Raw genomic sequence first — 66,102 nt, 5'->3', positions numbered from 1 at the left:
CAACCAGCAGATTCCAGTTATTTGCTGCTTCAGGGACTCTTGCGTTCTGTGTCTAGATTTGCCCTGATGCATTATGGGTAAAATGCACATCACCCTCATAAACCCAAGTCATTTCTGCAGCTGAAGAGTGTGTGTGTACTGTAACAATAAACTGAAACTCACCACCCGCAACACAGCTCTGCCCCCCGTCCCGCGGCTCCACTTCTGTGCCAGGAGCCGGGGGGGGGGTGTCTCTCAATCTATGTAAACATGGATTGGGTGGCCCCTCCCTTGACCAGCCATCTCCTTTGTCTCTGTCCCTGCACAACTGATCTACCTACAGCCCTTCCCTAGTACAGCCCCAGTGTAGGGCAGTGAGGCACCTGTCCTCTGTACTGGGGTGAATTTCTTCTTCTGTGTCTCATTTTAACCTGCCTCTGCTTCAGTTTGCTGATCCACCCATGCGGCCATGATAGCACAAAGGAGCAGACAGTAAAATATAAATTAGAATAAATGCCTATATATCGGGGTGGGCAAACTTTTTGGCCTGAGGGCCACATCAGGGTTCTGAAATTGTATGGAGGGCCGGGTAGGGAAGGCTGTGCCTCCCCAAACAGCCTGGCCCCGCCCCCTATCCGCACCTTCCCAAATCCCTCCCCTGGACTGCCCCCCTCAGAACCCCCGACCCATCCAACCCCTCCCTGCTCCGTGTCCCCTAACAGCCCCCTCCCAGGACCCCCCGCCCCTAACCACCCCCCTGGGACCCGACCCCCATCCTAGTCCCCGTCCCCTGACTGCCCCAACCCTTATCCACACCCCTACCCCCCCCAGGATGCCCACACCTATCCAGCCCCCCCTGTTCCCCATCTCCTGACTGCCCCCCGCAACCTCAGCCCCATCCAACCGCCCCCTGCTCCCTGTCTCCTGACTGCTCCCGGGACCCCCTGCCCCTTATCCAACCCCCCCGCTCCCCGCCCCCTTACCATGCCGCTCAGAGCAGCAGGACTGGCAGCTGCTCCACCCAGCTGGAGCCAGCCATGTTGCCGCGCTGCCCGGCAGGAGCTCGCAGCCCCACCGCCCAGAGCGCTGGTGGCATGGCGAGCTGAGGCTGCAGGGGAGGGGGAACAGCAGGGGAGGGGCCGGGGACTAGCCTCCCAGGCCAGGAGCTCAGGGGCCAGGCATGACAGTCCCGCAGGCTGGATGTGGCCCAGGGGCCGTTTTTCCACCTCTGCTATATATCCAGCACTTTAAAATAATAATAATAATCAGAAGTGGGGTAGTCAGGTTCCAGGGCAACTCTTTCTGATTTAACGTCTAGTGTCTGATGCCTACTGAAACAGCAGCTCTTGTTAATTAGCTATTCGCTGAGGCTTCTTTCTGTCTTTCCGCAGATGCTTGGCATCAGCATGACATGCATTGGCACGGATGCCCCTTGGCGCCATCGTGTGGTCATGATAAGTTATACACTGACACAGGTAAGTTGGTACAAATTTACTGGCTTCCAGAGTCTGTCTTGGCCCAAGAGTGTGGCATTGGCCTTTACCATGTGTGATGCCTACACCGAAAGGAGGCGACACAACGCAAAATCAAAGAGAATGTTGCACTCAAGTCTTAGAGTTTGTCAAACCATAAACCCACTTAGCAAAGGTTTCCCATGATATTTGTAAATGCATGTACGATCCAGTTGAAACAACGGGGTTTAAAAAACCTTCCCCTGCAGTGTTTGCAACTCAGAGGTGGCAGCACGGACCCACTGCCTGAACTTGAAAACAAATGTGAGCAAAGTGAAACTAAGTTCATGGGTTTTCTTTGTCCAAGCTGGGGGGCGGGGGGTGTAGAAGGGAAGGGGAAGGAATGCCAGGTGTATAAATGCTGAAAGTGTGGAAGATGTTGGTATTATTATGTTTTCTCTTCTCTGCTGAGTGAGAGGGGCAGTAGGAAGATTAAAAGACAAGAGGGCTTGATTCTCATTCTGGCTGACTAGATCCTCTTTATATTAACTTTGCACCTGCTAGTGTTCTGGGCCAGGCCAGATCCTGCCTGGTTCAAGGGGTAAATTAGAGCAGTCTCAGGAACCCAGAGTCCTCTATGCCAGTGGTTCTCAAAGCCGGTCCGCCGCTTGTTCAGGGAAAGCCTGTGGTGGGCCAGACTGGTTTGTTTACCTGCCGCGTCCGCAGGTTCGGCCGATCGCGGCTCCCACTGGCCGCGGTTCGCCGCTCCAGGCCAATGGGGGCTGCAGGAAGCAGCGCAGGCCGAGGGACGTACTGGCCGCCCTTCCCGCAGCCCCCATTGTCCTGGAGCAGCAAATCGCAGCCAGTGGGAGCCGTGATTGGCCGAACCTGTGGACGCAGCAGGAAAACAAACTGGTCTGGCCTGCCAGGGGCTTTCCCTGAACAAGGGCGGACTGGCTTTGAGAACCACTGCTCTATGCCACAGTCAGCTGAGACTAGTTAGAGCCCAAGGCACTCCAGTCACCCCCCCTCCCTGGCACACCAACACCCACACTAGGGGCTGCAAGAGGGCCAGCACAGAGCCATTTGGTCCACTTTATGCTGGCTGGGAAACCCAGTCTCCCAAGGGCAGGACTGAAGGATATTGGTGCAATGAGCGGAAGCTAGCACAGCTATTGTCTTCAGTTCTGGACCAGATTTTCAAAAGTGCTCAACCACCCACCTGCAGAGTGCTCCTTTGGAAACATGGCCACTTATTTTGGTGCCTAAAGGAGCTGTTTTGAAAACCTGGCTCTAAAACACTCCTGATTTACACTGGCCTGAAAGGAGAACCAGGTCTGCTGTGTGCTATGAAATCCACGTCAGGCCGTGCATACTTCTGAGCCTCTTTTCCATACATTGGACATTTTTAAAAACAGCCCTTCCAACCTCATGTTTCCTTGTCATTCCTTACTGAACCCAGTCTTGCCCAAAATCTCAGAATATTTGGGAGGAGGGGGTGTGCAGGCCCCTGATCTACATCTCTCCCTCTGGAATTGGAAGACTCCTGTTTTGAAACCCTCACACTCCTGGGCAACGCTGGGCAGGTTGACTCAGCCCTTTATCCTTGCCCACATCAGGCTCTGTGCCATTTGCTGCAGGTGGCTCTTTCAGATGAGACCTCCCAACCCAAGGTCTTTCCTGCTCTCTGTGCAGGCAATAAAGAATTGATGATGGCGCTCCTCAGAAGAGCAAGAGGCTCTCTCACTGTCATGCAGGGTGCTGTGGGGCAGGTGGCTACTGCTCTCCACCCCAAAGGTAGCTGCATTTCAGTTGTGCTGTACATGGCTTATGAGGCGCTTTGGGAGAAAAGGTATCATAGAAAAGTGAAGTGTTATTAGACTCCTGTTTCTAGTCAAGCCTGTGCTCAGCTGTCTGCCAAACATGAAACAGGCATATTCTTCTGGGAGGGGTCATTAATGCCTTAACATATAAGGAGATGGTATCTGGCCCAAACGTTACCTAACTGGAAATCTGCGGTGGCAACCAGCCATTAGGCCAATATCTATGCCCTGTTTGCATCAGATGGAGCAACCCACAGAGCCTGCGGGGCCCAGCATGCAATGCTCCCCATCTTGATTTGAGAGGCTTAAGTACACCCCACAAAGGCTACGGGTCCTAGCATACAACCCTCCAACTCATGCAAAAGTCCTGTATATGTTAGGAACTCGAGCCAGGGCTGGAAACTGTGCTCAGCAGTGGGTCTCCTTAAACAGAAACCAGTGAACTGCTAATATTGACTGGGCAGAACCATTTTCAGCACTGTTACTGAACGTATGATTGAGACTCAACAGCAAAGGGGCAATTTCCTAGTGTAGACATGACTTCAGTGGCCGAGGCCCAGGCCACAAATCCCAAAGTCCTAGTGTGCGATTCTCCTCCTTGATCCAAGGAGCAGGGGTGAGGCTCACACAGACTTCAGGTTTATCTTGATCTGTGTGGATGGCACCTGGATCAAGATGAAGTATTTTGGGCTGGAACATGGAGCCAACCCAAGGCTACCTAGATGGAGCATTGCATGCTGGCACCTTTAACCTTCATGGGCTGCACCCAGGGCTGGCCTTCATGGGAGGGTTAGGATGTCAAATCAACAACTAGGGAGGGGGCCACATGGTGCAGCTGACCAGCCGGTTGGTTTATTTGACCCGTCACTCTGGCAATTTTTTTTTTTTTTTTGCTCAGCTGCTCAAGGCAGCAAACCATGTAGGGGTGGCCCTGACCGCAACTATATAAAGGCTGAAAGGAAGTATGCCTGGACTGCAGTCCGTGTGGCCTCCCAGAAGAGGGCTCTTAAGGTCATGACACCTTCCCATCTTCCTCCACATTCATCTGAGTCTCTTGTCCTCATCTAAAGCCCCTGTTTTTAGGCAGAATAGCCAGGATCCCTTCTTATAGTCTTACTTGGGGGAGGGGGAGACAGGCCAGACAGCAGACATGGCAGAGCTGCCCACGTTGGATAACTGCCTCTCAGCTGAGCAGTCTCCCACCCCAGTTTGTTTTTTCGGGGGTGGGGATGTGAATAAAGAACAGATTATGCATATTAATTATTTTTAAACCAGGAAAACAATTCATTCCCAGCTCGAGGCGAATCCAGCCCAGGGCTGCTTCTCCGAGGCCTATGGAACCTCTGCCCTCATCCTCCATTCAGTGCCACTCTCAGGTGGTTGCAATGATGGGAACACTGAGCTTTTAGGTGTCAGCCGTGAGGAATCCCTGGGAAGCCCAAGTCTCAAGCCAAAAACCTTATAGGAACAGGTTGGCAGTGAGGACACCCCCATAGACAACACCTGCCTTGGTGTCTGAACCCCCTGCAGGCTGGCTGAGCACATGGGCACCAGACCAGTGTCATGCTAACACCTGCCTCCTCCTCACCCTCTCCCGGAGAGTCCTGGAACCAGCTATCCAGGCGTGCAGAGTCACCTGGCAGGGACAGGGAAGGGGAGATGCTCCGTGGAGGAGAACGGGGGGGGGGCAGCACCTTTGCTCACAGCCTCCTTGTTGCCTCCCAAGGGCAGGGGTCCTGGGCTATCCCCCTGGGGCAAGAAATGTCTCAGGTGCGGATGGCCCCAGGAAGATGGGGATGCCCCCCTGGGGGGATGGGATGGATCCTCCAGGCAGGGGTTGCACGTGATCAGCCTAGGGGCACGGTGTGGGGTGAGGATGCTCCCCCCAAGCCATGGGTCGCACGTGATCACCCTAGGGACAAGGTGTGATGAGGGTGGCCCCCCGAGGCAGGGTTCCCACGTGATCACCCTAGGGGCAAGGTGTGGGGAGAGGATGCTCCCCCCAGGCAGGGGTCCCACGTGATCGCCCTGGGGGCCGGCCGGGCTGCTCCCCGCACTGTGCACAGGGCCCGGTCTGGAGAGGGCGGCACCCCGGGGAGGCGCGGGGGGGCGCACCCCAGCCCCCAGAGCGCAGCGCAGCCGGCTTAGGCAGTAGACAGGAGTAAATGGTCCGCGGCCCCTTTAAGGCAGGCGGCGGCCGGAAGTACTGGCGACTGAGGGCTGTCGCGAGCGCGCCTGCTGCGCATGCTCATTCCTCCCCTCCCCCCAGCCCCTGACTCGGCCGTTCGGAGACGGTAAGGGACGGAGGGCGCCGCGCTACGGGAGCCGGGAGGGGCCAGGCCCGGACGCGGAGTGCGGGGGGGGTCCGGCCGCAGTGGGAGGGGGAGCCCCAGAGCGCGCCGCCGCCGTACGTGCCGCCGCCGGGAGAGGGACGTCGCGCCGCCGCGGGGGGGGAAGGGGGGCTGAGTGGCTGCGTCCGCTCGGCGCCCGCCCGCCTGCCTGGAGCGAGGGGCGGGAGGAGGGGAGGCCACACCCCTTCCCCAGGGGAGCCCCGCCCCTGGCCCCGCGGCGGGGGCGCTGGGGCCCCGACCATCCTTGGGGGGAGGCTTTGGGCCCTCCGACCCCCCCCCCCGGGGGTATCCTAGGTAAAGGGGGCCGGTGACCTCTGACCCTTTCTGACCTTTCGGGGGCTGCCCACCTCTGACCCTTTCTGACCTTTCGGGGCGGGGAGTGGAGCTGGTGGCCTCTGGCACGTGCCCTCCCCACTCGTTGTCCAAGGCCACAGGTGGCATCGGGGGGAGTTTGTGCTGCCTGAGCCGAGCCCTGCCCTGCTAGCCGGGGGGTGGGGGTGGGGGTGCAATCCTGAAAAAGCTCCTGCCCCCTTCTCCTCTTTCACTACACAAGGTGAAGAGGGGATCTGGGCTGGCCCTCCAATACCTTCTGCTCCTTCCCAGCCAGCGCGCCATAGGCCGACCCCTTCCCCCACCTGCGCGCGCACGCTGACTAGAGTCAGTGCAGCTCGGGCCCGTTGGGCACCTGACTCTGAAGGTGGCACCTCACTTCCTCCAGTCCCTGTGGGATGATGGGGACACAGGGCTGAAGGGAGGGTCTCACGCTCTCTGAGTTCCTGACGGCCAGTGGGTAAGGGGTTGTTAGGGTGGAGGCTTGCCCCATCTGATCTCAGTGTGAAGGTTTTTGGGGACAGCCAGGTGCCTGTTGTCTACTGGCCATGCAGGTGTGAAGGGGGCTGGGCATCCTCGGACCATCTGTGTGTTAGATTATTGAGGCCTTGCGGGAGGTGGGGGGGCTGGGCCTTTTGAATCCCTAGTGGTTACACCAGACTGGAGAGTGAAAGGTATGTGTATAGTGGGTGCATGTAGGGCTCTGTTCGGCCCAGACATGGGTGTTACCCTTATGACCCTGACTACAGATGGATGAGTGGTGTTTGGCTGGATGGGTTGAGTCCTGTGTTGTCCTGTTGCTGAAAAGGTGACTGGTCTCGTGGTCTGGGACTCTGACTGGGGATAAAAAGTGTGAATATGTCCTCCCTACCCAGGACAGGTGAAGGATCTAGCACCATGTTATCTTAACAGCCAAAGGATGAAAATAATGTGGGGTCTCACCCTCCAAAGCCTGACTACCAAAAGGTGAATATTTTAGGGTTTGTGCACCTCCATATGGAGGGGTGAAGGATGAGACATTTCTAATCCTGTGACCTTGGCTGCAGTGGGATGTGTGAACACTTAATGAGGGAATGTTATGCTGAGTTTCATAAATCCAACCCTAGACGCCAGTAAACATTGGACCCAAGAATATACAGCCTCTGATGTGTAGTAAGTGAACTACAGAGAATTGTATTGTTCCCCTGGGACCAAATCTGCCTGTATGTCGGGCACACAAGTTGCGGGAGAATAAATATCAGGTATAGGACTCTGCCATTCCTAGGGCATTTACAGTGCTGAATGGGGACTGCAGTTGCAGTTCAATTGTATGTATGCCAGGTCCAGAAGCAACTGAACTCAGCCCTCTGAGGAGACTTCACTGCAGATTTGTCTTGCCTGAGCCCAAGTGATTCATCTTCCTGGTAACATCTGACACTAGGTGCTTTGATATGCTATGAAGCTCCCAGAGTGCCCTCTTACAGAGACTGTAGATCGGATTCCCCCTAGACACAGACAAGACCCACCTAAGCCAAAGAAATATTGAAAACAAAGGAGAACTGATTTGATAGCTGGATCCTGCCATGTTCTCCTTGATCAATTCTCAGTCGTGCATCCCATGCAGCCACAACCTTACTGGGCCACTTGTCCATTGGCCACATCATGTTTCTATTCCTTGCTTCCTTCTGGGTCGCTTCTCTGCCATGTTTATAGCCATGTTCTGATTGGTCCCAAAACACACTGCAAATCTGAAACAGGATAACTAGTCTTTCTTTCTGAAGCAGGGATGTGTGCTTTTTTTTTTATGTCGGCGCATAAGCAAATGCTTTCTTGGTAAGTTGTGCCTTACATTTGGTCCTAAACAGAGTCAGGCTTAGATTCAGCCTGATCTCATCTGGCAAGGAATGCCACAGCTGGAGGTCTGCCAATGAGAGAACACTGCCTCCAGCAACTCAATAATGTAAACCTGGGTCTCTCTGTGAAGAGGGACAATCAATATGTACACATACATGGAGGCTATTCCATATGGCAGGAGGTGCAGAGGAGAAGGCTCTCACATCAAGGATGGTGAGACTGGGGAAGAGCAGAGAGGAGGCCAACTAGACAAGATGAGGTAGAGAAATAGACATGGTTTCTGAGACAGACTGGTGCAAATCTGTTGCGGATTTTAAATCCAAGGAGAACAATCTTGAACTGGAGCCTGAATTACTTCAAACAAATTACATAATGTGTTATCCTCTCTCCATGCTTTTTAGGCAAGGATAATAATAATAAAAAAAAGCAATTAACTCCTCCAGTAATAAAATTGCATGCATATTTTTCCATGTGAGCTCTAGAGAGTATTCGAGCAAAGCACAACAAATACTCAAGGTGCTTTCAGTAAAACACTCTGAAGATCTTTCAGAGTAACAGCCGTGTTAGTCTGATTATCGTACAGGAGAGTGGGTTTGTGGGGGGGTGGGAAGAAATCCTGGATTTGTGCTGGAAATGGCCCAACTCGATTATCATACACATTGTAAGGAGAGTGATCACTTTAGATAAGCTATTACCAGCAGGAGAGTGGGGTGTGGGGAGAGAAAACCTTTTGTAGTGGTAAACACCCATTTTTTCATGGTTTGTATGTATAAGAACATCTTCTGTATTTTCCACAGTATGCATCCGATGAAGTGAGCTGTAGCTCACAAAAGCTTATGCTCAAATAAATGGGTTAGTCTCTAAGGTGCCACAAGTCCTCCTTTTCTTTCTGAAGATCTTTACTCCCATCCCTCCTCAACTCATCTTTGACACTAGGATCACAGTCTTACATTTATGCTTGCATGCAGTGGGGAAGGATCTCGCCTGTGCATTTTTCTGGTCATAAAAGATTATGGTATCAGGTTGCCTGCTAGGAATCTTGCAACTAAGGAAAGGAGGAAATTAGCCCCATCTTAGAAACCCGTCTCCCAGCGTGCACATGTCTGCTGCCAAGACCAAGCATGTGGGTTAGTGCTGACCTGGCTGGCACTGATTTTGCAATGTTTGGTTCTTAAACTACACTGTACAGGTAATTCCACTCTGCATTCTGTCTGCTGTTAAAATGTTTGTGAATATGGTACTGTGGGGTTCCTTGTTTTTTGTGTCTCATTGATACCAGATCTAAATGGTCTCAACTGCCTGCTTTGCAAGCTGAGAGGTGTGCTCTCTGGCTTATACATGCCCATCGTCCGAAGCCCAATATCCCCTTCTCTTTCACGGCAGCTGTTGCACTTCAGTTTGCTTCTGCAGCATGGAGTTTTATCAACAACTAGTGCTCCCCTTCACCTGCTCAGAGATTGAGAATCATTCTTCTGTAAGCGTCTCAGCTCCCACCAGTCCAATATCATTTTGTTAACTGTGGCAGGACTGCTGGCGACAGTTGCTCTTCCATTTTGACACCATAGAGCATTCTTGTTCTTCCCATGAGACCAGGGTAAATAGCTGGCTCTGCTTGTCCGCTACAGCACACTTGCCACCCAGCCCTTTGACTGCATGTGAGAGATGGCAAATGCCGAAGTGAGTGTCCCTGTGGGGGATGTGGTGGTTGTACCAAGTGAAGGAAATGAAGGGGAGAACCCGGAAGATACCAAAACCCAAGTGATATTACAGCTACAGCCAGTGCAGCAAGGGTGAGTGATCCATGTCACTTTGCATAGTCTAAAATATTGACACGCATGTGAGTGCACAGGTGTGGGAAGTGGGTATGTTTGCAATGTGGCTAATCTCATGTATGTGATCCAAGGCATGTCAATTTTCAGCATGCTCTTTAAGGGGTACTTCTGAAAGGGTTATACTTTGATTGATTCTGTTCTGCAAGCCTTAGAGGAAAAGAGAAATTATAACTGATTAAAATGTTAACTTTTAACAATGACCTAAAGTAGTTCATGTACATAATAAGGTAGTGACTTTAAGGTTTAACATCTTGGGAATTCCCAAGCTAGAAGCAAGCCCTGGGTGTCTCAGAGGGAAGCTGAGAATCCCTCCCCTTTGCAATGATTAGGAACATAGGAATTGCCACACTAGATCAGATTTGTGGTCAGATCTAGTCCAGTATCCTGTGTGACACTGGTAGTACCAAGTATTTCAGCAGAAGGTGCAAGAAATCTCCATAATGAACAATTACCGAATAACCTGTCCATAGGGGAAGCCTTTTCCTAAACCCAAGCAGAGATTGGTTTATGCCATAAATCTATATCCCTTATTTTGTAATCCTATGCTCTGTAATTGGATTTTCTCATTATCCATAACTAGGTGTCTGATCCTTCTTTGAATCCTGCTAAGATCTCAGATTGAATGTCTTGTAGCCATAAATTCCACAGATTAATTATATGTTGTGTTTTAAAATAAAAAGTTATAATACTTCTGCTTCTAGCCCTATTGGATCATGAGATGTTCGACCTTAAACTAGTCATTGTTTGAGGACTAAATACTGCTCCCTCTATCTTAGTTTGTTCTATTTGGGGCCACATACTGGGCCCGCCACTATGGTATCTGAGCTTTGGGCCAGTGTAATTATAGGACAGGGGAATTCCACGTTTCCTAGTAATTTGTTGGGTTTTTTTAATGGCTGCTCAGGGATATGAATGTTAAAACAACGCTTGGGGAGATAGATTAATGAGCTGCATGCAGGTGAGCCAGGCAACGGGGCATGATAAATGCAGGATCACATGGAAACTACCACCTATGTGATAATGTAATTATATCGACATACACAAACATCTGTGCCTGCTTTGGCATCCCCTACTGTGAAATATAATAAAGCCAAGGTGCTAAATGTTGGCAGCTACAATAGATGGTAGTGTATTATGGTACCCTACATTGGCAGTCTCTTCCTAGGGACAGATGACTTCCACCAGTTACGTGCCTTTTAATCAATAAATATATTGCAAAAAACATTTGTACAACATGAACTGGGATTTTACATGCATAAAAATCATAACATTAAAAGTACAGATTTATACAACAAGTAACTCTGTCCCTTTGCCTGTAGGCATGACAACTGAATCTTTCAGTCTGTGATCACAAGGAGGATATACAGTGATGCAAAATGCCACATGTATATCTGAGGTTGTAGGCAAAGGTGCAGTATAAACGTAAAGCAGAGAATTAACAGTCTTACTGGTGGAGCAGTGCAGGGGTGGGGAGCGTAGCATTGGTAACAGCTATGCATGTTTCAATCCCTGGTGATTATTACTCATTTTTTATACCTGAACCCCCCCACCCCAAAAAAGTTTGTAAAACAAGATTTTGTCCCTAAGGGACAAGTAAGCAAAAAATGAAATGAGGTTTTTAACCCTGTGCTATGAATCTTAATTTTTCCGTGATTTATATAGTTTGTTTATCGATGGACACTTTTACAACAGGATTTACGAAGAGGGCTCTGAGACCAGTGCCGCTGTGGTGGCTGTAGAAACACATACCATACACAAACTAGAAGAAGGGATTGGTAAGTTTCTCTTTGGTGTGGGCATAAACATGTCTCCTGCAGAATTACTTGCAGTTTGGTTTGCACCTTTAATACACTAGGGTTCTCTCACCACTGGGATCAGCAGTTGGGGATGTTGTTTTCCCCAGGAGGTAGAGTGCATTGTCTTGGGGTGTTCCCACCTGGATCATCAGTGCTATAGTTGCCATTAGGACTCTTGATACTGGGGGTGAAATCCTGGCTCCAGTGAAGTCAATGGCAAAACTTGCATTGGTTTCAGTGGAACCACGAATTTACCTTGAAGGTCTTCTCGGTACACAGAAGCTAGCTGCACAATGTTTGTGTGAATAGTGGATTCCAACAGGAACTGTCTGAGCGTCTATGCCAGTCCCTGTCAAACAGCTGGCTTCTTGCTTTGTATGGATTGATACAGGTTAAGGGTTTGGGTTAAATATAATGAGCTGAGCAGGCTGGCTCTGCATTGCTGCCTGCCAGCCCAAGGAGCAAGAGCCTAGGGGGAAAGTTCTCTCAGAACACACAGTGAATCTTGACTCTAGCATTCTGCCCCTTCGATGTGTGTGGATCTCCCATTGACGTCAGTAGAAGATCAGCACCTGCACGGAACAGGTTTTTGGAGCAGAGACCCACTGCTTAGATACTAGAGCAGAACATTGTCCTATGTCTTAAATTTAAACTGAGATTTCCCATGTGACAGGATGTGGTTCTACTTACAGACCCTTGGTGACCTTTCTTTGTGCTTGCATTGGATGCATTTTGCTAGCGTAGGTGATCAGATTCTGGTTCAGACAGATTCTGCTAACATCTACGTTTTTCTTTGGGTGGTTGCCATTTAGAAGGAAGTTACCTGCTGCAGGAGAATGGACCCTTTACCTGCATTGGCTTTATGAGGCTGGGAAGGATAAGAGGTGTATTGCTGAATTAGGAAGTGTTCTACTCATGAAACTGGACTGTCACACCTCTCCCTTTGGGGTTTGAGCTCCCAATAATGAAAATCTCATGTTATCCATACTTCTGCCTGCAGACCCCAGCACCATTGAAACCAACGATGAAATTGAGATTGCCTACCCCATCACCTGTGGGGAGAGCAAAGCCATCCTTCTCTGGAAGAAGTTTGTCTGTCCAGGAATTAACGTCAAGTGTGTCAAGGTAACTTGTTTGCCATAGAGTAGCCCGATTTCCTTGGCCAGATCCCCTCTCTGAAGCTGGGACTGTGGCAGGTCGTTTTCTTTCTTCCAGTGTATTTTCTCTCTCTCTCTCTCTCTCTCTCTCTCTCTCTCAATTTCATCTGTCTCTCTACACTGGAGTTTGTTAAATTTGCGTTGGCAGCATGCAGGGCCCCAAACATGGGAGTTGGTTTTGTCTCTGTAAGAGGCAAGGCTACAAGCAGATTCTCAGGGTGGAGGGTTCTCAGCCCCCTTGTCTTTCTGGGTTGCTATTGATCCCTGTTTAAAGTCCTGCTTTTTCTTTCTTTTCTTCCATCACACTCCCTTGGAGCCACGTTGTGATGGTTTCTAGGGGTGCCCAGGACTGTGTGTGTGAGAGAGACTTGCTGGTGCTTAACTGGGCGTCCGCTCCCTGATACCAGGAGTCTGTTAGCCGCCCAAACAATCTCCTCAGGCCTCTGCCAGCCCTCACTTTGCCTTGCAGGTTAACAATAGGTGTATCTGAGCCGCTCTGAGACCATGCCCTGTAGTATCCAGCCCTTGTCTATGGATACTCACAGAAAATACCAGGTAAGCTGTCCCCAAAGGAAGAGGGCTCACACCAGTTTGATTCAGCTGCGGGTCAGCTCCAATATAACATCACAGCACTGAGATATATTTATAGAGACAATAGTCAATGTGTTTTCAAAGGCTGAGATTTAAGAGATAGTGAGTAAGGATAATGGAAACAGAAATAATTACATATAAAACAAAATAATAAAACACAGTCTGGGTCTATGCTTGTCAATGTAGACCTTTCCTATATAATCAAGTAGATTAACCCCCAAAGGGTCAGTCTTTTGCAGAGTTAGCTATCCTAAGACAAACCAGGATCCAAATATTCAAGAAGCCCTCTCTGCCAGGGGTTTTCCTTAGTGACTGGATAACAAAAAGTCTTTTTGCCTCTCCTTATATTTCCCAAAATTCATTGTTTTTGCCCCAGAATCAGGTTCCTTTCCTCGTGTGCTGGCTCCAAGTTGCCTTCACATCCTTATATTGACTCCATATGCAAAACATGCTTCCACTGTCTTGTCTTATGACGCTTAATCTACATATGGACCTAGGCAGACAGGCGAATATACACCCTTTTGTCTGGCAAAACCTGTTTGTCAACACTGCCTGGGACAAAGGCTCTAAAACATATTTTAGGTACATATACACAACTTCTATATATGATCAGTACATATATCTCACAGTGCTGATGAGGATCAGTATGTCATAAGCTTTTATTAGAGACCTCACATGACCCTTTTGGGATAAATACTCTGAAATTGTGTGTGTTAGGTATAGTAAGGTGGTCAGGTCTGATAGGCGTTGCTGTTACAGAACAGTGGACCCTTTGCCACCTTGCATTGAAGGGTTCTTAGGGTCATTGGGGAATATTCCTGAAGTAGTGCAGGCCCCCCTCAAGCATTCCATTCGTGACATGCTGGCTGGGGAAAGGGAATCCTGCTGTCGGATCCCCCAGCTGGCAGTGCGATAAGCTGTTGAGGTTAATGCCAGTGTGTGCTTCTGTATGTTCAGACAAGTCATGCAGGCCAGAAACACTGAGTGCAGAGCTCTGGGGTTCCTGCAGCTGATGTGCACTTTGTGGCTTCAGTGTTTTACAGCTTGGCTTTTAGGAGGGCATATCTCAGTTATTGGTGGGAGGTAAAGTTGAGGGTATTTCCCAAGCAAAATGCTCATGCCACACGGATGGTGTAGTGTCATTTGACACACGGAGCTAATTCAGCCTAGTATAAATAAGATGTGTACATCACTTTAAACTTTAAAGTATTTAATTAAGGGAGTTAAAGGATTAGAAGTATGATTTAAGCGTGGCTAAAAGGGTAATTTTTAAAAAAGTTCCTTTTAAAGCACTCGTCACTTTATAACTAGGAGGATGATGGAATTAATGGAAGCAGATGAGAAGATGGGTTAAAAGCCAAACAAACGATTAAATCAGGTTTTATTTACACTGACCATTTTAGTGTTTCAATTTGCATGTTGAATAGATACCTTAATTTTAAAGAGAGGCCAGTCCCCTGATTCCAAACTCTGAATCTAGATCCAAGTTGGTTTGGATCTTTATTGTAGGTAGATCCAAATCTAAATGTTCTTGAACTTGGGGTGTAAACTTTTCCAAAGTTCCAGGTGTTTAGGTTTGTTGTTCTGATACAGGCAATTACAGAGAGAGACTTCTGCTACAAACTCAGATCTAAACCTATGTCTGCATCTGAAGTTTGTTTATAGAGCTTTGGTTGTGGCTCATCTCTCAAATATATTGTTAGTTATTAACCCAACACTGCGTCATTGAATTAAATGGTATTACTTTCATTGACTTCAGTGGGAGTAAGGACAGGCCGTATTACAATACAGCATATGCCAAACCAAATGCTTTGTTGCATGCAACCCAGAAAAGTCAATGAGTTAGCCCCAGGTGTATGTCAGTGCACAATATGACCGACATCTGAGTTCTCTGATTTTGGTATGAAGGGTTATGTTGTTCAATCTAGCAGAGAAAGGTTTAACATGATCCAATGGCTGGAAGTTGAAGCTAGACAAATTCATAGTGGAAATAAGGTGTAAATGTTCAACAGGGAGGGTAATAAGCCATTGGAACAATTTACCAAAGGTTATGGTGGATTCTTCATCACTGTCAATTTTTTAAAATCAAGATTGGATGTTTTTCTAAAAGCTCTACTCTAGGAATTATTTTGGGGAAGTTGTATGGCCTGCATTAGACAGGAATTCAGACTAGATGATCACATTCATCCATTCTGGCCATGGAATCTGTGAACCTGTGAGTAAATGAGAGCAACTACCACTGACTTCAAAGGTAATTGCACCTGTTTATGGTAGGAATTTTGTTCATGGACTGTAAAGCTACCTTTAAGGCAGCACTGAAAAGTGCTAGGGAAAGTGCTTTCGGCTTGATCTGCTTGGACCACCTGCTGAAAAGTCATAGAACATCCCTGTAAATGTGCTGGATTGTGTTTTACATATTTGTATCAAATCACATGCATCAGGATGTAAAATGATCTCCTGGAAGGGGTTCAGGAAGGAACTGCTCTCAATAACCACCCACTGTTACCTTGCCGGTTAAGTATGGTTTTGGGAGGTTGCGGTCTCCTTCAACTGAAGGAGAACATAGAACATAAGAACGGCCAGACTGGGTCAGACCAAAGGTCCATCCAGCCCAGGATCCTGTCTGCCGACAGTGGCCAATGCCGGGTGCCCCAGAGGGAGAGAACTTAACAGGTAATGATCTAGTGATCTCTCTCCTGCCATCCATCTCCACCCTCTGACAAACAGAGGCTAGGGACACCATTCCTTACCCATCCTGGCTAATAGCCATTAATGGAGTTAACCTCCATGAATTTATCCAGTTCTCTTTTAAACCCTGTTATAGTCCTAGCCTTCACAACCGCCTCAGGCAAGGAGTTCCACAGGTTGACTGTGCGCTGAGTGAAGAAGAACTTCCTTTTATTTGTTTTAAACCTGCCACCCATTAATATCATTTGGTGGCCCCTAGTTCTTATATTATGGGAACAAATAAATAACTTTTCCTTATTCACTTTCTCCACACCACTCATGATTTTATAGATCTCTATCATATCCCCCCTTAGTCTCCTCTTTTCCAAGCTGAAAAGTCCTAGCCTCTTTAATTACTCATCATATGGGACCTGTTCCAAACCCCTAATCATTTTAGTTGCCCTTTTCTGAACCTTTTCTAATGCCAGTATATCTTTTTTGAGATGAGGGGACCACATCTGTATGCAGTATTCAAGATGTGGGCATACCATGGATTTATACAACAGCAATAAGATATTCTCCCTCTTATTCTCTATCCCTTTTTTAATGATTCCTAACATCCCGTTTGCTTTTTTGACTGCTGCTGCACACTGTGTGGATGTCTTCAGAGAACTATCCATGATGACTCCAAGATCTGTCTCCTGATTAGTTGTAGCTAAATTAGCCCCTGTCATATTGTGTGTATAATTGGGGTTATTTTTTCCAATGTGCATTACTTTCCATTTATCCACATTAAATTTAATTTGCCATTTTTTGCCCAATCACTTAGTTTTGTGAGATCTTCTTGAAGTTCTTCACAGTCTGCTCTGGTCTTAACTATCTTGAGCAGTTTAATATCGTCTGCAAACTTTGCCACCTCACTGTTTACCCCTTTCTCCAGATCATATATCAATAAGTTGAATAGGATTGGTCCTAGGACTGACCCTTGGGGAACACCACTAGTTACCCCTCTCCATTCTGAAAATTTACCATTTATTCCTACCCTTTGTTCCCTGTCTTTTAACCAGTTCTCAATCCATGAAAGGGTCTTCCCTCTTATCCGATGACAACTTAATTTATGTAAGAGCCTTTGGTGAGGGACCTTGTCAAAGGCTTTCTGGAAATCAAAGTATGCTATGTCCACTGGATCCCCCTTGTCCACATGTTTGTTGACCCCCTCAAAGAACTCTTAATAGATTAGTAAGGCATGATCTCCCTTTACAGAAACCATGTTGACTTTTGAGCAACAATTCATGCTCTTCTATGTGTCTGACAATTTTATTCTTCACTATTGTTTCAACTAATTTGCCCGGTACTGACGTTCGACTTACCAGTCTGTAATTGCCAGGATCACCTCTAGAGCCCTTCTTAAATATTGGTGTTACATTAGCTGTCTTCCAGTCATTGGGTACAGTAACTGATTTAAAGGACAGGTTACAAACCATAGTTAATAGTTCTGCAATTTCACATTTGAGTTCTTTCAGAGCTCTTGGGTGAATGCCATCTGGTCCCGGTGACTTGTTACTGTTAAGTTTCTCAATTAATTCCAAAACCTCCTCTAGTGATACTTCAATCTGTGACAATTCCTCAGATTTGTCACCTACAAAAGACGGCTCAGGTTTGGGAATCTCCCTAACGTCCTCAGCCATGAAGACTGAAGTAAAGAATTCATTTAGTTTCTCTGTGATGACTTTATCGTCTTTAAGTGCTCCTCTTGTATCTTGATCGTCAAGGGCCCCACTGGTTGTTTAGCAGGCTTCCTGCTTCTGATGTGCTTAAAAAACATTTTGTTTATTACTTTTTGAATTTTTGGCGAGCTGTTCTTCAAACTCCTTTTTGGCTTTTCTTATTACATTTTTACATTTAATTTGGCAATGTTTATGCTCCTTTCTATTTACCTCACTAGGATTTGACTTCCACTTTTAAAAGATGCTAGAGACAAGATATTGGGCTAGAAGAATAACAGCCGTGTTAGTCTGTATTCGCAAAAAGAAAAGGAGTACTTGTGGCACCTTAGAGACTAACCAATTTATTTGAGCATAAGCTTTCGTGAGCTACAGCTCACGTGTAGCTCAACTGTAGCTCACGAAAGCTTATGCTCAAATAAATTGGTTAGTCTCTAAGGTGCCACAAGTCCTCCTTTTCTTTTTGGGCTAGAAGAACTGACTAATGGTTTCTGGTTGTGGAGTGTCCTAATGTAAAGTAATGTTCCCTCCTGGTTTTGTTGATCTGTCTTTCTGCCTGGCTGAATTCTTTGTTGTTGTTTTTTTTAGTTTAATGACCAGTTGATCAGCCCTAAGCACTTTGTTCACTTGGCTGGCAAGTCTACCCTGAAGGACTGGAAGAGAGCCATTCGCCTTGGAGGAATCATGTTGAGGTAGGACTGTCCACCATTGTAGCCAGCTTCAGTACTTCCCCAGTGCAGCAACAGAATCTTTTGCAGACATTTCATCTGCCTCTGTGTCTTCAATACATGCCAGTTAAATCTCTTACCGAGAAAAAGTGGATGGAACAGCAGATCACTTTTAATATGGATGGCCAGCAGCCTGCAGGACCTTTATGGTGAAATCCTAGCCCCACTGAAGTCAATTGGAGTTTTGTCATTACTTCACTGGCATCAGGATTTCACTTTACATCCCAGAACTAATGTGGTGAACATATACAGTTAGGGTTGCATGGTATTTAATGGGGCATAAGGGTACTGTCACAGGGCCAGAACCATGTATACAAAGTTGGGGAATGGAGACATGAGGGCCACTGTTTTTCAATTAAGATCTTCTGGGGGACTCATGGAAGGGAGATGGGTTTCTTGTTCTTCTTCCTCCCCATGCAGTCATAGTTGTCCCTCTGACCTGTTGGTTTCTTCAGGCTGAGATCCAAGCTGAGTTCATTGCATAGTTCTCTCCCCATTCTGTGCACAGGAAGATGATGGACTCTGGGCAAATCGACTTCTACCAGCATGACAAGGTTTGCACCAACACCTGTCGAAGCACCAAATTTGATCTCCTGATCAGCAGTGCCAGAGCACCGGTGCCGGGGCAACAAACAAGTGTGGTGCAGACTCCCACATCAGCTGATGGTAGGGGACAGAAAGACAGCTAGAAATGCCATGTGTTACCCTGTAGCACTTCCCTCCTCCCTCCTGCTCACTGAGACTGTCCAGTTATCTCTGTTTGCTTTCTGTGTGCAATGTCCTAATGCAGTGCACCACCACCTCTCTCCTAGTGCAGTCCCACATCTCAGATTACTTTTTACTTGCACCCAAGTTGCTTCAAAAGATTCCTGGGAGGGGTGAAGCTTCCTGTTGAGTCTGCTGGGAGTGGGGATCAGTGGGATCTAGCAACGAACTGTACACTGTAAGGTTCAGGGTCGGGAGCAGCCGGCAATGCACTGGTGGTGGATGTAGACAGCTGTGGGACCCAGCGGAAAACTGCTGGTAACCGACCTCTTGGCAATCTCTGTTCTAAAGTGCTTGGGTGTGGAACACAAAACAGCACATGAAAAAACAGTTGAAAGAGACCCGCTTGCAGTGGTTTTCCTGATGCATGTCCTATTTGCAGGCCTATTAGAGGGTCATGTGAAAAGGAGTATACTGGATTTCTGGTGGCTCAGACATGTATTGGATGGGCCTTTTCACTCTGAAAAATAAACAAATGGAACATTTAAAACCCCAGCCAGCTGGGATCTGGCTCCCACTTCTACCTCTGGCAGCATATGTCCACCTGTAGTCTTACTGGTTTGTCCTGTTTTCCACATGCTGTAGTTGGTAACCCTACACCTTGACTTTTGGTATCATTTAGCGACATGATGCATGGCTTCTGCATTGGTGCTGTCATTTCAGGCTGGTTCTCAGAATAAAAATGAAAAACAAGAGTCCTTCCAAGTTTAATGTTATTTAAAAAGTCAATGAATCAATTACTCTGGGTGAAGACTTTGAATGACGAATAGCATTTTAACTAAGAATGCTGAAATAAGGCTGATCAAATCTCATACTTCGGGGCATAAGCCAATCTTTTGCAGAGGTGAGGAAGGAGATTTCCTCCCCATTGTACATTATCATACCATTGGTTAGGTTACTTTCCTCTAAGTCTGAAGTGACAGCCAGTGTATGAGGTATGATGCCAGTCGTGATAGACCAGTGCTCTGATCAGATATGGAGAGTCCTATGTTCCCAATGTGACAAGGCAGGGAAATGACTGACCAATTTGCTCCTTAAGTTCCCTCCTTTATTCTGATCCCTTCTGCTACTTTTACACCAGGATGGGTCTCTGGTTAACTCTATGGACAGGGAGCAGCTTTCCATCCACAAACCCTAGTGCATTTCATAGATATGGTTCCACTGACAACAAACAAGATCGGCTTTTAGCTAGTTTGGTTTATAGATACAAATAGCCTGACAGAGAGTGAAAAACACTGGGGGAGTGGAAAGTAAAGCTGCTGATGGGAGCATGAAATTCCTGGTGCTGCTGAGAGAGCTGAAGCTTCCTCTTCTGGATCCTTTTGCAGGGAGCATCACCCAAATTGCATTGTCCGAGGAGAGCATGGAGGAGGGGATTGAATGGAACTCTGCTCTGACGGCTGCTGTCACCATGGCCACTGAGGAGGGCATCAAGAAGGACACAGAGGAGATTTCGGGTAAGTTCATACTGTCTGTTGGCTCTTCACCACTCGTCCAAATTTTCGGAGTGAATTTAAGGCTGATGAAAGGTTCTAGATTTACAGCCTGGGAGACTAACGTCCTCAGAACAGGTCTGACCTAGGCAGCAGTAGTGCAAGTTTCCCCTCTCCCCTGCAAACACACACGGTGCCCACTATTGTGAGTAAGGGGTGAGTTCAGTCTCTAAAGCCCATTCAGTCCTTGGCCTCTCTGCTGAGATGACCAAGCAGGTCAGTTAGTGCCTGTTATGACATGGTAACTCTTTATGAAATAGACACTGGCCTATCAGGAACTGGGCAGAGACCACCCACACATTTTCCAAAGGCCAGTGAACAACTTTAGAGCAAAAAGAAAAGGAGGACTTGTGGCACCTTAGAGACTAACCAATGTATTCAAGCATAAGCTTTCGTGAGCTACAGCTCACTTCATCGGATGCATCGGCTCACGAAAGCTTATGCTCAGATAAATTTGTTAGTCTCTAAGGTGCCACAAGTCCTCCTTTTCTTTTTGTGAATACAGACTAACACGGCTGCTACTCTGAAACTTCAGAGTAGTGCCACGTTCAGTCCCTATTCGGCTATGGCTGGATTCAAACTACTGACCTAGAGGCAAAGCCCTCCATAGCATATTACCAGTTCTCTGAGCCATCCACTTTCTCCCTGCGCTATTGTTACAGGTGCTTCACTGGCCCTCCTGATACCTGTCCAGAAGCTTAGGCAGAGTTCCCCAAGCCAGCAGGTGAAGACCATAGACACTGTATCTTGTGCAGACAGGCAGAGGTAGTGAAGTACTGTTCTAAAAGTCGTAAGCTGTATGAAAGTCCTCACTAGTGATGTTTACTTCCCAGATCCATTTTTTTTTGTTTGTTTTTTGTTTTTTGCATGTCATGTCCACCCTGATGGCCAGATTAGAAGCCGGCTTCCAAAGTTACTGCTGCATGACAGCGCGCTGCTCTTGGAACGGTTTTAATGTAGCCTTGCGGGAAAATGCCAAATGCTTGTACGTGTCGAATTCTTCTCCCTCCTGTCTCTTCCTGTGCCAGAGGACACGCTGATGTTCTGGAAAGGAATAGCCGACGTGGGGCTGATGGAAGAGGTCGTCTGCAACATCCAGAAAGAAATAGAAGAGGTGCTGAAAGGTGTCCAGCAGAGGCTCGGTCAATCTCCCTTCCAGATCACAGGTGGGTGGGAGGCCAGCCGCCTCTGTGTTGATATTAAAGGATTACTGAAAAAGTGGTTATGGCCAGAGACGGGAAGGGAAAACTGGCCCTTTCCTACTCACAAAATCCTCTCCTGGAGTCAAATTCTCTTTTTAGTTACACCCATGATTTTTTATTTATTGTTTTTAATTCACCTTTGGACAGATAGATGACAGTTTCAGAAAGTTTTATGTAATGGAAAAACTTGTGCAACCTTCGCTATTGCTGGAGAGCTAATGACACTGCCAGCATTACGGGCAGAAAAACTGTAGGGGGTGGTCTAACATATACAGATGATACTTTAATGTGAAGCGATTCAGAGCTGCTTGAGTGACAGGTCTTTCTTTTGATATGAACAGAGTTGTGCCATCATTGGATGTCCACGGGGTTGGGAATGCCCTCTTCAGCCAGCACTCCTGGAATTGCACTCTGGAAAAATGAAGAACTTTTAATAGAAAGCACTAGAGGATTTTAGGCATAATAAATAAATCTCATCTGCCTGGCTCCTTGACTGGAAGTTTAGGCTGTCTAATTTTAGGCACTCACCCATGTGGGGTTTTCTTGCAGATGCTGCAGTCCTGAATAATGTGGCCCACACTTTTGGCCTGATGGACACAGTCAAGAAAGTTTTGGACAACAGGAAAAGCCAAACAGAGCAGGGAGAAGAGCAGTTTCTTTATACTTTAGCAGGTATGGTCAATGCCTGGGAAATATTTGTTAATGAAACCTGGTGTCCCATCACAACTCTCTAGAGCTGATGTGACTCATGCACTTTCCTATTTGACTTTGAGTGCAAAGCAATATGTTACTCCCTTTATTTAAAACCTAAATTTGCCTTTTTTTCCATACACCAACATGCAACTAGTGTGTTATCCTGTCACTGCAAATTATTGACATATTACATCATGAAACACGTGCACTTGAATCTCCATCCGTTCTAGGGATCAAGTAGGAATCCCCCAAAGTCCCTTGTGTACCAGTGAGCCATTGGCCAGGGGTGTTAGGGAGTGTGTAGTATAAGGTATGCCCACTGCTGAGGGAAGGATACTGGCCTTGCTGGACTTCTGGTCTGCTCCACAATGGCTGATGCTGCTTCTTATTTTCAGTTATATTCCCCAAAGATCCTTATCTGAGCTATGTTTGTGCTGGAGACCCATCTTCAGGAGTGGCCTTGGGACTCCCAGTCCCTGCGACAGCTCGTGAATGCCATCCATCCTGAGATGGCACCCAACCAAGCTCAGGAGATAGCTCTCACTGCCACGCTTTCTCCTAGCTGGAACAGGCATGTGCAGCAATGGCATCCATCTTCTCGGCAGTGAAAACAAGGCTGTGAGCAGATAAGTAGAGGTAGAAAACCACTCCAGAATTAGGAGACAAGGGGAATTCCAAGGACCTTGGTCCTTAATTCTCCATTGCATTGCACCTTGTGCAGCCATTTACACAAATGCAACGTGGGTGTAAAACGTGTAAAAAGCTACCTGATCAGAAAGGCAGTGTTCTGCCTCCACGCTGCATGGGTGTGAATGGTTGCTGAAGCTGCAGGGCCATTGTCAGTCTGGCCCCTGGTCTTGAACAAAGTTTTGTCTGAAGCGGATTGAGGAGAAACACCTTATTGGACATCTGAGATGCCCCACTGCAAAATAAATAATATGTGGGACCAGATGTTGCTGATTTTATGGAGCTCCTTTAAATATCTCCCTCTGCTTTCAGTGACTCAAGCTTTATCTGAATATGCTGTATTGTCATTCTTCTTGCAGACCTGGAACGCCAGCTGGAGGAGCAGAAGAAGCTCGCCAGGGATCAGAAGATGAAGTCTCAGACGATCCAGAACGTGGTGCTGATGCCAGTCAGTGCTCCGAAACCCCCTAAGAGACCTCGTCTGCAGCGCCCGGCCTCAGCCACAGTCTTGAGTCCCTCCACCCCTGTCCAGCAGCCTCAGTTCACAGTCATCTCACCCATTGCCATCGCACCTATGGGACAGCAATTCTCAGTGGGCAACATTCCGGTGGCAACCATCAGCCAGGGATCCAGCCCAGTGACTCTCCACACCTTGCCATCCTCACAGCTCTTCCGATATGCCACCGTGGTGTCTTCCTCCAAGTCCAGTTCATCTGACACTGTGACCCTTCATCCGTCCTCCAGCTTGGCCCTGCTGAGCTCAGCCGCTATGCAGGACAGCAGTGGCCTGGCTAATGTGGCCGCAGTGGTGAACCCTGTGGAACTGGTGGCCATGGAGTCTGGCCTGACGTCTACCATCCAAGCTGTTGAGGGCACCTCAGAAGACGGACAGACCATCATAGAGATAGACCCAGCACCAGATCCTGAAGCAGAGGCTGAGGAATCGGAGGGCAAAGCTGTGATTCTGGAAACTGAGCTGAGGACAGAGGAGAAAATGGTGGCAGATGTTGAGGACCATCAGCATCAGGTGCACAATGTAGAGATCGTTGTCTTGGAGGATTAGCAAGGAAGGCAAATCTCATTGGTGGGATGGGTTGTTGGGTTTTTTTTTTTTCTTGGTTAAACTTTTTCATTTTGACAGTCATCCTGTTCGTTGCCATGGATCTTTTTCATTTTTACAGTCCAAAAATGGAAGAAGCTGGAGAAACACGGAGAGGCCCAAGAAAAGGCTCCATCTCATGGAGTGATGGACAAAATCAACCGTTTCTGCAGGGAGGAAGGAGAAGTGATTCTACAGACCAGAAGGGGAGAGCCCCTCCTTCCTGAGAGTGCTCAGTGATACAGCCCATATTCTCGTTTTTGCCCAGGCCTGATCATTGCTAGGACTGTTTTAGTTGAGAGAGACTCTCTGGCCAGTAACTGGAGCATTGATCTTACTGCTGGAAGGGGTTGATGGTTGCTTTGGGGGAAACAGGTACCTCATTTTTATTTTTTCCCAGGGAAGGGAATTCTGTCCAACTCCTCATTATCAACTATGCTGGTATTTTGCTTTTGGCAAGGAAGCAGCAACCCTGACTGAGTGTTCATTGTCCCCTTTCCCACACCCTGTGGTTTTTTTGTTTCTTCTTTTTTTTTGCTTTGCTCTCCCTTTCCCTTTCCAGATCTGCTGGCTGCTAAAGTGCTTAAGCTGCTTTTGGGTTCTGTCACCCAAATCCTGCTTCTTCCCTTCCTGGCCTTCTCCCTCCCAGGCCTTGTAAGTTTCTTTGCCGCAGGACACTGTTACAAGACACTGATCACTTAAGCCTGGTGCATAAAGGAGAAGAATCAACCCATTGGTAAAAACACAGCCCTCCCTTTAGCATAGCGCTGACCTCCTGGATGTATAAAGCGTGTGTTGTGCTGTTGCTTCCTGGGAGAGCTGGACTCCATGGGGCAGGAGCCCCATCTGTTTATGCCGCACGCTGGAAACTGTACTTGCTAGTTGCTACATGTTGGTGTGTGAGGTTTTTTTTCCCTTAATCTATTTGCAGGATTAGAACTGGCATATTATTTTAGCATTGTGACTGCCTCAGCATCCCCCTTCCCCCCACCACTTCGGGGGGGCTCTTTCTGTTTCTTTGTGGAGAGAGGAAGGGAAGGAGGGAATCTATTTTTAATTCAGCTGTTGAATTGTGGGGAATTGGGAGGGCTGGGGGAAATCTGCTTGGTTGAAATATATTAAGCAAAACAGTAACAACAGAAATAGACCCGGAGGGGGAGGGAAAGGAGGAGGTGTGTGGTTATTTTATTTTATTTTTTAATTTTGTTTTTTTTTGCATTAAAAGGAAAAATCTAAATGCATCTAGATTATTAATGGAAAGGACTACAGTGAATTTGTTGTTTGTATTTTAATAGCACCTCAATCCAGATTGGGGCCCTGTTTTGCAAGGCACTGCACCAGCACATAGGAAATAGTCCATGACGTGTAGCACTTACACTGTAAACAAAGGATGAGAGAAAGGAAATATTATTTATTAGAGACAGACATTAAAGGCCTGATTTTTCCACTCGACTGTAGCTTGTCACTGGGTAAAGGGGGCGTATCATGCTAGGGTGGCAGCATTTTACAACCACCCTGTCTGACTATAGATAACATAAGGTGCAAGGCAGGAGAATTGGGCCCTTTGACTTGCCCCTTTTTGCACAGGTGGTCTTAGGCAGAGCTGGTAATTGAACCCAGATCTCTCGAGTCCCAGACCACAGCTTGAACCACCAGCTCATCTTGTCACCGTTTCAGGGTTAACCCTGCGCTTCCCCCCCCCAGGTCTTCCTCGAGGGCACCCTCTTCCAGGTTTCTGGCTTCCCAGCTATTACCTCTCTCAGACAGAGACCCAGTCTCTCTTCCTCCATATCTGGGGGTTTAGGCTTGCAGTCTGTCTGCACTTCACTATGTTTTCCCCAGCAGGGCTGACCAGGGGCCAGCACCTGTGATTAAGCAGGGGGGTGGGACTAGATGACCTCCTGAGGTCCCTTCCAACCCTGATATTCTATATTCTATGAATCTTTCCCCTGGGGCTACAACAGTGTGTACCAGTTAATAGCCAGCCGTCACAAAGCAAAATACATTTATTCTGAGGGAGAAAGCATTGTGGAGAAAACACACACAAAAACCCAAAAGTTCCTAACCACATGCTAAAATCTCACCAGAGGTCACCGATCCATTTTATTGGGCCCTACCAAGCCAAAGTCCTTCCAATCCTTCTGCAAGATGTGCTCCCCCCCCGCCCCCAGACAAAAGCTCCTGTCCATTTTCTGAATCAAAAAGAAGGTCCTGTTGTGCCAGTTTAAACTCAACTTTTTTATACCAAAAGCTCTTCCTTTGTTGGCTGCTGGAAAACCCACTTTTAACCAGTCCATACCAACTACCCCAGAGCATGGTTGCTCTCTGCAATTTTTTACAGTTGCAGCTACTAGCCTTAATCAGCCTCCCACCTCCACTGTTTTTAGTTCCTGGAGGAACTATGGGACCCCCTCACTCCCATCCATACAATTCCTGGCCCACAGTGGTACATCAAAGGCCCACAGGTAAGTATATAACAGACAACCCAAAGAGAGGGCTAGATGTTGCGGGTACCCTGGAAAATTACAATAGGATCCTAGGAGCAATAAGAGGGAAATCAGGGGTGGAATCTGCTCAATATCTTAGCTGTCTATGCAAAAATACAAGAAGTATGGGGAAGAACTGGAAGTTTTAGTAATATGCTAAATTGTGACTTAATTGGCACTACAGAACTTGGTGGGATAAGTCTCATTACTGGAAGATTGGTATAGAGCGATAGAGCTTGTTCAGGAAGCACAGGCAATGAAAAAGGAAGAATATATGCATTTGTTCTGATGTGGGAAGCAGACCAATTTAAAGTCTCTAGGTAAAGATAAAAGAGATGAAAAAATATAGGGATGATGACCTGGTAGGGGTCTACTACAGACTATCAAATCAGGAAGACAGGGAAGTGGATGAGGAATTTCTAGAACAAATAACAGAAATATCCAAAACACAAGACCTGGTGGTAATGGGGGACTTTAACTACCCAGACATCCGTTGGAAAAAAATAATACCACAACACACACAATTTCCAATAAGTTATTGGAATGTATTCGGGACAACTTTTTGTTTCCGAAAATGGAGGAAGTCACCAGGGAGACAGCCATTTTAAACTCAATTCTGACCAAAAAGGAAGGAATTGGTAGTGAATCTGAAGGTGGAAGGTAATTTGGGTGAAAGTGATCATGAAATGACAGATTTCATGATTCTAAGGAAAGGAAGGAGTGAGAGCTACGGAATAAGAGCCAGAAACTTAAAAAAAACCCCAGACGTTAACAAACTAAGAGAACTGGTATGTAAGGTCCCAGAGGAAGAAAATCTAAGGGAAAAAGGAGTTCAGGAGAGTTGGCAGTTTCTCAAGGAGACAATATTAAAGGTACAACTGCAAATTACTCTGATGTGAAGAAAATATAGGAAGAATAGTAAGAGGCCTGAAAATCAAAAAGGAATCCTAGAACAAGGGGAAACATGGATGAATTGCTAAGGAGGGGTACAAAAGAACAGTACAAGCACGTAGGGACAAAATCAGAAAGGCTAAGGCATAAAGTGAGTTAACTTGGAAGGGACATAAAAAGAGGTTCTTTAAATACATTACGAACAGGAGAAAGACAAGGTCCCATACTTAGTGAGGAAGGACAGCTAATAACTTATGACATCAAGAAGGCTGAGGCATTTAATGTCTATTTTGCTTCAGTCTTGTCTGAAAAGTTTAATGGTGACCAGATACTCAACACAATATTAACAACAAGAGTGAAGGAATGCAAGCCAACATAGGGAAAGAACAGGTTAAAAATATTTAGAAAAGTTAAATGTATTCAAGTAAGCAGGTCCTGATGAAATTAATTCTAGGGTGCTTCAGCTAGTTCCTGAAGTACATCTTGGAACCATTAGCTATTATCTTTGAGAACTCATGGAGGACAGATGAGGTCCCAGAGGACTGGAGAAGGGCAAACATAGAACCTATCATTAAAAAAGGGAAACTAAGAGGACCTGGGGAATTGTAAGCCAGTCAGCCTAAGTTCAATACCTGGATAGATACTGGAACAAACTATTAATTTGTAAGAACCTAGGGGATAATAGAGTTATAAGGAATAGCCAGCATGGATTTGTCAAGAATAAATCATTCCAAACCAGCCTAATTTCCCTCTTTGACAGGGTTACTGGCCTTTTGGATAGAGGAGAAACAGTAGATGTGACATATCATGATTTCCCATTCTCATAAGCAAACTACGAAAATGTGGTCTAGAAGAAATTCCTATAGCATGGGTGCAAAAGTGGTTGAAAGATGATAAAGTTATCAACAGTTTTCTGTCAAACTGGGAGGGCGTATCTAGTGTGGGACCTGCAGGGGTCAGTCCTGGATATAGTGCTGTTCAATATTTCATTAATGATTTGGGTAATGGAATGGAGAGCATGCTTATAAAATTTGCAGATGACTCCAAGCTGGGAGGGGCTGAAAGCATTTTGGAGGCCATGATTAGAATTCAAAGTGACCTTGGCAAATTGGAGAGTTGGTCTGAATTCAACAGCATGAAATTCAATAAAGACAAGTGCGAAGTACTACACTTAAAAAGGAAAAATTAAATGCACCACTACAAAATGGGGACTAACTTGGTAGGTGATTGTACTGCTGAAAAAGACACGGGGTTATAATGGATCACAAATTGAATGTGAGTCAACAACATGATGCAGCTGCAAGAAAAGGCTAATATTCTGGGGTGTATTAACAGGAGTGTTGTATGTAAGGCATGGGAGATAACAGTCTAGCTTTACTCGCCACTGGTGAGGCTTCAGCTGGAGAACCGTGTTCTGTTCTGAGCATCACACTTTAGGAAGGTTGTGGGCAAATTGGACAGAGTCCAGGGGAGAGCAACAGAAAGTGATAAAAGGTTTAGAAATCCTGCCCTATGAGGAAATGTTTTAAAAAAACAACATGTTTAGTCTGGAGAAAAGAAGAATGAGGGGGGACCTGATAGTCTTCAGCTATATTAAGGGCTGCTATAAAGAGGACGGTGATCAGTTGTTCACTGTGTTTACTGAAGGCAGGACAAGAAGCAATGGGCTTAATCTGCAGCAAGGGAGGTTTAGGATAGATATTAGAAAAACTTTCTAACTGTAATGGTAGTTAAGCTCTGGAACAGGCTTCCAGGGGCGTTTGTGGAATCTCCTTCACTGAAGGTTTTTAAGAACATATTGGACAAACACCTGTCAGGGATGGTCTAGAGAGAAGGTGGGTGAGGTAATAGCTTCGATTGGACCAACTTTTGTTGGTGAGAAAAACAAAATTTTGATCTTACACAGAGCTCTCCTTCAGGGATGGCTTTGCTTTATTTGGTCCTGCCTCAGTGCAGAGGCTGGATTGACTTCTGGAGGTCCCTTCCACCCCTACATTTCTATGATTCTATAAACCATTCCTAAATTTAATACAATATAGGCCCCAAATATACTGCATGCTGTTGCACTATCTTGTCACATTTCCTTTCTCTTACATGCTGCTTTTTTCCCCTTCTATAGACCCTTTCATATCCAGGAGTCTTACCTGGATTTCCCCTTCTCCTCTAGGAATGTGCAGGCAGGCCACCATTGGCCTTGAGAGGTGGACTTAGGTCCTTTTCCCAGAATTCTCTGCCTCCATGGGAGAACAGCTGAATGCAGATCGCTGCTCACACCAGGGACCTTTCTGACTTTCAGATCGTTCAGAAAAACCCTTTTTTTAAAAACACATTTATACATTGGATCTTAAACTTGCAGACACTTCCCTTCCCCCCACCCAGGGCTAGGGGATGGAAACATGGTAACTAAGGTGACATCCAGGCTTTTGGAAGGTGGCCAGTGAGGAGAGGCCAGGCTGGGCCATGCTGTGCTCCACTCCTGAAGCCCCACCCGGGAAGACCAGCATCTGCTCTGCTAGGTTAAGGAGCAGGGCCCAGGCAAGCTTTGCTCCCTTCTCAACGAAGTTTGAAGCCTCCTCAAGATCCATTGAAATGGGGGCCACTATGTGTCTAGCTTCCTTTGCCCAGTCAGTTCTTGGGATAGTTCTGGATCAGCATGACAGGCAGACTGCAGGTTTGTTATAAAAGTCTGTGTCTGACCTGCCCTATGCTCTTGGGATGCTCACTTAAGAGCTATTCTGAGCCTAGGGTCTCTGGATTTGTTTCTCTACAGGGAATTAACTGCTCTTCCTCAACTCTGCATCACACAAGGGAAAACCACAGAACAATGCTCCCCCGAGACCTTTCTGGCTACTCTCAGTTTCTCTTCTGTAAACCAGGCCTATCAGTTTGCCAGCCTAAAGCCTCGTCTTTACCAGTTCTACCTGCAGTGGAGGATAGGGCCAGCTGCATTACCGCTGCACTCAATGGCAAAAGCTTCCAGTGACTTTAGTGGGAGCTCGACCAAGTGAGTGGTAAGCAGAGTGAGTTGAGGCATGAGAGAGGGATTTGGAACCACCCAGCACCATTGTGGGCTAGAATGCCCCCCACTCAAATGGGAAGTAGGAAGGGCAGGAGGGTTTAGCAGGGCAGCTGGACCCAGATCTGATCATTCGTATAGAAAAGTGGGTCGGACTAGAGACTGGCAGGCAGTGGGGTGGAGGGGCAGCCAGTGATCACTAGCAAAGGCCTGGTACAGGTACTGCCATGAAACACTGAAACTGGACAAACTCAGCCTGACCACGAGGTGGGTTTAACACTGCAGCCTGGGTCAGGGTCCTGCTGTGGTGGAGATCCAGCCTGTTCATGTCCCTGGGTTCACCTTTAATACTGAAAAGTCTGCATGTTAGTGAAGTTAGCGCATGGCCTCATGTTTGATTATTGCAACTGGGCCGTGCCCCCTCCACCTTTCCCTTTCCGTGATTGTTTAACATAGGGAACTCTGGAAGGTCAGAGTGATGGTTCCGAATGGAATGCTACTGCAGTGGAATAGCTGGCAAATCTTCAGCTCCTTCCAGCACCCTCACAGGTTACAGGGCAGACTGCTGCAGATGGGGAAGAGTAGGTGGCAACTGGCGATGCCAAGTCCTTGGGCTAGTAAAGTTGGACGGCTTCCCCAACAGGTTTGGCAGCTGCTGCTGGAGTGCATCTCTGCCTGTTTTTCATTCTCTGCAGAGGCACTTCAACCGCCACAAGGCCTGTGCTCTCTTGTGGGAAGTAAACGCAAGCAACCACGCTAAGTGCTTATAGCACAGTGCTGCTGGAATTGGCATCCCAGCTACGGGGGGGCACCAATACATGATCCTCTAGGATCTTGGTTGAGTTTTGGTTTGCAGGTAAGTGGCAGGAGAAACTCCTCAGATCACCAGCAGGCTACAGCCCATCCCTGGGTGGAGAAACCTTCAAAGCATAGATCAAGAACCCCAAACTCCAAGGCATAGACGTTTTTGAAGGTTAATGGGAACTTGGCAGATCAATGAGAGACGAGCACAGACTAAAAAGCCTGAGATTCATTGAGAGAATTATAAGATATTTAGTAGTGAAGTTTGGTAACACCTGTTACTAGTTGAATAAATGGAAAACTTCCAACTCAACACAGATGCTTCCTGGCTCTCTCCCCTGCAATCCATACTCCCTGCACCTCCAAACCGCTAGGGCTCTTCCAGGGGGTGAGAAATCTGGCTGACTCATCATGTTTAGGGTTTGAGGTGGGAGGAATACAATCTGGACCTTTAGGAAGCCCTTATTTACCATCTTCCTCCAACCCACTCCTCCCCACACACCATATGCTGGCCTCATGTCAGCGCAATTATGTTCTGCAGAAGAGACTCAACTGAAGATCCCTTCAGCTTTATTACAACCTGATTGCAAGAGGTGCCAGATACCTACAACTCCCATCAAAATCAACATTGCAATGCTGTGACATTGCAAACAGCCATGTTTTCTCCCTTGGGAAATGCTTGTAGTCTCCACAGTGGAAGCTCATTTGTAATACTCAATTTTATTAACAATACCTATACATTAAACATTAAGGGCCAGATCTTGCAAACACATAAGCCTCCATCCAGCAGACCCCGGAGTGAACCTCTGCAGGTGTGCAGAGCCCCATTGCCTTCAGGGTTGCAGGATTATTCCCATCTGCACGGGTTGGACTGCAGGATTGGGGCTTACATTATTTCATTTAAAAGTGACAATAGTTTTGCATTAAACAGTATTGTTTTTATTAAAATTGTAATTCCACTCAAATGTCATGATTTTACTTTTATTGGACCAGCATCTCTGATACTCTGAGTACATTTCCCAGACCTGAAGGAGAGCTCTGTAGGGTTCAAAAGCTGGTCTCTCTCACCAACAGAAGTTGATCCAATAAAGGATATTACCACACCCACCTTGTCTCTCTACTATCCTGGGACTGACATGGCTACACCAAAGCTGCATACAATTATTTTCCTTAAAAGTTTAAATTATTTTTCATTTAAAGATACTCTGTCCCTTTAACAGATCCCAGCCACGGACTACTCCTAAGTGAATGCCCCCTTTCACCTGCACTACCTAAATATTCCGGCAGGTGGCGCTGTCAACACCCCTCGGTCCTCCAGCGGCCCGCCATGCACCGCGCTTCCTCTCTCGCCATTGTGCCTCGGAGTGGAGCGCGCGCTGCCCCTCGTGACGCCCGGACGGTGTCAGCTCGAGGCAGGCGGCCCCGGCCATAGACGCTGGCGGAAGGGGCGAGGAGCTGGCTAGAGCGTCGCTCGAGCAGGCAGCCGCAGAGCCGCGGGCGGGCGAGTCAGAGTCCGCCAGGAAGCCGAGCCGCGCGGTTCCTGCGCCCCGCTCCCCGGACAAAGCCGCCGCCGAGACCCGCCCGCCGCCGCCGAGACCCGCCCGCCCGCGAGAGCCCGGACCCCGCCCCCGCCGCGAGGAGCCCGATCGGAGCCATGTCGGCCAGCAGCCTCCTGGAGCAGGTACCGGCCGCCGCGCGCCGGCCTCCCCGGGCCGCGCTCGCGGGAGGGAGCTGGGAAAGGCCCCGGTTTCGGGCCTAGCTCCGGCGGGGCGGCGTTGGCTTCCCCCAGCCCTGCGGCGGTTCAGGGCCGCGCCGGCTCTTGGGCGAGGGCGGGGAGGCCGCGGCCAGGCCGCGCTGGGGTTGGGTCCGGCTGGGCCTCCCCTGCCCGCCAGGCTCCAGGCCTGGCTTCGCCGCCCGGGCACGGGGCGCCGCCGCTCGGGCCCGGCCAACCCCCGCGTCCCGCCCGGTCCCCCCCCCCCCCCGCCACCTTGGAGCTTCCTCAGCTCCCGCCCGCCGGGGTCTGCGGCGCCCGGTGCTTCTTCCCCGGGCTCACCGCTCTTCCCTCCTCTCTCTTCCATGTCTCGTCGCGCCGCCGCCTGCCGCCGCTCCAGAGACCTAAGGGCCAAGGCAACAAAGGTGAGAGGCAGCCGGGCCCCTGGGGACGTGGGTGGGCGTGGATTTTATTTCTGTAGGAGCAGGGGAATAGCGGATCCCTGGGTGGGGGGGAGAGTAAAGCGGGGGACTGGAGGCAGCGTGTGGGACTGTCCGGGGCTCCCATGGCGGCCTAGCTGCAGGAGGACAGGATTTTGCTGGGTGGAGGTGTGAGGAATATAGGGGATTCCCTGGAGCACGGAAAATGGGGATATTAAAGGGAAATAGGAGTGGGAAGTGAAGTTCTTTTGGGAGCTCAGCATTAGGATACAAGAATTTCTCTAGGAATCTTCTCTCCTCTATGTTGCCTCCCGGTGAGTTTATGTATTGGAGCTGTCTGCAGGCCATGTCTGGGAAGCTATACAGCCGAAGTAATTGTGTCAGTGAATCAGGAAAATTAGATTAGCTTCCACTGTGGGTCGGAGGAAATTTCCTTTGGAGGACCATGCTGGTGTGTGTGAGACCTTGCCCTTAGTAATGTGGCTCAGCTGGCAACATTTGGAACCAGTGAGACATTTTTGTATTCTAACATAGGTTGTTTTGTCACCTAAATACTTTTAGGTTAATACGTGTACTTGTTTGAATTGTGGAGTTCTTTGTAAGGGTATGAATTTTGTTCTTAGTGCAAAATGGATCTGTGCATCAGAAGGATGGGTTAAATGATGATGACTTTGAACCCTACTTGAGTCCTCAGGCCAGGCCGGTGAGTACTACAAAGCTTCTCTCTTTAGTTAAGGGGTAGGGTGTGCCAAGCAATTACATAATTTTCTGTCAGTGACTGATTAAAATGAATTTTTCTTTGGTTTTCCTTTGTTGTTTTTAAGTCCTCTCCTCTACCCCATATTGTTTTTTGACATTTGCTAGCTTTTTATGGCTATTAAAATAATACTCTATTTCGTCAGTAAATAGGTAGTACTGTGATTAGAAAACACTGGTAATTAGTTCTCATTAATTGATTAAATATTTGTATTTAGGTGTAGGGCTGCTACAATGAATATTGTTTTTTTTTTGTATTTAGGTGTAGGGCTGCTACAATGAATATTGTTTGTTTTTTTTAACAGCAATAATTAAAAAAAATACCTTGGGGTTGGGGAACAAACATAAGGGTAAGAAGCTCCTTAACACTTTTGCAACTTATTTGGGTTGCACTGATGTAGCTGTGGGCAGAATTTGACCCCAAAAATATTTATCCTGAACATAAAATGTTGTGCTTCTGATGAAGCTAGAAGTAGTAAAAGGAATTCATAAATCTTGTGATCATTTCTGATCTTTCAGTTTTACTCTTAAGACATGTCACTTCCTTACTCATTTCTGGTTGATTATACAATATGAGTGAGTGTATTATATGGCAACGTGAAATATCTCGGTAAAATGTGGTAATGTTCTAGAGGCTTGTTTCAGAGAGGATATTATCAGTGTTATCTCTTTACCAAGCAAACTGGAAAATCCATGAAGTTTTGCTCTATTTTTTACAAAAACCAGAATAGGTGGTTTGGTAAATGAAAAGGCATTAGCAAACGAAACCTTAGCTTTAATTAGAAACTGAGCTGTAAAGGCTGCAGTCAAATCTGAAATTGTCACTACCAGAGACTTCACCACTCTTTTTGTATTTTTGATACTAGCGTCTTTCTTAAAGACAATTTATACTGTTAATCCTGTTAAATGAGTATTGTGTGACATACATAAAAGATGAAGGAATATGACAGACTTAAGGCAGTATAAGTTCAGTTATGGTAGGTATACATATTGTTAAGATGTATCAGTGACCTTTTCAGTTAATCCCAGTTCATCTTTTCTTTCATAGTTCAGGTAAAAATAGCCAATAAATTGTTGCATTTCTCAATTCATTTAGTTTTGTCAGCCATGTTTTTATAGCTGGAGTTTTTTCAGTGATACCCATTTCATTGGCACCTGTTGTGAGAATTCTAAATAGGCTTCTTATCTTTGTTTAATTTGCAACAAGTATGACACTTTTCTAACAGCTCCTTGTTTGTTTTTTTTATTATTTAATCAGTCCCTGTCCTCCCTTGCCTCTAATGAACTTAATTGCTATTGTTAGCAGCCTACCTGGTTGGTAAGATCACTTAGGAGTCTAGTTCTCTGGAAAAGTGCAAACCTAGTTCAGAATCTGTGTAGACCGTGTCTAGGTTCTTTCACAGAGTCCTAGATAGATAGCTGTGTCTGTGCCTACTTCATTTGGCACCTTTTGTTGTCATAGAAGTTGATACCACCAATTCTGAGAGGTTTTTGAACATTTAAAGAGACTTTCAATTTACAAGTTGCATTTCTATGTGAAATTACCTACTAACTAAACAGCTAAGTTTACTATATCTGACAATTTAGAAGAAAAACAGTATTTTTTTTAAAGTTTATTAGGAACATTTAATAAGCACTTTGTGAATAGTCACTCACTTTCCTCTTTGTGAAGGTATTTCACAAGAAACAGGGAAAACTGTTTTTTAAAATACGAAAATGATTGGTTTTAGAACTACAGAAATTGGTAGGGGAATTCACTGGCTGGCATAATACTGGAAACTCTGAAACGGGCTGAATTTCAAACTGATGGTGGTCCTCGAAATATTCAGCAAGAAAAATAAAAGATGAGACAAAATTGGTTAGCTCCAAATAAAATTGTCCCACTAGAATGATTTCCTTTCATTTCTCACTATGTTGTATAGTTTGTCACCTGCTCTCATATTTTCAGTTCATATAAGATGAGTGAAACCAACACACAGTCAGAGTTGACTGTGGCGCCCGTGAACAAATGGAACAGGCTGGTAGGAAAACAGTGTCAAGGTTCATTATCGGAAAATGGAGCAGAATTATATAAAACACTCGGAAATTAAATTGTTTGCTAACATAGTCAACTGCTTATGAGTAGGACTCCTAGAGGCTATGGTAATACAAATAGTGCGGGGTGGCTGCATTTTGAAACTACATTCCAGCTAATATGTATAAAACATTAAGTAACTAGATGACAAGGTGCATACTTTTTAATTCAGGAGCAAGTAGGAGCTGCCATTTTAGGAGCCACTATTAACTAATTTGGCAACTTACTGAATCTCCTTAAATTTGACTAAGTTGCTTTGTATTCCGAATCTCAAATGTATGTAAGTGAGACTTAAACATTAAAAAAGGCTTTGGAACTCTAATCCCTGGGGAGAGGGATGCAGAGGAAGAGTGAGTCTGAGGGGGGGAATTTTCAAAAAGCATTAGTCATCCAGGGGAATTGTATGCTGGTTGAGTTCTGTTTGCATGTTAATCAGTAACATTCTATCACTCAAGTTTGTGAGATATAGAAGCACTGGACTTCATGTTCAATAACGTATGCACATTGCTAGGATTTCGTCACTGAGCAGACAGACCTCTCTTCTTTGAATTTGCTGTTTAAACCCTTATTTTAATTTGTATGCTCATAGGTTTATTGTACAAATATAACTCTTCTGTACGACAGATTTAGACCGTATATCAGTCTATTCTGTAATCAGCCCTCCCCTGAAAATTATTTGAGACAAAACATAAGCGAATGGGTGAAAAGAGAATATGTTGACTTGATTAGGGACCACATTTGATCTGACAGTGTCACTTTTTTTGTGCACTGTATGGTAGAAATTGGTCAAGCCAAAGATCTCATCACCAGGATAGAATGGTTCCAAGCTTTAAATGTAGTCTTCGTTATATGTTTGTAAGGCCAACTTCCTTCTGAGTATTTTAAATTACCTGTGAAACTGGGGAGAGAGGCCTCTATCCTTTAAAGGGACATTGTATGATTTTTAGCGAACATCTTAAAAAATCCTTATTTATTCTACACATTACACTGTAGGGCCCAGTCCTGCAACATCTCATTCACATAAATAGTCCTGTCAACTTAAGTAAAGACTGTTCACTGAGTTAGGTTTAGCAGGATCGAGCTCTTAAATGATTAGAACTGTTCATCCGAACACACTAACTGATAGACTCAAGGAACTCAATCTATTTAGCTTACCAAAGAAGAAAGTTTAGGGGTGAGTTGGTTAGTCTGTAATTATGTACGTAGGGAACAAATATTTAATAAGTGGCTCTTCAGTTTAGCCGAGATGTGTATAACGATCCAATGGCTTCAAGTTGAAGCTAGACAATTCAGACTTGAAATAAGCCATACATTTTTAACAGTGAGGGTAATTAACCATTGAAGCAACTTTCCAAGGGTCGTGGTGGATTGTCCATTACTGACCATTTTGAAATCACGATTGGGTCTTTTTCTAAAAAATCTGCTCTAGGATTTATTTTTGGGAAGTTCTATGGACTGTGTCATCCAGAAGGCCAGACTAGATGATGATGATGGTTCCTTCTGGTCTTGGAATCTCTGAATTCTCTTTTATTGTGCTGCTACTTTTTTTTCTTCTCAGCTGGGAAAATGAAAATAGACTAGTCAGATTACTGTTTTCAAGCAGTAGCACGGTGATATGATTGTTTGGTTGACAAGAACTTCAGAAGAATGTTTTTAAACAAAACCTGTCGCCATTGGAATCTTTACAATTAATTTTCTACTAATTTTAGATAAATTTCAGGCCAAATATAACCTGTTTTAATTTTGAGTCTAGGCAGCTTACTTTCGCTTAATTCAAAAAGAGATAGGGAGACAGAACCACTCTTCCTTTAGTGTGCCAGAGCTATCTTGAGCCTACATAGCTTTGATGCATATATGGCATGAAGTCCTTCAGGAACTGCACTTGGCACCCACAGGCATGATTCAGTGAAAAATGGAGTGGAGCCTAATGTAAGACAAGTTTTTAAACAGGAACGGAACCTGGCTTTCATCTAATCTGCATTGGATTGTCATGTAAATTGTCATGTAGCACTAAGACCTGTGTGCGTACAGGTTCAAATTACTGGATGATAAAACCCATTAGTGTTACTGCAAGAACTCCCTGGTGGTATGGTTTAAACGTGAAATGACAGATCTTCATGCAAGCAAGTCTTAGTGATGTCATTTCCTAATTGTAAAATTAGACATCCATGGTAGAATATAGGGGCTGTTTGGATGTAAACATCTAGAGTAGAAAACTCAGCAAGTTTTTCTTCCGAACCTGAAGTTGGTCTCTGTAGCTGTGCTGGAAAGGCCCCTCTGGAAAAGCTTTAGGTTTTCTTGTGTTGTTTTAGTATGTCACTAATATGTGGCTGTAGCTCCAGAATAGTTTGAGTTTTGAGGATGATACAGTAATTTCCATGTTTGTTCTAAAGTTCTTGGGATATTTTTGGGTACTTTAATATTAACCTTTGGAGATGTTTTTATGGATAATCAATTTGAGATAATTTCAATAGAAATAAATGTGGCCTTTAATAAAACTGTTTAAGGAGGAGTTCATAATTTTAATAGTGCTTTTTATTGGTCCCTTTTTTCCTGTATCCCTTTCTTCTCCCCCCCGCAAAGAAAACAAACCCCACCAACCATGCAGATTATAAAATGCCCACCCTCCGGAAAAAAAAACCTTAAAACTCACTGCATCAGGCAGGTATTAAATGAAGGTATTCTTTGTAGTCTAGATAAAATGTTGAACAGCTCCAAAGCATTTTGCTCATGCTGTAAAAGCCATGCCCAGTTCCACATGGTGCATCTGCAAATTTAATGCTTCTACATTTTGGGATGAATAGTGTCTTAAATCTTTATATTTAATCTTTCTGGCAATGAAACTGTTTTAATACACCTTTGACAGAGGATACATTTGAAAGCCATGAATCCTATTTACTGAAAGCTTTGAATGTGTTTGAACAGCTGAGGTAGAAGGGTGGGGCATGAGAAGAGAATAAAAGGGTTTTTATTCCAGGCCCCTTGATGGTTCTGCTTATTCTAACTATTCAGTGCTTATTTTTGTTTTGCAGAATAATGCATACACTGCAATGTCTGACTCCTACTTGCCAAGCTACTACAGTCCATCCATTGGATTCTCCTACTCGTTAGGCGAAGCTGCCTGGTCTACAGGAGGTGACCCGCCCATGCCCTACTTAACATCCTATGGACAGCTAAGCAATGGGGAGCCTCACTTTCTCCCAGATGCAATGTTTGGGCAGCCAGGGGCCCTTGGCAGCACTCCGTTTCTTGGGCAGCATGGCTTTAACTTCTTTCCAAGTGGAATTGACTTTTCAGCTTGGGGGAATAACAGTTCTCAGGGACAGTCCACTCAAAGCTCTGGATATAGTAGCAATTATGCTTATGCACCAAGCTCACTGGGTGGAGCCATGATTGATGGACAGTCTGCTTTTGCCAATGAGACTCTGAATAAGGCTCCTGGCATGAATACCATAGACCAAGGCATGGCAGCACTGAAGCTGGGCAGCACAGATGTTGCAAGCAATGTCCCAAAAGTTGTTGGCTCCGCTGTTGGTAGCGGGTCCATTACCAGTAATATCGTGGCATCTAACAGTTTGCCTCCTGCTACCATTGCTCCTCCGAAACCGACATCATGGGCTGATATTGCTAGCAAACCTGCAAAACAGCAGCCCAAGCTGAAGACCAAGAATGGCATTGCAGGGTCAAGTCTTCCACCGCCTCCAATAAAACATAACATGGATATTGGAACTTGGGATAACAAAGGGTCGGTAGCAAAAGCGCCTTCCCAGGCTTTAGTTCAGAATATTGGTCAGCAGCCAACCCAGGTGTCCCCTCAACCAGTGGGCCAACAGATCAATAACAGCCCACCAGTGGCACAGGCTTCCCCAGGGCAACAGCCGCAGCCACTGCCCCCACCACCACCACAGCCAGCCCAGCTACCGGTGCAGCAACAGGCAGCTCAGCCAACCCGCTGGGTTGCACCTCGTAACCGTGGCAATGGGTTTGGTCAAAACGGAGTGGATGGTAATGGAGTGGGACAGTCTCAAGCCAGTTCTGGTTCTGTTCCTTTGGAACCGCACCCAGTGTTGGAGAAGTTGAGGTCCATCAATAACTACAACCCCAAGGATTTTGACTGGAACCCAAAACATGGCCGGGTTTTCATCATTAAGAGTTACTCTGAGGACGATATCCACCGTTCCATTAAATATAACATCTGGTGCAGTACAGAGCATGGCAACAAGAGACTGGATGCTGCTTATCGCTCCATGAACGGGAAAGGCCCCGTTTACTTACTGTTCAGTGTCAACGGCAGTGGTCACTTCTGTGGAGTGGCAGAAATGAAATCTGCTGTGGACTACAACACATGTGCAGGTGTGTGGTCCCAGGACAAATGGAAGGGACGTTTTGATGTCAGGTGGATTTTTGTGAAGGACGTTCCCAACAGCCAGCTGCGGCACATCCGCCTAGAGAATAACGAGAATAAACCAGTGACCAACTCCAGGGACACTCAGGAAGTGCCTCTGGAAAAGGCTAAGCAGGTGTTGAAAATCATTGCCACCTACAAGCACACCACCTCCATTTTTGATGACTTCTCACACTATGAGAAACGCCAGGAGGAGGAGGAAAATGTTAAAAAGGTAACCTGCCTACCTGTCTTCAGGAATTTTGTGGGATGGGGAAGCATAGAGAAGCTAGGTGGTACAATGGACTGATGAAGTAACCTGGAGACTTGAGCTCATAAAGTGAGTTTGAGGTCTCACTTTAGTTCCTAGCTAATCACTTCCCCACATCATGAACCCACTATCTAGTATGGCAGCTCCTGCTCTGGATGGGACCAAGAGTAGGAGGGAGTTGTACAGAACAGTGCTGATGTTCTGGTGGAGCTGTGTGGGGAAACGTGTGGCACCTGCCTGCGCTAACCTAGATGCTAGTCAGTGCTTCAAGTCAAACTTTTTTCTGAGTATCAAATTCACCTGATTAAAAAAATAAAATTGATCAGTGTTGTCAAGACTCCTCTTTGACAAGTATATGCTCTACAATAAGAGTGGCAATTGATTAATATATGATGATGTAACACATCAATGAGGAATCTTAGTTGTCAAAACATTCTTACCAGTGGAGTTAAAAGTACCATCCATACTGAAATTAGATGGCAATTTAGTGGCCTTGATTTTTAGTTTGATACAAATCAGGGTGTTGAATTTGCCTGTGGATGACTCCCTCCCCTTAGGGATATAACTCTTATTTGATCCAAAACACTAAATAGAAATTAGCAGCAGCTCCTAGTTTGTTGCCAAGTTTTGTAAGGCTCTCTTTAGTTCCAGCAACAGGGAATCCTCCACCTGGTATTTGAAGAGAGAAAAACATAAGCTGCAAACAATTCAGTGTGACAATCATGGAACAAAAAATTAAACAGAGCACATCTTTTCAAGTACAACATTTTAATGTTTAGTATCAGGGGATAGCCATGTTAGCCTGTATCCACAAAAACAACAAGGAGTCCGGTGGCACCTTAAAGACGAACGGATTTATTTGAGCATAAGCTTTCGTGAGTAAAAACCCCACTTCTTCAGATGCATCTGAAGAAGTCAGGTTTTTACCCATGAAAGCTTATGCTCAAATAAATCCGTTAGTCTTTAAGGTGCCACCGGACTCCTTGTTGTTTTTAATGTTTGTTACTAGTATACAGAGATGGGATACCAAACGTGACTAGCATTTAGCAGAAAACCTGTAAGTCTGTGTGGGAACGCATTGGAATAGTTATATTGACATTATGTGAACTTGGCCAGACTTGATGGCAGCTTGGAGGTTCTGGGTGATTTCAGGTCCTAAAAGCTGCCATGTCATTTGAGGCCCAGAATGCAGCAACCAGACTAAGTTTTAACTTGCAGCAGAGGGAGAAGTTAAGTAATTTGATCACTGAAGTGCGGGATGGAGATCTTCAGGAACTGGGATTCCTAGTACATTTCACACTTGATGTGTGCAGAGCAGCAGAATTTGCAGTGCAAGGAAAGATCACATCTTGGGGAAGGGAGGCAGCTGAAGAGTGTGAAGGGCTGTGATGAACCCAGCAGAGAATTGAGAACAAATGCAAAGGTGCAGAAAGTTCCCCGCAAACAGATTTGAAAACTTGTTAGATTTTTAAAGTTTAGAATCTTTTTTAAGATAGTAAAAATGTTAAATTGTAACTTACTAATGGTCTATACAAGAAGCATCTTAAAAAGTTAAATTGGTTTAAACCTCAACTTCAGTTTTTTTAAAAATGTATTTGCAGTTTCTTTCCCCTACTTCCTTCAAAAACAGTTCCCATGAGAGTTACTAGTGACACAGAATGCTAAGAGCCGAAATGGCAGCTGAAAAAGCTGTTTAGAGCATTGGAGATTGCTTTTGGCATTACATTTGAGTTAGCTTAGTGTACCAGTCCAGTAGAAAAGTGGTTAAGGAAATTATTTCCTCTCTCTTTGTGTGAGAACGTAAATATGTATTTCTGAAATTCATAGGCAAGGAATGAACTCCGTTAGGTTGAGAAGTCAGTATGTTTGCTTTTTATTACTGGCTCATTTTCTTATGGTATATGCTCTGGGTCCCAGCCCTATAATGTCTGGTATGGAGGAAGTGACTTAGCCTGTCATTTTCAGTACGGTATCTCAGGGGCAGCTTGACCTTTCGGATCACTTTCTGATGTGGCCTTGAAAATCTTTAGGTTTTCCTGCAGTTACTGTTTCATCACTTCAGTGAGAACCAGCAGACTTTGATTCCTGGCTTCCAGTTTTGTTGTGCATTAATAAAATGGGTACTTGTGTTTCTGCCATGTGACTATTGTTGGCAAAAGCAAATCTTGTGTGTGCAGCATTCTGTGAGCACCTCAGCTGGCCACCTGAAAAGGATTCACATACCAATTTAAAACACTGCCTCAACAGCAGTTAATGATGCAGACTGCCTGTCCATGGTCTGTTAGATTTCTTTTGTACTGGAGAAACCCCATTGCTAAAGGCTCTTTGTCTCTGCAGTCACAGTCAGTGGAAGATGGTGGTATGTACATGTTCTGCATTCTTGTTCCTTGAAGCTTAAACATCTCCAAGTTTGGCTGATGCCTAGCTTTTAACAAGCTTAAAACTGTTGCATTTGGTTTCAAACTTAGCCAAGGCTGTTCTATTACAGCCTAGAGCAGCTTGTACAGAGTGACTGATGAATGTACTCTCTCCTAACCCTCTCAAAATTCTGGGGTCTCCCTGTGTTTTCTTTCCTGTTTCTCAGGTTATCCCTTTAAGAATGCCTGCATTCAAGATATATGGGAGTGACAGATTTCTTTAGAGCACTGTGTAGCATATCTAAACAGGCATGTAAGTGGTACTTTACTTTGGTGTTCATGCTATGTCCTTTCACTTATAAAGGGAGGTTAAAAGGCTGAGTTTGTCTAAATCTATTACAAACAGACCACTGGGCCTTTTCTGCTGCATGTACATTCTTATGCTGGTCTCCACTTCTTCTCTGTCCTTAGTTAGATTTTGTTCTGTGTTTTCCAATCCAGAATTAGATTTTCCTTCAAACCGTTCGATGTTCTCCTATCCAAGACTGCTGAAGCTGATAGCCAAAATAGTCCTTCTCAAGCTGGCTTCAGGCTTCTCAAGACCCTTGACAATTGCTCCCAAAGTAGATTCTGTCACTGACTGCTGCAGTGTGTGGACTGCTTTATTTTATATTTTAAAACTAGTAGTAACCCTTTGTTTCTAGAAGGTGTTGCATTGACTTCAGTGAAGTGGTCCTGCATATTTAGTAAGGAAATCTTATGAGATTCTGCAAAAAGAAAAGGAGGACTTGTGGCACCTTAGCGACTAACAAACTTGAGCATAAGCTTTCATGAGATTCTGCTTACATTGGATTGGCAGCACCTTGTGTAATCCAGACTCAAAAGCAGTGGAGGTAAAATCATGAGTGCTCTCTAAAGAATTGCAATGGCTCTCAGCTTTATGACTCTGTTCTGTTGCCTTGGCATTATGAATTCCATGTGAACAGTGCACACATTCTGTGGACTTTAGAAAGGAGTTTGCATAAAGATTTGCATTCTCCAGTTCCAGTGGCAATGCGTGTTGTAATGTGCTTCCTTCAATATTGGTAAAGGTACTTTTCAGAAGATAAGAATCAAGCTTGTATTGAGTCCAAAAGAACTGAAGAATTGATTTGGGTGTCAGGGTGTATGTATCAGAATCTCAAAACAGGAACATAGGGTTTTCCAAATGGATCATTATTTCCTGAAGTGTATTCTCTTTTCTCATTGGTTGACACCTGATGCTTTGGAGGAATATTAAACCTCCTTTAAAATACTGAGTGGTAAATGTCACTGCCAGTTTGAGGGATGCAATTTATGGAGAAACAACTAAATGTTGAATCTGCATTTGCTAACCTGGGGTTTTTTTATGGTCACTTTTAAAGCACTGGTCTCTTTGTTTAACGTAGTTTGTATTTCTTTGGTTTTGTAGTTGGCTGGGGAAGGGGGAGGGAAAGTATTTTCCAAAGATTGGTGGAGAGCCTCATGATTCTGTTACTCTTCTCTTGCCTAATGCCTGTTGTTGTGTTCAAACCATTCTGAGTAAACAAAGAGCTAGAACTTCCTTCTTTGTTTGCTTGAGTATTGCAGTTCATGATGTAAAGTAACTTTGCTTGCACTGACATGGCTCCTTGCATCCAGAGGTCATAAGATTACCTACTGTACTTGTACTAAAACCCCTGAAAAACCTGGCCACTATGAGGTCAATTGATCGGTGTGCCAGTGCTGAATATCCTTGCTATAACCCTTTAAAGTTCTGAAATGCACATCTCAGTTTCAGCCTTCTCTAAATAGTGTGCTAGTTAACATATTTGCAGTGATACAATGATAGAGGAAATGGATAAACTGCTCTGCTTGTCTCAGTACCTACCTGCTGATGTGTAATATTTTGCATTTATTATGCCTTTTATCCAACCTAAAGGCACTTCATTGAAACTGATAAATGAGCCTCATTCTGTATTCTGTGGGGTTTTTTAAGAGGGAAATCTTATGGCTCTTTATTGTATGCTCTAATCCATAAACATGCTTCCTCCTGTAGAAGAAGGGAGTCTTTCCTCTGCTGTACAATAAGAATAGCCAGAAGTGATCTTAGTACAAACAAAATGGAAGTTAGATTGGGAAAAGTAATCCAGTTCTCATATCTACAATGACACAGAGGCCTGGTCTACACCTAAAACTTAGGTTGACCGAGCTACATTGCTCAGGGCTGTGAAAAAATGTGCATCCTGCATGACATAGCTAGGTTGACATAACCCCCCGTGTAGATGCAGCTGGGTTGATGGAAGACTCCTTCCAAGGGGATGGATATACGACGGTGATGGAAAGACCCCTTCTGTCGTTGTAGCAAACGTCCATGCCACAACGGTGTAGTGCAGTGCTGCAGCTGTGCCACAGTAGTGCTTATAGCATAGATGTACTCTGAGTTCTAGCAAGTTAATAAATCTCATTAAGCTACAAGATTTAATGGCTGTTAAAGTCAACTGGTAGCTTGTGAAGCTGATCCCTAGAAGTTGTCAAGATGAGAAGTTTAAAATTTTCTTTAGGATTGGTAATCGGATTAAGAGCCTTTCACCTCTAGGTCACCAGGTCAAATGCAGTACATGTGAGTAACCAAAAGGTATTACCCTCTAGCAGGGAATGGCCTACATGAAATGAGTTAATCTCAGGCCATTTTCCAGTGAGCTGATTGCTTAATCACAACTGGTACCGTCACTGGCAGCCTCAGTGAAGAGACCAAGGAAATTGACCATTGTTGTGCTGGAGGTGATCTCTCCAGAACAGTGCAGGGGTACACTGGCAAGGGACAGTTTGCAGAAGACTTTCTTTTCTAACTCAGTGTTGTCTTTGTCCGTATTGATCAAAGTAAACTTAAGGGAATTGAAACATATCAATATATCAAATGATCTTATTTGGCATTTGTGTTTAACAAACATTAAGCTGCGTGCTTCAGCTGTTAATACCACAGTGAACTAAAATGAAAGCCTTTTTAATGTAGCGTGTCAGATTTTTTTCCCCCTCTCCCAATAATTCAAGTTAAAGGTGCTGCTGTTTAGGGTTTGTGTAGTTGTTCTTTGAATATTTTTGGGATGCTTTAGGAAGAGGATTCCCCAGAAACTTCATGAGATTTTGATACATGGCAGGAAAATGCAAAAAATGTTGGTAACTAAACAACACTGTGGTTGATGGCCCACTGGTGGAGGGCAGTGTTACAGAACTCTAGGTAATTTAGCTGTAATAATCTGAGAAGCAGCAGTTTCTCAAGGAAAGTTACGTTTTTCTGAAGCTAAATGTCGGTTGTCTATTTTGTTTTCTGAAGCTCAGTGCCGCTCAGCAGATACAGTATTCTCTTGCCTGCTTTTTCTACCTCGTGAAGACTTGTAATTGGTCAGGTGACACTACTTAAGCTGATTAGTATCTAGGAAGAACTAGGAAAGTATTAGTGTGTGAACACATGAACCTCCTGTATTCAGAGTTTTAGTAGGTTTAGCTTTACATGAGCTATTTGCCTCAGTGCAAGGGGATGAACTAGATGAATGACCTCTTTAGGTCCCTTCCAGCTCTACATTTCTATTTGTTCTTAGAATATATTCCCGCAACCTTTTTCTGTCTGACAGGTCACTTTTTTTGCTTTGTCTCTTTTATATAAGGTATCCGGTGACAAGTATTAATTTAAGAGGATTCTTTTGGTACTTTTATTTTGTCATTGTATGAGCATATTCGCTTCAGTTATTAGAACCCTGCCTTATTTTCTAAAATGTACTGTTGTACTTAGTAAGTCTTACAGCATTACAAGTTAAGCCAATTCCTCAGTGGCACAAAATTGGACAATTGTCTTGTAAAATAGTGCAACTGCACTTTTACTGCAGTAGAGTTGTCCAAGGAAGTCTTGGTTAACAAGAATTGTGGTTATGCAAGCTGATGACTAGACTAGGGAGTTGGTGGTTGCTCTTTCCAATGGGTAGCTGCCCGGCATGCTGCTTTTTAATTGAAGGATAAGTCATGTAATAATGCATTTGATCAGTTTAATAACAGCATTTGGGGGTTTTGTGAGCCATTCTATAGAGAGAAGTCAAAATGTAGACAGCAATTCTAGTTTCATACTGTTAGAATTTCTTTATTAAAAGGGCAGTACTGAGCAGTTTTTTGAGTTAGCTGCTTTTCTATTGTTTGTAATAGAATAGCAAGATAGGAACTGGGGGGGGGGGGGATAAACTATAATTCCCTTCTCATCTGTCCCGTATGTCTAATTGAGCTTGAAATTAAAAGGCATTTGTTTCCTTTTCTGTGTGTGCATCGGTGTTACTGATTGCTGTGCTCCCTGGCCTGTTTTGTCATTATAAGAAGGACAAAAGTGTAGGCCCTATATAAAGTAACTACCTTTAAGAATTTCTTGGCATCATAGTAGACCTTTAAGAGATTTAAAGCCCCGAGGATCATTCTTTCTAGAGTCTCATGTAACAGGTCAAATTTTGGCCCCAAACAGGTTGATACTGGGTATTAATATGTTTATAAGACAACACTGTGAAACTGTAAAGAACTAAGCAGGAATTCATATGTCTCAGCTACTGTTGCAGGGACATAAGATTCCCTTTTAAATACCTAGGAAATAGAGATTTGTAAACGGTAATAGGGAGTGTTGCCCTCCTTACTGGAGCTCATTAACTGAAATTTGGTATCGGCTGGTTAATGGAAGTGGGAGAAAGCATGGCCTGTTGTCTGTGACCTTATCTTAAAATGAATATTAAGCTCCTCTGGCTTACAGAATGAAGTACTTGTTGTCCAGGCTCCATGGGGGTGGATGTAGAGTTGTCCAGGCTTCAGTATTATTCAAACCTAGCTGTCACGTTTGTATTGTATGACGATGAGTACAACAAATGCTTTATTAGCTTTGCATTAATTGAGATTCTGAATCCTTGAAGTGGGTGAACTTCCCTCTCCAGAACATCTTGTGGTTCAAATTTTGTGGTGCTAACACTTTGTCTACTATGTAGTCAGCCGAAGTCATCAGACCCATTTCATGTGACTGAGTGAGATTTGATCCCAAGTCTGCACCAAGGGTGCATTACTTCACTGTAACCATTGCAGATTAAAACTTAAGGATATACTATAATGTTGTATTCATTTAGATGGAATAAATGGTCCAACGGTGTTAACATAAACCAGTTACTGTCTAACATTAAACAGTGTTAAGCAAGGTCAGGGGTTTTATATACAAAGACTTTGTCGTGGTACTAAGTAAGCTCAATACACTATTTCTAAAAATCATTTAAACCTTTTATTAAAGTTAAAGAAGGAAAAACAGTCAAAGCATTTGAAATGTAAGTCTTAAGACTTACATTTTAACATCCTGTGTCCCTTTCCCTTTAGCTGGAGAAAACATATAGAAAGAAAAAACCCCTTGCTCAGTAGTCTCTTAGATAATATTAAAGACCGCAATAACTGTCCTTTTGGGGAAAAGAGAGGAAGTTAGTTGAAGTGGCTGGAGCTGTTGCTGTTGAAGTCTAATGCTCTTTCATCCCAGGTGGCGGTTGAGATTGTTAGTCGGTAAAGGTAGGGAGCTCATCTGGGTCCCTCTGTCTGGCCTAGTCTGGTCAGAACATGTCTCAGAATCAGGGTGACAAAGGCCCTGGGTCCCTGGAGATGTTGGGGGTACCAGCCATCATGGTGAAGCTTCGTCCAGTAGCCAGTTTTTCTCCCCAAAATATTTAAGAACCCCAGAAGGGAGCGATGGGTGGAATAGCCCATTCCCTCTTAATTTTGTTTACCAATTAAACCTAGTTTCCGACACACCAATTTTGGTTCATTCATTTTTTGGTTCTACGATTTTTCTTGTTTACCAGGCATGATCTTAGCACAGTCCTTGAGTTATACCAAGTCTTTTTGTTTGGACTGACAGTTTTTCTATCTTCCATTTGCACCTTTTCACATTAACCCTTGTTTTACGTTATGGTGAATTTTTATGAACTTTCACATACTCTTTACTGTTAAGCCCTCAATTAAAGTAAATTTGTAATTGCAGTCATTACAACAATGTTCAAAGGAAGGTTCTTGGTAAATGACATTGACTTTATGAAAGCTGGGATGGGAGTTTTTAATGTATAAGTCAATGCAGAAAGTGTCTAATCCATACTCCTTGAAAGACCCAAGTAGGCAAACAGTCAAACTGCCCGGTAACCAAGTGAGATCCAATGCACAGGGCCAGCAAACTGAAAAAATAGTCCTTATTTCCTCATGTATGTAATGACATAAGAGCCAATATATACACAAGAATAACTGATGACGTAAGACTGGGGGCAAGGGAAGAAGACTGGACTTGCCAGTAGAAATTTTTTTCTGGGCCTCCCCAATAGCCACTTACAGGAGTATAGTTAGTTTCACTGCTGTTGCCCATAGTTTTCTGAGCAGTAATAAAGCTAAAGAGTTTCTTGTAAGTTTTATACTTGGCTGTTCAGGAAAGCTGTAGCACATAGTTACCAAATGGTCAGGGGAGAAGGAGGGTGTTGGGAATGTTATTGTTAACAGCTGGGTGTGGGAATAGGGAATCCTGTTTCCTTCACAGTATCTTGGAATGGAAGCTACAAGTGTATTTTGCCTATACACTAAAGCCAGGAGGGGATTCGGGTCCAAATACCATGCCCAGGTAGGAAGCCCAGTGGTACTTAATAGATGTGTCTGGAATCCCACTCAGAAGGCTCCCATAAGTTGTATTAACTTCCGATGGGTAAGGTGTGCTGGTAAATTTTTCAAAGCTTAACTACCTGTGGTTTTTGTAGGGGATCTGAATGCTCATATTCACTGAAAAGGACCAACCAGCTCATTGTGATGTGGCTTTGGGTAGTTGGTGTCCAGTAGCATGTTTGCTTTAGGACCACATACCATTCTGTTTCCTGGGCAAGTTACACTCTTCAGGGCAGCTGCTTCCTGCAGGACAGTTCCTCTGTTTGCAGAAAGTGGACTTCTTGTTGCTTCAGAATGCATTTTTGATACGGAGTGTGAAGACCAGTAGAGTTCATCCTTTGCACTAGATTGCATCAGTTTTGGTGCTCCCTTGAAAGCTGGTCTTGGGGGATGGGATTTGAGCATGTCTGCCAGCCAGCTGACAAGCAGGAACAACTGACTGTGTAACTGCTGCTGCAGAAATAGAGGCCATCTTTCTAAGACTTCCATGAAGTCCCTCCCAACACCCTAGCTCCCAAGCTGGATGTTTGACATAGAAATGCAAGCTGTGGTTTAAAATCCACAGATCCTGTGGTGATTGGTGCTCTGTAAGGTTAGTCATGTTTTGGTTACAACCACTCTTGAAAGAGGACATCTTGCTGTTCCCTATTTACTCTTATGCCTTGATAACGGTTTGTTGTTTAGATACCAGAGCGATAGGCATCTTAGATAAAAATTAGGTGGTATGCTCAGTTTTTATGCTGAGGCAAGACCTTTCTAACTGCCAGGATGTGCAAACTCAGCCTGATATTGTGATTCGGCTTTTCAGTCTGTGATGTGGACCTGTTTGAGAGAGTCCCGCTTCTCCTATATCCTGCCGATGGATGCAGTTGTGGTTGCTGGAACACTTGTGTTGTCTGTGCATGTAATTCAGATTTCCAGGACTGATTACATAGCCTCCTTTGGCATATGATCCCACAGATGGGTCTCATTTTGCTTGCCCTCTGGTCAAGTTGTAAGGCTTTCTTGTTTAATCAAGATTTTGATTAAATTTTAATTTATCAGAGCAGGAGGAGTTCTAGCATGGGGTTATCAATGTGTCTAGTATATTTACTTTTTTGAATTTTAAGGAGCTCCTTTACAAGAGTGCTAAGTGCAGTGCAAAGTGATAAATAACTGAAAGTCAGCCATGGTCACAAACCAAGAGAAATCTGAAGACTGAATGGAGCTAGCATTTCTATTGGTGTAGGTTAGGATAGGATGCAGCTCTTTCCTCTGCAGTTGTAGTGGCTTTCCAATACCAATAGTAGTAAAATGTTTTGTATATAAACTGAGCATTTTAAGACTCAGAAGCCGCACAGGGAGCGGATAAGCATAGTAACAAGGTGCTATTTTAGTAAGTTGTTTGTGCTGGCCATAACCACATTTTAAGCTGATCTTGTTGGAAAGGCTGGCAGTATACAGATAGAGGGAAAATATAATTGGTAGAAACATCACTCTTCCTTCTAATTTATGCCACCACAAGTCAAATTAACTTCTGACTTGACTTTTGGCAGCCCTGAAACTGTATTAGTTTGGTTGGTTAGGATTGAATATGATCTGACATGAGAGGTCTCAAATGGTTTATTTCCAAGTGAACAAAATGATTCTAGATTTTAAAAAATCCCTGTCGTTCCAGCAAACGTTATTGAAGATGGGGCTGAATTCTGCTGTTGGGCAAGGTGCACATCTCCCATTGATCTCTGCTGCAGTTACATGCACATATCTAGAGGACCTAACTTAGTCATCCGTGCATATGACCTTAGAGGAAGGAGAGTGGTCTAATGTAAAGGTTTTCCAATTTCCATAATGCGGCCCAGAGCCTAAAAGTTTCAAGTCTCACCACTTCTTCCACTCAAGCATACAAAACACCCTTGTGCTCATTACAGCAGTTGGTTATATGGAAAAACATTGGGAAAGTAATGTGTGTTGAAATCAGACCAACCCACCACCAAGTGCGCCAGACACACTTGGCAATCACTGGCTTGGTGGAAGGGCATGAAGCTAGTAGTTTCTGCTGCGGGTTCTATCCCTATTTGTAACCTTAGATAGATCTTTCTCCAGCTGTCAAGTGGGAATAATACTGGCCTACCTCACAGGAGTGTTGAGGGCAAGTGCTGCTTGTAAATCAATGTGAGAACCTCTGAGAGGTGCTATACAAGAGCATAGTATTTGCATCTATGTATCATAGTCCTTTCTAATATGCCATTCATCATAATATGTAGGTGCTAGTTATAAGCTTTCAGGTAAGTGTTTTAATCTTCTGTCAGGATTGGCTCCCAAGCTGTGTGACTGAAAACTGCATCCTCTTATCAGATTACTGCACTACACTCATTCATTAAGTAGTGTCACAAGCCAGCTTGTGACATCACGGCTTCCACCCTATAACTGTGGTGACCTGGCTAAAATTAATTATGCAGAATAATCACAAAGGGCTTCTAATTACACATTCTAGCCTTGTCTGGAATGGAGAATTTTGATGCAACTCTCTTGGATACCTGTAAACCCAGCGTGTCCACGCACATGCTTGCAAAAGTGCATAGGTGTCTTTTCCGCTTGACTGGAGAAAGGATAAATTTCTTGTTATCCACCATGTTGCTCAGTACTGTGTACAGTTAGTCCCCCCATTGTAGTCCCACAGTGCTCTTACCAGTCCTTCACTGACACTTTAGCTCTGGCTTTTCCTGGTCTGTCCTCGATCTCATCTTCCATTTTTCTTTATGCTTGAGCCAACCTTTGTTGATCAAGGGAAACTTTAATAAAACACAATGTGGATTTTTTTTGTCATCCAGGGATTCATATGTCAAAGGGTAGAATCATGGTTATTACCTGCAGAAACACATGCCCCAGGCCCTTTTCCTGGGATTTTGCATGGCTGTGTGGGTGTTATCTTAGCAGTATCCCCCACACTCCTGAGAGCTAAGGGAAAACAAGAATAGAGATGTGGGTGCACAGCACTTAACCCCTGCCTCTGACCCCAGAAAATCTACCTACCTCTCTCTTGTGGTCCAGCACTCGTAACTCCTGCAGAGCAAGATATCTCTCCGGGGAGGTGGGTCGGGCCAGGTGGGGGTGTCCCACTGCATTGGATGAGGGCATGGACAATGTTGGACTGTATAGAGGGGACATCATCTCTAGGCCAAGGCCTCTTTCCTAGAAGGAAAAGCAAGAGAAACTGCTCCTTCAGCTACAAACAAAAGCACAGGGAAAAAAACCTGCCATGAATTAAGAGAATGAAATCATGCCCCGTATCTCCTTCAGCACTGAGAGCAGTGCTCATATTAACACACACTGGGCTTTCAGACCACAAGTGGTTGCACTGGAGTAAAAGGAAACTGCTCGCTTTCCCTCCATGATCTATGCATGGATGAGAGCATAAACCCAGATCCTTGTGCCATGCAGGGAAGAGTCACTTGCAGCAGGCAACAGAACGAGCCAAAAATCTGAACAGGGACAAATAGACTCCCTACACCATTCCTTTAGGAGGAACTCTTCTTCCCCCCCACCCCCAAATATTCTGTGAAGCTGCAATAGTGGGGAAAGTACTGGGGTTACTCTGCGCCAGAGTGCGGCACTAGTTCTTCAAGCCTCTTCAGGTTATTATGCTGAATATTCAGTTGAGAGAAACTTGCAGTATGGTCCCCCATCCTGAAATTAAACAGTTTGTTTCTAGTCTCCTTCCTCCAGTCTCTTGCCTTTTTCCAGTTTGTATGGAGGATGCATTTCTGAGAATCTTCTTGGGTTGGGTTATCCTTTGTTCCTGCATTCTGCGACTTTTTGCTCCATCTCCTGTGCCATTCAAAAAAAAAAAAGAGATAAGTTCATGGAGGGTAGGTCCATCAGTGACTATTAGCTAGGATGGGCACAGATGGTGTCCCTAGCCTCTGTTTGCCAGAAGCTGGGAATGGGTGACAGGGGTTGGATTGCTTGATCACCTGTTCTGTTCATTCCCTCTGGGGCACCTGGCATTGGCCACTGTTGGAAGACAGGATACTGGGCTAGATGGACCGTTGGTCTGACCCAGTATGGCTGTGCTTATGTTCTTATTCCTCTTAGACCCCTAGTCTTCCTTTCCTTGTGCCATGCTTTGGCCTTTGGAGCAGCTTTACTTTCACAGAAGGGGAAGGAGAAAGCAACTAATTAAACCCATGGTTCGGGATCTGTCTGGTCAGCTAATCAGTTGAAGTGGTCAGCAGGGACTGCAGCCACCATCTGCAGGACAAGATGGGGCTATCACTTGAAGCTAGAATGGGGGAGGAGGAGGGCATTTCTAAGGCAGTGTATTCCTGCAGCTAGCTTAAAACCCATCTGTGCCTGAGAAGGTGGAGTTTAGTTCATGCAGTTGTGGCCTCTTCCTGAGTGGGTGTGGCATATTGCCATCTGTCCTTGGTTACTGAACCTTGCTGTATACAGAACCAGGAGGCAGGGAAGGAATAAGACCTGGCAACTTCTTTTTGATTTGCAGCTTCCCCCAGACATATGGCTTTATTATGTATTTGTACTGTGGTGCCAAGGGATCAAAACTGCTTTGGATATCCGTTGTGGTACTTGATTTCTGCTGTTTTCAGTTCTGTTCAGTTTGTATGGCAGATATTCATGAACAGAATTTGCTCCACCTTAGCCTAATTTTCATCTAAAAGGCAAATGTAAGTATCCAGGGCTCTCTCTCAAATGTCCTGTAGAGAAAGGGAAGTGTGGGTTGACTAGGCCTATTGTGAGGAAGAAGCTTTAAAACTGAAGCAGCGTTCCACTTACTGTATCCTTGGCTGGTGGGGGTAGGAAATGTATTGTTTCCAATTGGCGCTTAGTCCACACCTGCACAGAAACTTCCACTAGTTATCCAGGCAGAACTCGCTGTGTAGACGCTCTTATTCCAGTGTAAGGGTGGTTTGGTTAGATTTAGATTAAACCTTTTTCCAAGCAACATAAACTAAATCAGAAAAGGCCCCCTTGTACCAGAATGTGGCTGTGTCTGCACTGTGGAGGTTATGCCAGCATAGCCTCCTAGTGTCAAGACAGACTATGGCAGAAGGAGTTTTCCTGTCAGTGCAGAACACCACCTCTCCAGATGACATGAGCTACATCGATGGAAAGACTCTTCTGTCAACATAGCTGTGTTTTGTTGGCATAACTGTGTGGGTCAGGGGTGTGGTTTTTCACATGCCTAACCAACGTAGCTATGCCAATAAAACTTTTTTCAGTGTAGACCGAGCCTAAGCTTCTCCACACAGGGAGTTATACTGGGGTACAAAGGCCTGAGGCTCACGAGACACCCATAGCTGTCATTTTCCAGTTGTTACTGGTCAATGGCAATGGTTAATTTTTCCCAGTGCTGAGGGTAGAAACTGGATCCAAAAATGGTTTCAGCGAGGGCCAATCTTTTCAATGAACTTCAAGCAAGAGATCACCGAGAATGACTAGGTGGAGAAAAGGGGGCAATCAGTAACTGAATGTGGGCATCATTGTTCATGCAGAGCTCATCTGACACATTTTTGGTCTTTTTATTGACATTGCATGTTAAATTGTCAGGGACGTTTAATCAAGGCTTTGAGTCAATTTAAGGTAGCATCTCTCTCCAGCTTGCTTTTTTAACCCTTTGTGGCAAGCTGGACTCAAGTGCTGTGGCAAAGCCCCTTGATTATGAAGTAACACGGGGAAATTTTGCAGCCGCTGCATTTAACATTTAAAAAGTTAATGAATCCAACATGAAAACAAACTATATCAATGTAGTAGCTGCTGAGGTTTCTTTGATATGAAATTCAATGTAATTTACTCTCTTCCACTCTTTTATTTTTCAATATGCTGTCGATTTTTATCCTGACAGTGCATAATTGTAGTGTAGTAGTTGTCAAGGGGAAGTTGGGGGTTTTGGCAGCTGGGTAGGGGACTGTTAAGGCATTGGCACCTGGAGAACTATAGGAGGTAGTTTGGGATTTTGGAATAACTACCTGCTTCTGTTAAAATGATCAGCGTTGAAATAATTGACATTTCTACTGTCCCAGATTGAGGTCAATAGAAGGAGATTTTGGAACAAATTCATAAATTAAACAGTAATAAGTCACCAAGACCAGATGGTAGTCACTCAAGGGACTGGGTGGCGATCAAATATGAAATTGCAGAACTACTAACTGTGATGTATAACCTATCGCTTTAAATCAGTCTCTGTACCAGAAGATTGGAGGGAAGCTAATGTGACACCAATTTTAAAAAAAATACTCCAGAGGTGATCCTGGCAATTACAGGCCAGTAAGCCTAACTTCAGTACCAGACAAATGGTCTGAAACTAGAGTAAAGAGCAAAGTTATCAAACACATAGATGAATGCAATATGTTGGGGAACAGTCAACACTGCATTTATAAAGGGAAATCATGCCTTATCAATGTATTAGAATTTTTTGAGGGGGTCAACAAACGTGGACAAGGGTGATGCAATCCATATGGTATACTTGAACTTTCAGAAAGCCTTTGACAGGGTCCCTTGCCAAAAGCTCTTAAGCAAAGTGAGCAGTCATGGGATAAGAGGGAAGTCTCTATCAAGGATCAGTAACTGATCAAAATAGAAAACAAAGGGTAGGAATAAATGGTCAGTGCTCACAAGGGAGAGAGAAATAGTGGGATCTCCCAAGGATCTGTATGGAGACCTGTGCTCCTCAACGTATTCACAAATCTGGAAAAAGGGGCGAACAATGAGGTGGCAAAACTCAGGATAGTTAAGTCCAAAGCTGACTAATGCGTTACAAAGGGATCTCGCTAAGCTGGGAGACTGGACGATAAAACAGCAGGTGAAATTCATTGTTGGTTGCAAAATAATGCACATTGGAAAACATAATCCCAGCTATACATACAAAATGATGGGGTCTAAATTAGCTGCTCCCACGTAAGAAAGAGATTTGGGAAGTCATTGTGGGTAATTCTGAGTCAAAAAAGCAAACAATTTTGGGACCATTAGGAAAGGAATAGATCACAATGCTATTATATTAAATCCATGATCTGTCCACACCGTGAATACTGTCTGCAGTTCTGGTCACCTCATCTCAAAAAAGATATGTTAGAATTGGAAAAGGTGCAGAGAAGGGCAACAAATGACTAGACATATTGAACAGCTTCCCTAGGAGGAGACATTAAAAAGACTGGTCAGCTTAGAAGAGAGGTGACTAAGCAGGGCTATGACCGCGGTCTATCAAATCATAAGTTCATGGAGGACAGGTCTATCAGTGGCTATTAGCCAAGATGGTCAGGGACACAAACCCATGCTGTGGGTGTAAACCCCCAACCTCCAGAAGCTGGGACTGGATGATGGGATGGATCGCCTTGTTCTGTTCATTCCCTCTGAAGCATCTAGCGCTGGATGCTGTCAGAAAAAGGGTACTGAGCTAGATGGAACATTGGTCTGACACAGCACGGCTGTTCTTATGTGTTGCCATCTTTAGGTTTCAGTGCTTACCAGTCCATTCAGTGCATGGAGCCATTCGCACTTCTTTTGTACTGTCTGCCTTGAAAAAGTGAAGTGTGAACCAATAGGGTGTCAGCCTGAGTCTGCCGTTTTTTGCTGTCATGTTGGTTAGAAGCATTGGTGTTTAAAATGAAGGCTTGTACCCTGGATCACCAGTCTTCGTGAAGCATGAATTCTGTGGTGGTAGAACTCACAGGGGCTTGGTTTTATAGCCCTGAGCAAGCAACTTCTCAGTGCCGAGTTCACTGAGGGACTGAACAGTTTTCAGTTTCTCTTCTCCTGTTCTCACTAGACATAAATGACTACCTGATCTCCTTCAGCAAATGGACCCCTGCTACCAATTCACTCTTGAAAGCACCTGAATCACTCCTTTACCAGGGCAGGTTCACTCCTCCTCCCCACTGTTACCTACTCAGTCTCTAGACTGGTTTCTAGCCTGATAGGATTGAGAACTGGAGGCAGGTCTCTTGGGAACTGCTTTCCGAAGATCTGTTTACAGGAATGGGGAAGAGAGCCCTGCTTCACCCCACCGGTGAGGCACTGGAAACCCTCACTGGTAACTAGCACAGTGGTGCCTCTACCTGGCCCCCCAGACTGTGTCCAACCAGTTAATTGACATAACGTTAGCAGTGAATAGTTTATTTCACTAGCTCTTCACTGGCTGCCCTTTTTTTCCCTCCTCTCCTTGTTTGTGTCCCACTTCCCTTCATTATACTTGGCAGGCTGTACAAAACTGGGGGAATCTGAGCAGGTTGTATCTGTTAGAGCTGTTTTTTAATTAGACTGGTAGGACCTCTGCTCTTGCTATCTGCAAAAGATGTTGCTGGGGCTAGGGAGAGGAAAGGAGCAGGGTGTGGTGGGAGGGGTTGTGGTGGCAACTGCTATTATAAAGGGGAAATGCCAAGAACTGGGAGGCATCACACGATACAATGTAAGTACATTGTCATACTAGCCATGTGCAGCTGCCCTCTTAAAATGAGCTCCTACTCCTTGAACAGAAACTGACTGTTTCTCAGATTCAACTTAATTATAAAGGACTTCTCCTGTCGTAAACCAGACTGTCCACATTAATATTTAGTGGTCTAACACCCCTCAGGGAAGGTTTTAGGAATACCTAATCTCGCTTCAGTGTGGGGAGGTGAACTGGGTGATGTTTTGACATCCGTTCCAGCCCTATGTTTTGATGATCTGTGTATGAGATGATCGTGAACAAAATCCTCTTGACCATGGAAGTTTTGCAAGAGTTGCCCTAAACTAACCACCTTCTCTTTCCTCCTGCAGGAACGCCAAGGCCGTGTCAAGTAAAACGCTACTCTTCCCACAGAGACTGCAGCAGAGGTTGCATCCGGGATATCTTTCAAAAAGAGAGAGAGGAGAAAAAAGAACACCCCAGAGAGAATTAGGACTTCTTTTCTTAATTTCATTGACTTTAAAACAAAAACTTACAAACTTGCAGTTTAAAAAAAAAAGTATTGGAATGTCACGAGACATAGGACTAAAAAAACAAAACAAAAAAAAAATCCCTTCTAGGTAGAGTATAGGTAAAAACTGTCCCCTTTCTTTTGGCTTTGGTTGTGATTTCAGAGCATATGCTTTGTTTTTTGTCTTTTTACTATGTTTTCCGGATTTGAAAGTCCATAAGTGGCATATGCCTTTTTTCTCTAATTTTTAAACCCTGCTGCATCCCTTTCTTCCACTTCCCTCGCGCCTCCTTTCCCCCAGTTTTGACATTTGCACTTGGAACACCGAGTTGTGACTTTTTTTGGACATCTGCCGCAGAACTTGGAAGAACTGTTTTTTCCTTGGAGTGGAAGAGGAGGAATTTTATGAAAAATTTGGGTTTATTTGCCTGGAAGAATCGAATGGAAATTATTGCCAAGGTTGCATCTAAGGGTGGTTTGTTTTCCTCTGACCCTTTGTTACTCAAAAGTCAAGTACTAGGAGTCCTAAGAAATGTTCTGTTCTTGTGCATTATATGGATTACAGATTAAGTCTGGATTAATTTGATTTAAAGGCTGAGAACAGTGGTAAAAACTTGTTTTGTTTACAGGAACATGAATTTTGAACGAAAAATATTGTAAAATGTGTAGTGAATGTTTCTTCAGTTTCTTGTTAAGCCAATGAGGAATGGGCATTGCCTTTCTTTTCACCATTAATCACTTCTCAATAATAAACGTGAGATCCTGTTGAGCATCACTTCTGTGTTCCAGTTAGTTTTCAGTGTGGTAGGTGCTGCCCTGGCTGTGACTGAGGAGGCTGTACATGGGAGAATAAAATTGCAAATGAGGTAGCAGGCTAATACTTCAGTTCCTAACTTCTGGTTCATTGACTATTGTGTGATCCCTACAGGGTTTTGAGCCAATGCTCTAGGCTTCCCCTGTTTGTTTTAAACATCTTTGTTGGGACCCAGCACACTACTGCTACTTTCCTTTTTATTTGTGTGCACGCTAATCATCCGTGGGAGCTTGGTCTCATCCAAACCCTCTTCTTGCTGTTTTGAGACTGGCTTTGAAGCAGGTCAGTTTGACCCATGTATAACAGAACCGGTTACAGCATGATACTGGCCTGATCCTGCAGTGATTTTTTTCATGTATGTGAACAAGATCAAACTGAACTAATCTATTGCTGACTCCCTTTACAGCACTGGGATGCCTGTTAAAATAGAATTAGGGTATGGTCTGTGATAAACAGGTTCAGGAACATAGGAGTTATGCTAGTGTAGACGGACCCTAAATATGAAACATGGGCACTGGGGACTGATTGGTACAGCTGAGGTTTGCCTGATACATTAGTACAACTGCTTTGGTTAACATGCCAGCTTTTCGCATTTGGAGGCCTGACTTCCAAGGTGCCAAGCGAAGTAAGTTTGATCTCTGGTGGACATTTTCCTACATTACAAATGATATTTATCTCCAAAATACAGGACTTGTCAGCGTGTCCCTGTTTAGGAAGGTCAGAATGGGAAGAACAAGGGTGCTGCAGATAGGTATTGAAGTGCATTGATGCAGCTGTGTAGGGAGCCCAGCAGGAGATGCCGCAGGTCAGGACTGAGGTGCGGTGTTAGATCCGTGAAGGCCATAGCTCTCCAATAGTTGCATGCACTATACCTGGCTCTGGCCTATGCTACAACATTCCTTCTTTTTCCCAAGTACAAAAAGTGTCAGTGTCAAATAATGGGGTGTATTAGATAATTCTATTCAGTGAGTAGGTTAGAAGACCCAACCAAAGCCCTTCAAACACATAAGGGTGGACTTGGGTCCAAGATCTCCTTTTCCTGTGAAATGGTTTGAGATCAAGAATCCAAAAATCCAAGTCTCCTGCTTGCCTTTTTTTCTTTCTGCTGAGCAGGCCGCAAACAAAGTTAGCATCTGAGCTCTGGAACAGTACTTCATTCTTGTTAGTGGAAATGGGATATTGTTGAGAGGGAAAATGTCAGTAAAAATATCTTGTGGTTATTAAATGGGTGTTGATTATCAAGTGGCTTTCACTATTGCTAGCTGTCTGCTGTGCATTTCCTTCACCTGGAGCAGAGAAACTGGGCTAGTCTGTTTCACTTCCTGATTCTCCTGCATTAGCACTAGCTGTTGCAGTGGCGGTTATCTCTCAGAAGGGGAGATGGAGTACTTGTGGCACCTTAGAGACTAACCAATTTATTTGAGCATAAGTTTTCGTGAGCTACAGCTCACTTCATCGGATGCATTCAGTGGAAAATACAGTGAGGAGATTTATATACACACAGAACACGGAAAAAATGTGTGGTGTTATACACACTGTAAGGAGAGTGATCACTTAAGATGAGCTATTACCAGCAGGAGAGCGGGTCGGGAGGGGAACCTTTTGTAGTGATAAGGTGGGCAGCAGTTAACAAAAACGTCTGAGGAACAGTTGGGGGGCGGGGGGGGGAATAAACATGGAGAAATAGTTTTACTTTGTGTAATAACCCATCCACTGCCCGTCTCTATTCAAGCCTAAGTTAATTGTATCCAGTTTGCAAATTAATTCCAATTCAGCAGTCTCTCGTTGGAGTCTGTTTTTGAAGTCTTTTTGTTGTAATTTTGTGACTTTTAGGTCTGTAATCGAGTGACCAGAGAGATTGAAGTGTTCTGTGACTGGTTTATGAATGTTATAATTCTTGATGTCTGATTTGTGTCCAGTTATTCTTTTACATAGAGACTGTCCAGTTTGACCAATGTACATGGCAGAGGGGCATTGCTGGCACATGATGGCATATATCACATTGGTAGATGTGCAGGTGAATGAGCCTCTGATAGTGTGGCTGATGTGATCAGGCCCTATGATGGTGTCCCCTGAATAGATATGTGGACACAGTTGGCAACGGGCTTTGTTGCAAGGATAGGTTCCTGGGTTAGTGGTTCTGTTGTGTGGTTGCTGGTGAGTATTTGCTTCAGGTTGGGGGGCTGTCTGTAGGCAAGGACTGGCCTGTTTCCCAAGATTTGTGAGAGTGATGGGTCATCCTTCAGGATAGGTTGTAGATCCTTGATGATGCGTTGGAGAGGTTTTAGTTGGGGGCTGAAGGTGATGGCTAGTGGCGTTCTGTTGTTTTCTTTGTTGGGCCTGTCCTGTAGTAGGTGACTTCTGGGTACTCTTCTGGCTCTGTCAATCTGTTTCTTCACTTCAGCAGGTGGGTATTGTAGTTGTGAGAATGCTTGATAGAGATCTTGTAAGTGTTTGTCTCTGTCTGAGGGGTTGGAGCAAATGCGGTTGTATCATAGAGCTTGGCTGTAGACGATGGATCGTGTGGTGTGGTCTGGGTGAAAGCTGGAGGCACATAGGTAGGAATAGCGGTCCGTAGGTTTCTGGTATAGGGTGGTGTTTATGTGACCATCGCTTATTAGCACCGTAGTGTCCAAGAAGTGGATCTCTTGTGTGGACTGGTCCAGGCTGAGGTTCATGGTGGGACGGAAGTTGTTGAAATCATGGTGAAATTCTGCAAGGGCTTCGTTTCTATGGGTCCAGATGATGTCATCAATATAGCGCAAGTAGAGTAGGGGCATTAGGGGGCGAGAGCTGAGGAAGCATTGTTCTAAGTCAGTCGTAAAAATGTTGGCATACTGTGGGGCCATGCGGGTACCCATAGCAGTGCCGCTGATTTGAAGGTATACATTGTCCCCAAATGTGAAATAGTTATGGGTGAGGACAAAGTCACAAAGTTCAGCCACTAGGTTTGCCCTGACATTATTGGGGATACTGTTCCTGATGGCTTGTAGTCCATCTTTGTGTGGAATGTTGGTGTAGAGGGCTTCTACATCCATAATGGCCAGGATGGTGTTTTCAGGAAGATCACCGATGGATTGTTTCCTCAGGAAGTCAGTGGTGTCTCGAAGGTAGCTGGGAGTGCTGGTAGCATAGGGCCTGAGAAGAGAGTCTACATAGCCAGACAATCCTGCTGTCAGGGTGCCAATGCCTGAGATGATGGGGCGTCTAAGATTTCCAGGTTTATGGATCTTGGGTAGCGGATAGAATACCCCAGGTCGATGTTCCAGGGTGTGTCTGTGGGGATTTGATCTTGTGCTTTTTCAGGGAGTTTCTAGAGCAAATGGTGTAGTTTCTTTTGGTAATCCTCAGTGGGATCAGAGGATGATGGCTTGCAGAATGTGGACTTAGAGAGCTGCCTATCAGCCTCTTGTTCATATTCCAACTTATTCATGATGACAACAGCACCTCCTTTGTCAGCCTTTTTTATTATGATGTCAGAGTTGTTCCTGAGGCTGTTGATGGCATTGTGTTTTGCACGGCTGAGGTTATGGGGCAATTGATGCTGCTTTTCCACAATTTTAGTCCGTGCATGTTGGCGGAAGCACTCTATGTAGAAGTCCAGTCTGTTTCGACCTTCAGGAGTAGTCCACCTAGAATCCTTCTTTTTGTAGTGTTGGTAGGAAGGTCTCTGTGGATTAGTATGTTGTTCAGAGGTGTGTTGGAAATATTCCTTGAGTCAGAGACGTCGAAAATAGGATTCTAGGTCACCACAGAACTGTATCATGTTCGTGGGGGTGGAGGGGCAGAAGGAGAGGCCCCGAGATAGGGCAGATTCTTCTGCTGGGCTAAGAGTATAGTTGGATAGGTTAACAATATTGCTGCGTGGGTTGAGGGAACCATTGCTGTGGCATGTAGTAGTTTAGATAGTTTAGTGTCCTTTTTCTTTTGTAGAGAAGCAAAGTGTGTGTTGTAAATGGCTTGTCTAGTTTTTGTAAAGTCCCTTGATTTCTTCATCCATCCTACTGACTGCTCCCTCTTTTTGCCCCAGCTCAGCAGTATAAATGCAAATTGATCTGAGGTTCCCTTCTACAGACGGGTGTTCCATTTGATCATGGAAAGGCTGCATAGTTTTTAAAGCTTTATGACGAGCAAAATGGCTGGAAGGAGCATATATATTGTACTTTATTGAACAGGCCCTGTCAATTGAAGCATACTTTTTCTCTGAAGAGGTCTTACCTGCTGCTATCAGTAACACCCGAGTCCCACAAGTCCAAAAAGAGAGGTTTTTCTGTATGGTCAGTCCATGCAATTCACAATACTTTGTATAGTCAGTTTAATTGTTCCACCCTAAAATGGGATCTGACTATACAGAAGGGATCTTCACACCGTAACAAGGGAAAGACCTGTTAAAGGAACAGAAAAATGTGATTTTGAAAAACCCCCCAAAACTTGACCTGGATTCAGACTCCGATGTAACACATGAAACTACTTCTGCCTCTTTTTTTAAAATTATCTTTAAGTGAACGATCACTTTAAACAGTCTGGGGCTGCACCCAGCTGATGTACCTCATTTAATCTGAGATGGCATTTGTTCCCTTGTGCTAGCTGCATGAGAGTTAAAATCATCTTTTCTGAACCGAAGCTGACTTAGTTGCCTAGACTTGGTACTTTAACATGTCTTCCTTGTCACTGCTTGTCACAGGGGTCAGCCCACCTGTAGTTCAGAGGGATTAGGACCCAGGTTTGTAAACCAGCTCTGAGGTATACCCACAAGGAGAAGAAATGAAGCAGTTGTATTTCAGTAAGGAAGGGACGGTCTTGAGCTTAAGGCACAGGGCTGGGGATCAGGAGCTGCAGCTTTTTTTCCTAGATCTCACAGATTTCTCCACTTAACCCGTCTGCAGTAAAACTGGCTTCATAAGCACAGGCCAGGTATACTTTAGTCTGATTGCTGCATGTAAGGCACTTTGGGATTCTCTGATGGAAGGTCTTATTGGGTGCAAAATGCCACCATTGGAGCAAATATAATTTTTAAACCACTGATATGTTACAGGAAATATCAAAGGAAGACAAAACAGGTGGTGCTGAGAGTAAAAAGGTCGGGGGGGGGGCAGAAATGGGGATTTCTGATGGGGCTAAACAAGCTTTAACCCCTTCCAGATGCTGATGTGATTTGCAACCTTTTGGGTGAAGCTATTGTAAAATGTGTCATAGAATCATAGAATATCAGGGTTGGAAGGGACCTCGGGAGGTCATCTAGTCCAACCCCCTGCTCAAAGTAGGACCAATCCCAAATGTTAGCTACTTTTGAGGGATGTTTCCAGTTTTATAACGCACACTTGCTACCTAAATCTGCTCTTCAGACTCAATGGTGCTGACTTCCACATGGTGTCTCAGGGCTTTTCTATATAAAGACTTAGTGCGTGGCAAGCAGAGATGTAAATCTGCAGTTCACCAAGTTGCTGTGTGGACCTTGCTGCTGTGCAGTAAAAGTTCTGTAGTCTGCTTTGAGCTAATGCTATTGGGGGAAGCGAAGGGACAAATGGAAAAATCTATGACGCAGCAGACTTAAGGACTTTAAGTGTATTAAGTACCAAAAGAATCTTAACAATGGTATTGGTCCATTACTAGAGGAAACGATAGAATTATCAATTCAGATAATTTCAGAAAAGGCAGAAGTGTTCAATGTATATTTGTTGTGTATTTGGGGAAAAACCATGATGTAATCAGGCAAAAGATGATGCTCTTTCCATTCCAATAGTAATTCCATGCTATGTTAATCAGCTGCTACTAAAGTTAGACGTCTTTAAATCCGCAGGTCCACATAACTTGCATCTGAGGAGCTTGCTGGACCATTAATGTTGAGTTTCAATAACTTAACACTGGTGAGTTCCAGAAGACTGGCAGAAAGTTGTTGTTGTTCCAATATTTAAAAAAAGGTAAATGGGATGAACCAGGTAATTATAGGCCTGTCAATCTGTTATCACTCCTAGGCAAGATAACGGAGTATCTGATCCGGGTCTCCATTACTCAAGAATTAAAGGAGGGTATTGTAGTTAATGCCAATCAACATGGATTTATAGTTTGACAGGATCTGTTTTCTAATTTGATATCATCTTTTGATTAGATGAATTTGGTAGAGAAAGGTAACGGTGTTGATCTGATATATTTAGACTTCTCTTGGTACCTCATGGTATTTTGATTCTAAAAACAGAGACTGATACAAAACGAACATTGCACACATTAAATGGATTAAAAACTGGCCAACCGATAGGTCTCAGAATGTAACTGTAAATGGGGACTCGTCATCGAGTGGGGGTGTTTCTGGCAT

General features: G+C 44.8%; 2 protein-coding genes across 8 annotated transcripts; both read left to right on the top strand.

The window, feature by feature from the left end:
• The first annotated feature begins 5,447 nt into the window (after positions 1-5,447).
• GMEB1 (glucocorticoid modulatory element binding protein 1) lies at positions 5,448-25,653 on the top strand. Of its 6 annotated transcripts, none has more exons than XM_073318054.1 (10): positions 5,448-5,547; positions 9,393-9,557; positions 11,262-11,374; positions 12,396-12,520; positions 18,123-18,226; positions 18,771-18,928; positions 20,356-20,484; positions 21,549-21,686; positions 22,272-22,394; positions 23,462-25,653. In XM_073318054.1, exons 2-10 carry the CDS (start codon positions 9,430-9,432, stop codon positions 24,163-24,165), a joined length of 1,722 nt encoding a protein of 573 aa, XP_073174155.1. In that variant the 5' UTR covers positions 5,448-5,547; positions 9,393-9,429; the 3' UTR covers positions 24,166-25,653. The 6 variants fall into 6 exon arrangements, with proteins under 6 accessions (XP_073174155.1, XP_073174154.1, XP_073174157.1 ...); XM_073318053.1 differs by having other exon boundaries at positions 5,521-5,547; positions 9,151-9,557; XM_073318055.1 differs by lacking the exon at positions 5,448-5,547 and adding an exon at positions 5,678-6,900.
• A 7,078-nt stretch (positions 25,654-32,731) lies between these two features.
• YTHDF2 (YTH N6-methyladenosine RNA binding protein F2) lies at positions 32,732-64,853 on the top strand. 2 transcript variants are annotated; one of them, XM_073317898.1, is made up of 6 exons: positions 32,732-33,076; positions 33,507-33,531; positions 34,170-34,249; positions 39,409-40,995; positions 43,616-43,701; positions 58,836-64,853. In XM_073317898.1, the coding sequence occupies exons 1-5, from the start codon at positions 33,050-33,052 to the stop codon at positions 43,670-43,672; spliced, it is 1,776 nt and encodes a 591-aa protein (XP_073173999.1). In that variant the 5' UTR covers positions 32,732-33,049; the 3' UTR covers positions 43,673-43,701; positions 58,836-64,853. The 2 variants fall into 2 exon arrangements, with proteins under 2 accessions (XP_073173999.1, XP_073174000.1); XM_073317899.1 differs by lacking the exon at positions 43,616-43,701 and having other exon boundaries at positions 32,734-33,076.
• Positions 64,854-66,102: the final 1,249 nt, after the last annotated feature.

This window comes from Lepidochelys kempii, chromosome 19 (assembly GCF_965140265.1).
Source record: "Lepidochelys kempii isolate rLepKem1 chromosome 19, rLepKem1.hap2, whole genome shotgun sequence".
NCBI lineage: Eukaryota > Metazoa > Chordata > Testudines > Cheloniidae > Lepidochelys > Lepidochelys kempii.
The sequence above is the reverse complement of the archived record's forward strand: the minus strand, read 5'-3'. Positions and strand labels throughout refer to the sequence as shown.

Bases quoted from the DNA above. Each gene is read 5' to 3' on its own strand.
- GMEB1 (XM_073318054.1), top strand. From the start codon at position 9,430: ATGGCAAATGCCGAAGTGAGTGTCCCTGTGGGGGATGTGGTGGTTGTA. The intron at 9,558-11,261 runs GTGAGTGATCCA...TGATTTATATAG, and splicing joins CTACAGCCAGTGCAGCAAGG to TTTGTTTATCGATGGACACT. The intron at 20,485-21,548 runs GTAAGTTCATAC...TTCCTGTGCCAG, and splicing joins GGACACAGAGGAGATTTCGG to AGGACACGCTGATGTTCTGG.
- YTHDF2 (XM_073317898.1), top strand. From the start codon at position 33,050: ATGTCGGCCAGCAGCCTCCTGGAGCAG. The intron at 33,077-33,506 runs GTACCGGCCGCC...CCGCCGCTCCAG, and splicing joins CCAGCAGCCTCCTGGAGCAG to AGACCTAAGGGCCAAGGCAA. The intron at 34,250-39,408 runs GTGAGTACTACA...TTTGTTTTGCAG, and splicing joins TGAGTCCTCAGGCCAGGCCG to AATAATGCATACACTGCAAT.